The sequence below is a fragment of the Argopecten irradians genome, chromosome 13 (assembly GCF_041381155.1).
Source record: "Argopecten irradians isolate NY chromosome 13, Ai_NY, whole genome shotgun sequence".
In the NCBI taxonomy this organism is placed as follows: domain Eukaryota; kingdom Metazoa; phylum Mollusca; class Bivalvia; order Pectinida; family Pectinidae; genus Argopecten; species Argopecten irradians.
This window is the reverse complement of record NC_091146.1, coordinates 37,296,650-37,368,738: the sequence shown is the minus strand read 5'-3', so window position 1 is coordinate 37,368,738 and position 72,089 is coordinate 37,296,650. Positions and strand designations below refer to the sequence as shown.

The 72,089-nt window shown below is 36.9% G+C and overlaps 1 pseudogene; it reads right to left on the bottom strand.

The window, feature by feature from the left end:
* Positions 1-30,169: 30,169 nt before the first annotated feature.
* LOC138306085 (uncharacterized) lies at positions 30,170-59,462 on the bottom strand (annotated as a pseudogene).
* Positions 59,463-72,089: the final 12,627 nt, after the last annotated feature.

Sequence of the window (72,089 nt, the reverse complement as noted above, 5' to 3'; positions counted from 1 at the left end):
GGGCAAAATATACAGACCCCATGGAACAGTGTATAGAGAGAAGGTGGTCCCGGCGGAGGTAGGCTGAGGGCAAAATATACAGACCCCATGGAACAGTGTATAGAGAGAAGGTGGTCCCGGCGGAGGTAGGCTGAGGGCAAAATAGAGAGAAGGTGGTCCCGGCGGAGGTAGGCTGAGGGCAAAATATACAGACCCCATGGAACAGTGTATAGAGAGAAGGTGGTCCCGGCGGAGGTAGGCTGAGGGCAAAATATACAGACCCCATGGAACAGTGTATAGAGAGAAGGTGGTCCCGGCGGAGGTAGGCTGAGGGCAAAATATACAGACCCCATGGAGCAGTGTATAGAGAGAAGGTGGTCCCGGCGGAGGTAGGCTGAGGGCAAAATATACAGACCCCATGGAGCAGTGTATAGAGAGAAGGTGGTCCCGGCGGAGGTAGGCTGAGGGCAAAATATACAGACCCCATGGAACAGTGTATAGAGAGAAGGTGGTCCCGGCGGAGGTAGGCTGAGAGAGAAGGTGGTCCCGGCGGAGGTAGGCTGAGGGCAAAATATACAGACCCGATGGAGCAGTGTATAGAGAGAAGGTGGTCACAGCGGAGGTAGGCTGAGGGCAAAATATACAGACCCCATGGAACAGTGTATAGAGAGAAGGTGGTCCCGGCGGAGGTAGGCTGAGGGCAAAATATACAGATCCCATGGAGCAGTGTATAGAGAGAAGGTGGTCACGGCGGAGGTAGGCTGAGGGCAAAATATACAGACCCCATGGAACAGTGAATAGAGAGAAGGTGGTCCCGGCGGAGGTAGGCTGAGGGCAAAATATACAGACCCCATGGAACAGTGTATAGAGAGAAGGTGGTCCCGGCGGAGGTAGGCTGAGGGCAAAATATACAGACCCCATGGAGCAGTGTATAGAGAGAAGGTGGTCACGGCGGAGGTAGGCTGAGGGCAAAATATACAGACCCCATGGAACAGTGTATAGAGAGAAGGTGGTCCCGGCGGAGGTACACTATAGACTCTAGGATTAGTGGGGAAGGCACGGAAGACAGCAGTACGCAGACTAGCAGAGTGGGGAAGGCACGGAAGACAGCAGTACGCAGACTAGCAGAGACTGCGGAACGTGCATACTGCTTGCTGTGGATCAGACTTAATGAAAAGGACTAGAAGCCATCCATGGACAGATATTGAGTTGACCGCCACTGTCGACCAACAATCACGAGGACGTTCAGGGACCAATGTTGTAACGTCTACTGACTGATGAACCCGGCTGATGTATACGCAGTAATCCAACTGCATTTAGATACGAAGTTAAAACGTCTTTAAACAGGCCAACGTAAGTGTATATCCGGTCCATGTTTTATTGCAATAAAAAGATTAATAAAAATGTACATGCTTGGTGCCATGTAGACTATGAAACATGATAGATTTGATAAAAAAAGGTAAAACAAGGAGCCGCAAAGCGTGGCATAATCCCCCACGCCCCGCAGTTGGTATAAAAACCCGAATACATCAAGGTCAAAGTAACAATTATTCAAATATAACTTTAAATGTATGAGAGTATTGTAAAACTGAAAAAAAATAACAGCAGGTAACAAAAAGAAACTTTGCAAACAAAGTAATTTGGTATTTTTGAGTTTCCATGTTAAGTTGGTAACAGAAAAAAAAATCCAAAAATTGAAGGTCAGCAACAGCAAACGGCACAACTAGGGCACTTGTCTGATATATTTCATGTAGCTGCGTCGAACGGTTTTGAAGTTAAAAGTTGAAGTTTTAAAGTTTCTATGGTAACAGAAACAAATATCTAACATGGAAGGTCCGCAATAGAAAAAGGCACAACTATTCTGTTGTATACAGAAAGTTTCAAGGAGCTGCGTTGAACGGGTTTTGAGATATAGCCCGGAAAATAATCTTGGATATCGATGGACGGACGGAGCCCAATTTAATTTAGTATCACCCGTCAACGCGTTTCGCGGTGGATAAAAATTCTGTGACAATTGAAACCCGGTACCCTGAACAGGAATTTTGAAACATACCACTCGACCACATTTCTTACTACTGCTGGTATTACATTATATTATTACATGCACTTCTCTTCATTTTCCGTTCCTGTTTTAAAACTAAATACCGACTGGAGTGAACTTCACTACCCGGCGCTACCAATGTTATCCTAAACACAGCCGGGTCACTTCAGGTGGACCGTCACTGTACCGCAACTAAATCTGTGTACTAAATACAACCTGATTGTAAACCGTTAACGCAAGGCACACTAAGGCCTAACAAGTTTCATGTTTTATCATAACTAAATGCGATACAGCATATAGGCAGCGATATACATAATTATATATAATCAAAATTCACATATAATATACAAGATGGCGGAGGATAATCTAATACACACTAATATACAAACATTAAGGTGTAGGTTGGTTAAAACATTAACGTGTAGGATGTTTACAACATTAACGTGTAGGTTGGTTACAACATTAACGTGTAGGATGGTTACAACATTAACGTGTAGGTTGGTTACAACATTAACGTGTAGGATGGTTACAACATTAACGTGTAGGTTGTTACAACATTAACGTGTAGGTTGGTTACAACATTAACGTGTAGGTTGGTTACAACATTAACGTGTAGGTTGGTTACAACATTAACGTGTAGGTTGGTTACAACATTAACGTGTAGGTTGGTTACAACATTAACGTGTAGGTTGGTTACAACATTAACGTGTAGGTTAGTTACAACATTAACGTGTAGGTTGGTTACAACATTAACGTGTAGGTTGGTTACAACATTAACGTGTAGGTTGGTTACAACATTAACGTGTAGGATGGTTACAACATTAACGTGTAGGTTGGTTACAACATTAACGTGTAGGTTGGTTACAACATTAACGTGTAGGTTGGTTACAACATTAACGTGTAGGTTAGTTACAACATTAACGTGTAGGTTGTTACAACATTAACGTGTGTAGGTTGGTTACAACATTAACGTGTAGGTTGGTTACAACATTAACGTGTAGGTTGGTTACAACATTAACGTGTAGGTTGGTTACAACATTAACGTGTAGGTTGGTTACAACATTAACGTGTAGGTTGGTTACAACATTAACGTGTAGGTTGGTTACAACATTAACGTGTAGGTTGGTTACAACATTAACGTGTAGGTTGGTTACAACATTAACGTGTAGGTTGGTTACAACATTAACGTGTAGGTTAGTTACAACATTAACGTGTAGGTTGGTTACAACATTAACGTGTAGGTTGGTTACAACATTAACGTGTAGGTTGGTTACAACATTAACGTGTAGGTTGGTTACAACATTAACGTGTAGGTTGGTTACAACATTAACGTGTAGGTTAGTTACAACATTAACGCGTGTAGGTTAGTTACAACATTAACGTGTAGGTTAGTTACAACATTAACGTGTAGGTTGGTTACAACATTAACGTGTAGGTTGGTTACAACATTAACGTGTAGGTTGGTTACAACATTAACGTGTAGGTTGGTTACAACATTAACGTGTAGGTTGGTTACAACATTAACGTGTAGGTTGTTACAACATTAACGTGTAGGTTGGTTACAACATTAACGTGTAGGTTGGTTACAACATTAACGTGTAGGTTGGTTACAACATTAACGTGTAGGTTGGTTACAACATTAACGTGTAGGTTGATTACAACATTAACGTGTAGGTTGATTACAACATTAACGTGTAGGTTGGTTACAACATTAACGTGTAGGTTGGTTACAACATTAACGTGTAGGTTGTTACAACATTAACGTGTAGGTTGGTTACAACATTAACGTGTAGGTTGGTTACAACATTAACGTGTAGGTTGGTTACAACATTAACGTGTAGGTTAGTTACAACATTAACGTGTAGGTTGTTACAACATTAACGTGTAGGTTGGTTACAACATTAACGTGTAGGTTGGTTACAACATTAACGTGTAGGTTGGTTACAACATTAACGTGTAGGTTGGTTACAACATTAACGTGTAGGTTGGTTACAACATTAACGTGTAGGTTGTTACAACATTAACGTGTAGGAACTGTGTAGGTTGGTTACAACATTAACGTGTAGGTTGGTTACAACATTAACGTGTAGGTTGTTACAACATTAACGTGTAGGTTGGTTACAACATTAACGTGTAGGTTGGTTACAACATTAACGTGTAGGTTGTTACAACATTAACGTGTAGGTTGGTTACAACATTAACGTGTAGGTTGGTTACAACATTAACGTGTAGGTTGGTTACAACATTAACGTGTAGGTTGGTTACAACATTAACGTGTAGGTTGGTTACAACATTAACGTGTAGGTTGGTTACAACATTAACGTGTAGGTTGTTATAACATTAACGTGTAGGTTAGTTACAACATTAACGTGTAGGTTGGTTACAACATTAACGTGTAGGTTGGTTACAACATTAACGTGTAGGTTGGTTACAACATTAACGTGTAGGTTGGTTACAACATTAACGTGTAGGTTGGTTACAACATTAACGTGTAGGTTGGTTACAACATTAACGTGTAGGTTGGTTACAACATTAACGTGTAGGTTGTTACAACATTAACGTGTAGGTTGGTTACAACATTAACGTGTAGGTTGGTTACAACATTAACGTGTAGGTTGTTACAACAACATTAACGTGTAGGTTGGTTACAACATTAACGTGTAGGTTGGTTACAACATTAACGTGTAGGTTAGTTACAACATTAACGTGTAGGTTGGTTACAACATTAACGTGTAGGTTAGTTACAACATTAACGTGTAGGTTGGTTACAACATTAACGTGTAGGTTGGTTACAACATTAACGTGTAGGTTGTTACAACATTAACGTGTAGGTTGGTTACAACATTAACGTGTAGGTTGGTTACAACATTAACGTGTAGGTTGGTTACAACATTAACGTGTAGGTTGGTTACAACATTAACGTGTAGGTTGTTACAACATTAACGTGTAGGTTGGTTACAACATTAACGTGTAGGTTGTTTACAACATTAACGTGTAGGTTAGTTACAACATTAACGTGTAGGTTGGTTACAACATTAACGTGTAGGTTGGTTACAACATTAACGTGTAGGTTGGTTACAACATTAACGTGTAGGTTAGTTTACAACATTAACGTGTAGGTTGGTTACAACATTAACGTGTAGGTTGGTTACAACATTAACGTGTAGGTTGGTTACAACATTAACGTGTAGGTTGGTTACAACATTAACGTGTAGGTTGTTACAACATTAACGTGTAGGTTGGTTACAACATTAACGTGTAGGTTGGTTACAACATTAACGTGTAGGTTGGTTACAACATTAACGTGTAGGTTGGTTACAACATTAACGTGTAGGTTGGTTACAACATTAACGTGTAGGTTGGTTACAACATTAACGTGTAGGTTGTTACAACATTAACGTGTAGGTTGTTACAACATTAACGTGTAGGTTGGTTACAACATTAACGTGTAGGTTGGTTACAACATTAACGTGTAGGTTGTTACAACATTAACGTGTAGGTTGTTACAACATTAACGTGTAGGTTGTTACAACATTAACGTGTAGGTTGGTTACAACATTAACGTGTAGGTTGGTTACAACATTAACGTGTAGGTTGTTACAACATTAACGTGTAGGTTGGTTACAACATTAACGTGTAGGTTGGTTACAACATTAACGTGTAGGTTGGTTACAACATTAACGTGTAGGTTGGTTACAACATTAACGTGTAGGTTGGTTACAACATTAACGTGTAGGTTGGTTACAACATTAACGTGTAGGTTGTTATAACATTAACGTGTAGGTTAGTTACAACATTAACGTGTAGGTTGGTTACAACATTAACGTGTAGGTTGGTTACAACATTAACGTGTAGGTTGGTTACAACATTAACGTGTAGGTTGGTTACAACATTAACGTGTAGGTTAGTTACAACATTAACGTGTAGGTTGGTTACAACATTAACGTGTAGGTTAGTTACAACATTAACGTGTAGGTTGGTTACAACATTAACGTGTAGGTTGGTTACAACATTAACGTGTAGGTTGTTACAACATTAACGTGTAGGTTGTTACAACATTAACGTGTAGGTTGTTACAACATTAACGTGTAGGTTAGTTACAACATTAACGTGTAGGTTGGTTACAACATTAACGTGTAGGTTGTTACAACATTAACGTGTAGGTTGGTTACAACATTAACGTGTAGGTTTTTACAACATTAACGTGTAGGTTGGTTACAACATTAACGTGTAGGTTGTTAACTACGTGAGTTGTTACAACATTAACGTGTAGGTTGGTTAAAACATTAACGTGTAGGTTGGTTACAACATTAACGTGTAGGTTGGTTACAACATTAACGTGTAGGTTGTTACAACATTAACGTGTAGGTTGGTTACAACATTAACGTGTAGGTTGTTACAACATTAACGTGTAGGTTAGTTACAACATTAACGTGTAGGTTTTACAACATTAACGTGTAGGTTGGTTACAACATTAACGTGTAGGTTGGTTACAACATTAACGTGTAGGTTGGTTACAACATTAACGTGTAGGTTGTTACAACATTAACGTGTAGGTTGTTTACAACATTAACGTGTAGGTTAGTTACAACATTAACGTGTAGGTTGGTTACAACATTAACGTGTAGGTTGGTTACAACATTAACGTGTAGGTTGGTTACAACATTAACGTGTAGGTTGTTACAACATTAACGTGTAGGTTGGTTACAACATTAACGTGTAGGTTGTTACAACATTAACGTGTAGGTTGGTTACAACATTAACGTGTAGGTTGGTTACAACATTAACGTGTAGGTTGGTTACAACATTAACGTGTAGGTTAGTTACATAACATTAAACATACGTGTAGGTTGTTACAACATTAACGTGTAGGTTGGTTACAACATTAACGTGTAGGTTGGTTACAACATTAACGTGTAGGTTGGTTACAACATTAACGTGTAGGTTGGTTACAACATTAACGTGTAGGTTGGTTACAACATTAACGTGTAGGTTAGTTACAACATTAACGTGTAGGTTGGTTACAACATTAACGTGTAGGTTGGTTACAACATTAACGTGTAGGTTGTTACAACATTAACGTGTAGGTTGTTACAACATTAACGTATTAACGTGTAGGTTAGTTACAACATTAACGTGTAGGTTGGTTACAACATTAACGTGTAGGTTGGTTACAACATTAACGTGTAGGTTGGTTACAACATTAACGTGTAGGTTGGTTACAACATTAACGTGTAGGTTGGTTACAACATTAACGTGTAGGTTGTTACAACATTAACGTGTAGGTTGGTTACAACATTAACGTGTAGGTTGGTTACAACATTAACGTGTAGGTTGGTTACAACATTAACGTGTAGGTTGTTACAACATTAACGTGTAGGTTGTTACAACATTAACGTGTAGGTTGGTTACAACATTAACGTGTAGGTTGTTACAACATTAACGTGTAGGTTGTTTACAACATTAACGTGTAGGTTAGTTACAACATTAACGTGTAGGTTGGTTACAACATTAACGTGTAGGTTGGTTACAACATTAACGTGTAGGTTGGTTACAACATTAACGTGTAGGTTGGTTACAACATTAACGTGTAGGTTGTTACAACAATTAACGGTGTAGGTAGTTACAACATTAACGTGTAGGTTGGTTACAACATTAACGTGTAGGTTGTTACAACATTAACGTGTAGGTTGGTTACAACATTAACGTGTAGGTTGGTTACAACATTAACGTGTAGGTTGGTTACAACATTAACGTGTAGGTTGGTTACAACATTAACGTGTAGGTTGTTACAACATTAACGTGTAGGTTGGTTACAACATTAACGTGTAGGTTAGTTACAACATTAACGTGTAGGTTAGTTACAACATTAACGTGTAGGTTGGTTACAACATTAACGTGTAGGTTGGTTACAACATTAACGTGTAGGTTGGTTACAACATTAACGTGTAGGTTGGTTACAACATTAACGTGTAGGTTGTTACAACATTAACGTGTAGGTTAGTTACAACATTAACGTGTAGGTTGGTTACAACATTAACGTGTAGGTTGTTACAACATTAACGTGTAGGTTGGTTACAACCATTAACGTGTAGGTTGGTTACAACATTAACGTGTAGGTTGGTTACAACATTAACGTGTAGGTTGGTTACAACATTAACGTGTAGGTTGTTACAACATTAACGTGTAGGTTATTACAACATTAACGTGTAGGTTGGTTACAACATTAACGTGTAGGTTGTTACAACATTAACGTGTAGGTTGTTACAACATTAACGTGTAGGTTGGTTACAACATTAACGTGTAGGTTGGTTACAACATTAACGTGTAGGTTGGTTACAACATTAACGTGTAGGTTAGTTACAACATTAACGTGTAGGTTGGTTACAACATTAACGTGTAGGTTAGTTACAACATTAACGTGTAGGTTGGTTACAACATTAACGTGTAGGTTGGTTACAACATTAACGTGTAGGTTGTTACAACATTAACGTGTAGGTTGTTACAACATTAACGTGTAGGTTGGTTACAACATTAACGTGTAGGTTGGTTACAACATTAACGTGTAGGTTGTTACAACATTAACGTGTAGGTTGGTTACAACATTAACGTGTAGGTTGGTTACAACATTAACGTGTAGGTTGGTTACAACATTAACGTGTAGGTTGTTATAACATTAACGTGTAGGTTAGTTACAACATTAACGTGTAGGTTAGTTACAACATTAACGTGTAGGTTGGTTACAACATTAACGTGTAGGTTGTTATAACATTAACGTGTAGGTTAGTTACAACATTAACGTGTAGGTTGGTTACAACATTAACGTGTAGGTTGGTTACAACATTAACGTGTAGGTTGGTTACAACATTAACGTGTAGGTTGGTTACAACATTAACGTGTAGGTTGGTTACAACATTAACGTGTAGGATGGTTACAACATTAACGTGTAGGTTGGTTACAACATTAACGTGTAGGTTGGTTACAACATTAACGTGTAGGTTGGTTACAACATTAACGTGTAGGTTGGTTACAACATTAACGTGTAGGTTGTTTATAACATTAACGTGTAGGTTAGTTACAACATTAACGTGTAGGTTGGTTACAACATTAACGTGTAGGTTGGTTACAACATTAACGTGTAGGTTGGTTACAACATTAACGTGTAGGTTGGTTACAACATTAACGTGTAGGTTAGTTACAACATTAACGTGTAGGTTGGTTACAACATTAACGTGTAGGTTGGTTACAACATTAACGTGTAGGTTGTTATAACATTTAACGTGTAGGTTAGTTACAACATTAACGTGTAGGTTGGTTACAACATTAACGTGTAGGTTGGTTACAACATTAACGTGTAGGTTGATTACAACATTAACGTGTAGGTTGGTTACAACATTAACGTGTAGGTTGGTTACAACATTAACGTGTAGGTTGGTTACAACATTAACGTGTAGGTTAGTTACAACATTAACGTGGTAGGTTGTTACAACATTAACGTGTAGGTTGTTACAACATTAACGTGTAGGTTGTTACAACATTAACGTGTAGGTTGTTACAACCATTAACGTGTAGGTTGGTTACAACATTAACGTGTAGGTTAGTTACAACATTAACGTGTAGGTTGGTTACAACATTAACGTGTAGGTTGGTTACAACATTAACGTGTAGGTTGGTTACAACATTAACGTGTAGGATGGTTACAACATTAACGTGTAGGTTGGTTACAACATTAACGTGTAGGTTGGTTACAACATTAACGTGTAGGTTGGTTACAACATTAACGTGTAGGTTAGTTACAACATTAACGTGTAGGTTGGTTACAACATTAACGTGTAGGTTGTTACAACATTAACGTGTAGGTTGTTACAACATTAACGTGTAGGTTGTTATAACATTAACGTGTAGGTTGTTATAACATTAACGTGTAGGTTGTTACAACATTAACGTGTAGGTTGGTTACAACATTAACGTGTAGGTTGGTTACAACATTAACGTGTAGGTTGGTTACAACATTAACGTGTAGGTTGGTTACAACATTAACGTGTAGGTTGGTTACAACATTAACGTGTAGGTTAGTTACAACATTAACGTGTAGGTTGGTTACAACATTAACGTGTAGGTTGGTTACAACATTAACGTGTAGGTTGTTACAACATTAACGTGTAGGTTGATTACAACATTAACGTGTAGGTTGGTTACAACATTAACGTGTAGGTTGGTTACAACATTACGTGTAGGTTGTTACAACATTAACGTGTAGGTTAGTTACAACATTAACGTGTAGGTTGTTACAACATTAACGTGTAGGTTGGTTACAACATTAACGTGTAGGTTGGTTACAACATTAACGTGTAGGTTGTTACAACATTAACGTGTAGGTTGTTACAACATTAACGTGTAGGTTGGTTACAACATTAACGTGTAGGTTGGTTACAACATTAACGTGTAGGTTGGTTACAACATTAACGTGTAGGTTGGTTACAACATTAACGTGTAGGTTGGTTACAACATTAACGTGTAGGTTGGTTACAACATTAACGTGTAGGTTGGTTACAACATTAACGTGTAGGTTGGTTACAACATTAACGTGTAGGTTGGTTACAACATTAACGTGTAGGTTGGTTACAACATTAACGTGTAGGTTAGTTACAACATTAACGTGTAGGTTGGTTACAACATTAACGTGTAGGTTGGTTACAACATTAACGTGTAGGTTGGTTACAACATTAACGTGTAGGTTGGTTACAACATTAACGTGTAGGTTGGTTACAACATTAACGTGTAGGTTAGTTACAACATTAACGTGTAGGGGTTGTTACAACATTAACGTGTAGGTTGGTTACAACATTAACGTGTAGGTTGTACAACATTAACGTGTAGGTTGTTACAACATTAACGTGTAGGTTAGTTACAACATTAACGTGTAGGTTGTTACAACATTAACGTGTAGGTTAGTTACAACATTAACGTGTAGGTTGTTACAACATTAACGTGTGGTGTTACAACATTAACGTGTAGGTTGGTTACAACATTAACGTGTAGGTTGGTTACAACATTAACGTGTAGGTTGGTTACAACATTAACGTGTAGGTTGGTTACAACATTAACGTGTAGGTTGGTTACAACATTAACGTGTAGGTTGGTTACAACATTAACGTGTAGGTTGGTTACAACATTAACGTGTAGGTTGGTTACAACATTAACGTGTAGGTTGTTACACATTAACGTGTAGGTTGGTTACAACATTAACGTGTAGGTTGGTTACAACATTAACGTGTAGGTTGTTACAACATTAACGTGTAGGTTACAACATTAACGTGTAGGTTGGTTACAACATTAACGTGTAGGTTGGTTACAACATTAACGTGTAGGTTGTTACAACATTAACGTGTAGGTTGGTTACAACATTAACGTGTAGGTTGTTACAACATTAACGTGTAGGTTAGTTACAACATTAACGTGTAGGTTGTTACAACATTAACGTGTAGGTTGGTTATACAACATTAACGTGTAGGTTGATTACAACATTAACGTGTAGGTTGTTACAACATTAACGTGTAGGTTGGTTACAACATTAACGTGTAGGTTGGTTACAACATTAACGTGTAGGTGTAGGTTGGTTACAACATTAACGTGTAGGTTGGTTACAACATTAACGTGTAGGTTGGTTACAACATTAACGTGTAGGTTGTTACAACATTAACGTGTAGGTTGGTTACAACATTAACGTGTAGGTTGGTTACAACATTAACGTGTAGGTTGTTACAACATTAACGTGTAGGTTGGTTACAACATTAACGTGTAGGTTGGTTACAACATTAACGTGTAGGTTGGTTACAACATTAACGTGTAGGTTAGTTACAACATTAACGTGTAGGTTGGTTACAACATTAACGTGTAGGTTAGTTACAACATTAACGTGTAGGTTGGTTACAACATTAACGTGTAGGTTGGTTACAACATTAACGTGTAGGTTGGTTACAACATTAACGTGTAGGTTAGTTACAACATTAACGTGTAGGTTGGTTACAACATTAACGTGTAGGTTGGTTACAACATTAACGTGTAGGTTGGTTACAACATTAACGTGTAGGTTGGTTACAACATTAACGTGTAGGATGGTTACAACATTAACGTGTAGGTTGGTTACAACATTAACGTGTAGGTTGGTTACAACATTAACGTGTAGGTTGTTATAACATTAACGTGTAGGTTGGTTACAACATTAACGTGTAGGTTGGTTACAACATTAACGTGTAGGTTGGTTATAATTAACGTGTAGGTTGGTTACAACATTAACGTGTAGGTTAGTTACAACATTAACGTGTAGGTTGGTTACAACATTAACGTGTAGGTTAGTTACAACATTAACGTGTAGGTTAGTTACAACATTAACGTGTAGGTTGGTTACAACATTAACGTGTAGGTTGGTTACAACATTAACGTGTAGGTTGGTTACAACATTAACGTGTAGGTTAGTTACAACATTAACGTGTAGGTTGGTTACAACATTAACGTGTAGGTTGGTTACAACATTAACGTGTAGGTTGGTTACAACATTAACGTGTAGGTTGTTATAACATTAACGTGTAGGTTGTTACAACATTAACGTGTAGGTTGGTTACAACATTAACGTGTAGGTTGGTTACAACATTAACGTGTAGGTTGGTTACAACATTAACGTGTAGGTTGGTTACAACATTAACGTGTAGGTTGGTTACAACATTAACGTGTAGGTTGTTACAACATTAACGTGTAGGTTGGTTACAACATTAACGTGTAGGTTGGTTACAACATTAACGTGTAGGTTGTAACATTAACGTGTAGTTACAACATTAACGTGTAGGTTGGTTACAACATTAACGTGTAGGTTGGTTACAACATTAACGTGTAGGTGTTACAACATTAACGTGTAGGTGTTACAACATTAACGTGTAGGTTGGTTACAACATTAACGTGTAGGTTAGTTACAACATTAACGTGTAGGTTGTTACAACATTAACGTGTAGGTTGGTTACAACATTAACGTGTAGGTTGGTTACAACATTAACGTGTAGGTTGGTTACAACATTAACGTGTAGGTTGGTTACAACATTAACGTGTAGGTTAGTTACAACATTAACGTGTAGGTTAGTTACAACATTAACGTGTAGGTTGGTTACAACATTAACGTGTAGGTTAGTTACAACATTAACGTGTAGGTTGTTACAACATTAACGTGTAGGTTGGTTACAACATTAACGTGTAGGTTGGTTACAACATTAACGTGTTAGGTTGGTTACAACATTAACGTGTAGGTTAGTTACAACATTAACGTGTAGGTTGGTTACAACATTAACGTGTAGGATGGTTACAACATTAACGTGTAGGTTAGTTACAACATTAACGTGTAGGTTAGTTACAACATTAACGTGTAGGTTGGTTACAACATTAACGTGTAGGTTGGTTACAACATTAACGTGTAGGTTAGTTACAACATTAACGTGTTACAACATTAACGTGTAGGTTGGTTACAACATTAACGTGTAGGTTGGTTACAACATTAACGTGTAGGTTGGTTACAACATTAACGTGTAGGTTGGTTACAACATTAACGTGTAGGTTGGTTACAACATTAACGTGTAGGTTTGTTACAACATTAACGTGTAGGTTGTTACAACATTAACGTGTAGGTTAGTTACAACATTAACGTGTAGGTTGTTACAACATTAACGTGTAGGTTGGTTACAACATTAACGTGTAGGTTAGTTACAACATTAACGTGTAGGTTGGTTACAACATTAACGTGTAGGTTGTTATAACATTAACGTGTAGGTTGGTTACAACATTAACGTGTAGGTTGTTACAACATTAACGTGTAGGTTGGTTACAACATTAACGTGTAGGTTGGTTACAACATTAACGTGTAGGATGGTTACAACATTAACGTGTAGGTTGGTTACAACATTAACGTGTAGGTTGGTTACAACATTAACGTGTAGGTTGGTTACAACATTAACGTGTAGGATGGTTATAACATTAACGTGTAGTAGGTTGGTTACAACATTAACGTGTAGGTTAGTTACAACATTAACGTGTAGGTTGGTTACAACATTAACGTGTAGTTTACAACATTAACGTGTAGGTTAGTTACAACATTAACGTGTAGGTTGGTTACAACATTAACGTGTAGGTTGGTTACAACATTAACGTGTAGGTTGGTTACAACATTAACGTGTAGGATGGTTACAACATTAACGTGTAGGTTGGTTACAACATTAACGTGTAGGTTGGTTACAACATTAACGTGTAGGTTGGTTACAACATTAACGTGTAGGTTGTTAAACATTAACGTGTGTTGTTACAACATTAACGTGTAGGTTGGTTACAACATTAACGTGTAGGTTGTTACAACATTAACGTGTAGGTTGGTTACAACATTAACGTGTAGGTTGGTTACAACATTAACGTGTAGGATGGTTACAACATTAACGTGTAGGTTGGTTACAACATTAACGTGTAGGTTGGTTACAACATTAACGTGTAGGTTGGTTACAACATTAACGTGTAGGTTGTTATAACATTAACGTGTAGGATGGTTACAACATTAACGTGTAGGTTTAGTTTACAACATTAACGTGTAGGTTAGTTACAACATTAACGTGTAGGTTAGTTACAACATTAACGTGTAGGTTGGTTACAACATTAACGTGTAGGTTGGTTACAACATTAACGTGTAGGTTGGTTACAACATTAACGTGTAGGTTGGTTACAACATTAACGTGTAGGTTGGTTACAACATTAACGTGTAGGTTGGTTACAACATTAACGTGTAGGTTGGTTACAACATTAACGTGTAGGTTAGTTACAACATTAACGTGTAGGTTGGTTACAACATTAACGTGTAGGTTGGTTACAACATTAACGTGTAGGTTGGTTACAACATTAACGTGTAGGTTGGTTACAACATTAACGTGTAGGTTGGTTACAACATTAACGTGTAGGTTGGTTACAACATTAACGTGTAGGTTGTTATAACATTAACGTGTAGGTTAGTTACAACATTAACGTGTAGGTTGGTTACAACATTAACGTGTAGGTTGGTTACAACATTAACGTGTAGGATGGTTACAACATTAACGTGTAGGTTGTTACAACATTAACGTGTAGGTTGGTTACAACATTAACGTGTAGGTTGGTTACAACATTAACGTGTAGGTTGTTACAACATTAACGTGTAGGTTGGTTACAACATTAACGTGTAGGTTGGTTACAACATTAACGTGTAGGATGGTTACAACATTAACGTGTAGGTTAGTTACAACATTAACGTGTAGGTTGGTTACAACATTAACGTGTAGGTTAGTTACAACATTAACGTGTAGGTTGGTTACAACATTAACGTGTAGGTTGGTTACAACATTAACGTGTAGGTTGGTTACAACATTAACGTGTAGGATGGTTACAACATTAACGTGTAGGTTGGTTACAACATTAACGTGTAGGTTAGTTACAACATTAACGTGTAGGTTGGTTACAACATTAACGTGTAGGTTAGTTACAACATTAACGTGTAGGTTAGTTACAACATTAACGTGTAGGTTAGTTACAACATTAACGTGTAGGTTGGTTACAACATTAACGTGTAGGTTGGTTACAACATTAACGTGTAGGTTGATTACAACATTAACGTGTAGGTTGTTATAACATTAACGTGTAGGTTGTTACAACATTAACGTGTAGGATGGTTACAACATTAACGTGTAGGTTGTTACAACATTAACGTGTAGGATGTTACAACATTAACGTGTAGGTTGGTTACAACATTAACGTGTAGGTTGGTTACAACATTAACGTGTAGGTTGGTTACAACATTAACGTGTAGGTTAGTTACAACATTAACGTGTAGGTTGGTTACAACATTAACGTGTAGGTTAGTTACAACATTAACGTGTAGGTTAGTTACAACATTAACGTGTAGGTTGGTTACAACATTAACGTGTAGGTTGGTTACAACATTAACGTGTAGGTTGGTTACAACATTAACGTGTAGGTTAGTTACAACATTAACGTGTAGGTTGGTTTACAACATTAACGTGTAGGTTGGTTACAACATTAACGTGTAGGTTGGTTACAACATTAACGTGTAGGTTGGTTACAACATTAACGTGTAGGTTGGTTACAACATTAACGTGTAGGTTAGTTACAACATTAACGTGTAGGTTAGTTACAACATTAACGTGTAGGTTAGTTACAACATTAACGTAGGATGGTTACAACATTAACGTGTAGGTTAGTTACAACATTAACGTGTAGGTTGGTTACAACATTAACGTGTAGGATGGTTACAACATTAACGTGTAGGATGGTTACAACATTAACGTGTAGGTTAGTTACAACATTAACGTGTAGGTTGGTTACAACATTAACGTGTAGGTTGGTTACAACATTAACGTGTAGGTTGTTACAACATTAACGTGTAGGTTGTTACAACATTAACGTGTAGGTTGGTTACAACATTAACGTGTAGGTTGGTTACAACATTAACGTGTAGGTTGGTTACAACATTAACGTGTAGGTTGGTTACAACATTAACGTGTAGGATGGTTACAACATTAACGTGTAGGATGGTTACAACATTAACGTTAGGTTGTTAAACATTAACGTGTAGGTGTTACAACATTAACGTGTAGGTTGGTTACAACATTAACGTGTAGGTTGTTACAACATTAACGATGTAGGTTAGGTTGGTTACAACATTAACGTGTAGGTTGGTGTACGTTAACGTGTAGGTTGGTTACAACATTAACGTGTAGGTTGGTTACAACATTAACGTGTAGGTTGGTTACAGGTTTAACGTGTACCATTGTATTTCTGTAAAAACTGATTCCATCACGTTTCCGGGTCTCCGGCAGGGCTATGCTGCACTGGCAGTATTCATCTGCACGGTGATGTATTGTCCTCATGTACTTTCACACAACTGGAACCTCCAATACCCGTGTATCATTAACCCTGGGTAGGTGCACTGGCAGTAACTACTGACTATGTGTATGCTCCTTGTTCCTGTAAAAACCATTAATGAATCCCATTCCGGATACGGTATCCCGGCAGGTTGACTACTTAGGACAGTAAAAGCTGTACGGATGTATGCTCCTGTGAATCCTGGAAAACTGATCACATTCCTAGAACGTAATTCCACAGTCAGGTTCAACTGGCAAGTAAAATACTAAACGGTGTATGTCCTTTTTACTAGTAAACACTGAAAACCATCACCGACGTACGGGAAACCGTAATGAAGGTGATCCTGCGGCAGTTATAAACATACGGTTTATTCACCTTGTTTCCTGTAAAACACAGATCACATTCCGTGTACGGAATCCGGAAGGTGCTCTCTGGCAGAGTAATACTTACGGTGTATGTTTGTTCTGTAAAACTGATACCATTCCGTGTACGGTATCCGGAAGGTGCTCTGGCAGTAATACTTTACGGTGTATGTCCTTGATTCTGTAAAACTGATCCCGATTCCGTAGTACGGATCCGGAAGGTGCTCTGGCAGTAATACTTAGCGGTGTATGTCCTTGATTCTGTAAAAAACTGATCCCCAATCCGTTTGTACGGAATCCAAGAAGGTGTCTGGCAGTTAGTCCAACTACTTTACAGGTGTATATCCCTGTGTTCTGTAAAACTGATCCGATTCCGTGTACGGAATCCGGAAGGTGCTATGGCAGAGTAATACTTACGGGTGTATGTCCTTGTTCTGTTTAAAACTGATTCCGATCCGTTGTACGGAATCCGGAAGGTGCTCTGGCAGTAAATACTTACGGTGTAAGTCCTGGGTACCTTGTTAACATGGCATCCTGTTCCGTGTACGGATTGCCACGGGAAGGTTGCATCTCGGCTGTAATACTTACACGATGAATGTCCTGTGTGTTCAGTAAATACTGATCCATATCCCGTGTTGTAGGGATCTCGAGGCTGTGAGCTCTGTTCAGTAATACTTACCCGAGTTTAAAGGGTCCTTGTTATTCTGTAAACAACTGATTACACCATCTCAAAACACCGTTGTAACGCAGAATCCAGGGAGGTGCTACCTGGCAGATAATACATTACAGATGAGTATGTCTTTAGTATTCTTGTAAAAAAACTGATCGCGAGATCCGTGATACGGAAATCCGGACGTTTCACTGCGGCTGGAATATCTTCTACGGAGTATTTCCTTGATCCTGTAAAAAAACCGACACCGAACTACCTACTCGGTTGTACGGAATTCACGGAAGGTTCTCCATGGCCAGTAATACAAAACTACCGGTGTATGTCCTTGTTCTGACGTAAAACCGACAACCGATCCCGTGTTCGGAAATCCGGTAAGGTGTTCTGGTATAATACTTACGGTGTATGTCCTTGTTTACATGTAAACTGATCTCGATCCGTTGTACGGAACTCCTGAAGGTGCTCTGGCAGTACTAATAACATTACGGTGTATATTCCTTGTTCATAGTAAAACTGATCCGACATCTGCTGTATGGTACGTGAAATCTGATGGTGTTCTGGCAGACAATACTTAAAGTGTATGTGCCTTGTTCTGTAAAAACTGATTCGATTCCGTGTACGGAATCCGGAAGGTTCTCGTGGCAGTAATACTTAAAAAGTGTATGTCCTTGTTCTGTAAAAACTGATCCGATCCGTGTACGGAATCGGGGATAGGTGTCTCATGGCAGTAATACTATACGGCGTATGAAATCCTTGTTCTGTAAAACTGACCCGATCCGTGTACGGAATCCTGGAAGGTTATACGCCCCCCCCCCCCCCCCCCCCCGGGCAGGCAGTAATACTTACGGTTCGTATGTCCTTGTTCTGTAAAACTGATCCGATCCGTGTACGGAATCCAGAAGGTGCTCCTGACAGTAATACTCGTACGGTTGTATGTCCTTGTTCTGTAAAACTGATCCGATCCGTGTACGGAATACCAGAAGGTGCTCTGGTAGTAATACTTTACGGTGTATGTCCTTGTTCTGTAAAACTGATCCGATCCGTGTTACGGAATCCGGAAGGTGCTCTACTCAGCAGTAATTACTTACGGTGTATATCCTTGTTCTGTAAAACTGACTCCGATCCGTGTACGGAATCCAGAAGGCTGCTCTTGGCTTAGTAATACTTAAAGTGTAATGTCCTTGTTCTGTAAAAAACCGACCCGATCCGTGTACGGAATCCTGAAGGTGCTCTGGCAGTAATACTTACGGTGCTATATCCTTGTTCTGTAAAACCGATCCGATCCGTGTACGGAATCCTGAATGGTGCTCTGGCCAGTAGTAATACTAACGGTGTATGTCCTTGTTCTGTAAAACTGATCCGATCCTTTGTACGGAATCCTGAAGGTGCTCTGGCAGTAATACTTACGCAAGGTGTATGTCACTTGTTCTGTAAATACTGATCCTGATCCTTGTATCGGAATCCCTGATAGGTGCTCTGGCAGTAATACTTACGGAGTATGTCCTTGTTCTGTAAAACTGAATCCGATCCTTGTACGGAATCCTGAAGGTGCTCTGGCAGTAATACTTACGGTGTATGTCCTTGTTCTGTAAAAACCGAATCCGATCCGTGTACGGAAAAATCCGGAAGAGTGCTCTAGCACTTGTAAATACTAAACGGTGTATGTCCTTGTTCTGTAAAACTGATGCGATCCTGTACGGAATCCGGAAGGAGCTCTGGCAGTTAATACTTACTGGTGTATGTCCTTGTTCTGTAAAAACGATCCGATCCGTGTACGGAATCCGGAAGGTGCTCTAGCAGTAATACTTACGGTGTATGTCCTTGTTCTGTAAAACTGATCCGATCCGTGTACGGAATCCGGAGGTTGCTCTGGCAGTAATACTAACGGTGTATGTCCTTGTTCTGTAAAACCGATCCGATCCGTGTACGGAATCCGGAAGGTGCTCTGGCAGTAATACTTACGGTGTATGTCCTTGTTCTGTAAAACCGATCCGATCCGTGTACGGAATCCGGAAGGTGCTCTGGCAGTAATACTTACGGTGTATGTCCTTGTTCTGTAAAACTGATCCGATCCGTGTACGGAATCCTGAAGGTGCTCTGGCAGTAATACTTACGGTGTATGTCCTTGTTCTGTAAAACTGATCCGATCCGTGTACGGAATCCGGAAGGTGCTCTGGCAGTAATACTTACGGTGTATGTCCTTGTTCTGTAAAAACTGATCCGATCCGTGTACGGAATCCGGAAGGTGCTCTGGCAGTAATACTTACGGTGTATGTCCTTGTTCTGTAAAACAGATCTGATCCTTGTACGGAATCCGGAAGGTGCTCTGGCAGTAATACTTACGGTGTATGTCCTTGTTCTGTAAAACTGATCCCGATCCGTGTACGGAATCCGGAAGGTGCTCTGGCAGTAATACTTACGGTGTATATCCTTGTTCTGTAAAACTGATCCGATCCGTGTACGGAATCCGGAAGGTGCTCTGGCAGTAATACTTACGGTGTCGTGTCCTTGGTCTGTAAAACCGATCCTATCCGTGTACGGAATCCTGAAGGTTGCTCTGGCAGTAATACTTACGGTGTATGTCCTTGTTCTGTAAAACTGATCCGATCCGTGTACGGAATCCGGAAGGTGCTCTGACAGTAATACTTACGGTGTATGTCCTTGTTCTGTAAAACTGATCCGATCCGTGTACGGAATCCGGAAGGTGTTCTGGGCAGTAAATACTTACGGTGTATGTCCTTGTTTCTGTAAAACCGATCCGATCCGTGTACGGAATCCGGAAGGTGCTCTGGCAGTAATACTTACGGAGTATGTCCTTGTTCTGTAAAACTAGAATCCGATCCGTGTACGTAAATCCGGAAGGTGTTCTGGACCCAGTAATACTTACGGTGTATGTCCTTGTTCTGTAAAACCGATCCGATCCGTGTACGGAATCCGGAAGGTGCTCTGGCAGTAATACTTACGGAGTATGTCCTTGTTCTGTAAAATAGATCCGATCCGTGTACGGAATCCGGAAGGTGGTTTCTGGCAGTAATACTTACGGTGTATGTCCTTGTTCTGTAAAACTGATCCGATCCGTGTACGGAATCCTGAAGGTGCTCTGGCAGTAATACTATACGGTGTATATCCTTGTTCTGTAAAACTGATCCGATCCGTGTACGGAATCCGGAAGGTGTGCTCTGGCAGTAATACTTACGGTGTATATCCTTGTTCTGTAAAACTGATCCGATCCGTGTACGGAATCCGGAAGGTGCTCTGGCAGTAATACTTACGGTGTATATCCTTGTTCTGTAAAAAACTGATCCGATCCGTGTATACGGAATCCGGAAGGTGTTCTGGCAGTAATACTTACGGTGTATGTCCTTGTTCTGTAAAACTGATCCGATCCGTGTATGGAATCCGGAAGGTGCTCTGGGCAGTAATACTTACGGTGTATTATTCTTGTTCTGTAAAAACTGATCCGATCCTTTGTACGGAATCCGGAAGGTGTTCTGGCAGTAATACTTACGGTGTATGTCATTGTTTCTGTAAAACTGATCCGATCCGTGTACGGAATCCGGAAGGTGTTCTGGCAGTAATACTTACGGTGTATGTCATTGTTCTGTAAAACTGAATCCGATCCGTGTACGGAATCCTGAAGGTGCTCTGGCAGTAATACTTAAAGTGTATGTCCTTGTTCTGTAAAACTGATCCGATCCGTGTACGGAATCCGGAAGGTGTTCTGGCAGTAATACTTACGGTGTATGTCATTGTTCTGTAAAACTGATCCGATCCGTGTACGGAATCCGGGAAGGTGTTCTGGCAGTAATACTTACGGTGTATGTCCATTGTTCTGTAAAACTGATCCGATCCGTGTACGGAATCCGGAAGGTGTTCTGGCAGTAATACTTACGGTGTATATCCTTGTTCTGTAAAACCGATCCGATCCGTGTACGGAATCCGGAAGGTGTTCTGGCAGTAATACTTACGGTGTATGTCATTGTTCTGTAAAAATGATCCGATCCGTGTACGGAATCCTGAAGGTGCTCTGGCAGTAATACTTAAAGTGTATGTCCTTGTTCTGTAAAACAGATCCGATCCTGTGTACGGAATCCGGAAGGTGCTCTGGAAGCAATACTTACGCGTATGTCCTTGTTCTGTTAAACAATCGATCCGTGTACGGATCCGATCCGTTACGGAATCACGGAAGGTGTTCTGGCAGTAATACTTACGGTGTATTTATCCTTGTTCTGTAAAACTGATCGATCCGTGTACGGAATCCGGAAGGTGTTCTGGCAGTAATACTTACGGTGTATATCCTTGTTCTGTAAAACTGATCCGATCCGTGTACGGAATCCGAAGGTGTTCTGGCAGTAATACTTACGGTGTATATCCTTGTTCTGTAAAAAACTGATCCATTCCGTGTACGGAATCCGGAAGGTGCTCTGGCAGTAATACTTACGGTGTATATCCTTGTTCTGTAAACTGATCCGATCCGTGTACGGAATCCGGAAGGTGTTCTGGCAGTAATACTTACGGTGTATATCCTTGTTCTGTAAAACTGATCCATTCCGTGTACGGAATCCGGAAGGTGCTCTGGCAGTAATACTTACGGTGTATATCCTTGTTCTGTAAAAAACTGATCCATTCCGTGTACGGAATCCGGAAGGTGCTCTGGCAGTAATACTTACGGTGTATATCCTTGTTCTGTAAAACTGATCCGATCCGTGTACGGAATCCGGAAGGTGTTCTGGCAGTAATACTTACGGTGTATATCCTTGTTCTGTAAAACTGATCCATTCCGTGTACGGAATCCGGAAGGTGCTCTGGCAGTAATACTTACGGTGTATATCCTTGTTCTGTAAAACTGATCCGATCCGTGTACGGAATCCTGAAGGTGCTCTGGCAGTAATACTTACGGTGTATATCCTTGTTCTGTAAAACTGATCCATTCCGTGTCACGGAATCCTGAAGGTGCTCTGGCAGTAATACTTACGGTGTATGTCCTTGTTCTGTAAAACTGATCCGATCCGTGTACGGAATCCGGAAGGTGCTATGGTAGTAATACTTACGGCGTATGTCCTTGTTCTGTAAAACTGATCCGATCCGTGTATGGAATCCGGAAGGTGCTTATGGTAGTAATACTTACGGCGTATGTCCTTGTTCTGTAAAACCGATCCGATCCTGTGTACGGAATCCGGAAGGTGCTCTGGCAGTAATACTTACGGTGTATGTCCTTGTTCTGTAAAACAGATCCGATCCGTGTACGGAATCCGGAAGGTGCTCTGGCAGTAATACTACGGTATACTCCGTACACTTCGCGAGCTATACTCTGTTCACTACAATTACAATTTTAGCTATACTCCGTACACGACAAATTACAATTTTAGCTTTACTCCATTCATTACAATTGCAATTTTAGCTATACTCCCGTACACTACAATTACAATTTTAGCTATACTCCGTACACTACAATTACAATTTTAGCTGTATACTCCGTACACTACAATTACAATTTTAGCTATACTCCGTACACGACAATTTACAATTTTAGCTTTACTCCATACATTACAAATACAATTTTAGCTATACTCCGTACATTACAAATACAATTTTAGCTATACTCCGTACACTACAATTACAATTTTAGCTATACTCCGAACACTACAATTACAATTGTAGCTATACTCCCGTACATTACAAATACAATTTTAGCTATACTCCGTACACTACAATTACAATTTTATCTATACTCCGTACACTACATATTACAATTTTAGCTATACTCCGTACACTACAATTACAATTTTAGCTATACTCCGTACATTACAATTACAATTTTAGCTATACTCCGTACACTACAATTACAATTTTAGCTATACTTCGTACACTACAATTAACATTTTAGCTATACTCCGTACACACATATGTCATACTATAATAAAAAAAAAAATGTATAAATCATCAAAGCAACTCAGATTATCGGTGTTTTGTACAAAAGGATTTATATATATAAATATTAATATTCGACTTGTAATATCTTTATATTTATATTTATTTTAAAGTATAGAAAAAAAAGTTGAAGGATTTATATATATAAATTTATTTTGAAATATAGATAAAAAGTTTACGTCAGTCTAACTTTTGTGCAGGTACACATCACCTATTGTTTCTAATTATTTCTAAAACGCTGCATTCAAAATTCACAATCTTTATCTGTAACGTAACTAAAATCTGTTCTGCAACGATAAGACCAAGGATTACAGGGGCTTATGATACAGGTAAAACAGTGAATTATCTTACCTTCTGTCAAACTGATATTTTACTCTTTTGCTTCACGTGTAGCTATTTCCGGTGTACCGTGATAGGACGACAACACTGAATGTGTTGAATGTCTATGCATACACAAAATATATTTAAGATTTAAAGGTATGTTCAATATCTTGACATCATAATTGTATAATCGATGTACTGGTTAGGTAATTTTCAAGCGGTGAAATGTTGCATTTGGATATTTCGAAGTTTTTAAGCGGACCGACTGAAGGCAGCTCAGGGGGAAAATCTGAACACAGCTCAGGGGGAAAATCTGAACCAAATCACAGGCCTGCAAAAGATTACTATTAGTCACGAAATGTTAAAAAACACAGCTGAAAACCGTGTGTTTCCTTTGCAATTACTTTATTAATCTATCCTCCTGAGACAGTGTAAATTGCCTAGTCAATGGTAAACTGCTGTGTTAATGCCTATATTCAAAAAGGGTGAACGTTTCTAACCTCTAATTACAGGCCGATTTCACTTCTAATACTGTAAGTAAAGTTTTAGAGCGGGCTATTTATAAACATCTGCATAATTTTGTCATCGATAACAATCTTCTATATAAGTATCAGTCTGGTTTTCTTCCGGGACACTCTTACCGTATCCCAACTTTTCAGAAATTTATCATAATATATGTGTATCATTAGAAAATAAACAACAAACTTGTATGGTATTTTTCGATATTTCAAAAGCATTTGATAGGGTATGGCATCGTGGATTACTTAAAAAACTCTTTTCAAATGGTATCAGGGGAAATATCTATAAAATTGGATAAAAGATTATATAAGTGATAGAAATCAAATTGTCGTTATTGGTGATTGTTACTCAAATCCTGGTTATTTAAAAGCTGGCGTTCCTCAAGGGTCGGTTCTTGGACCATTGTTATTTTTGATATTCATAAACGATATATCTGAACATTTGTTTTCCCTTATCAAGAATGTTTGCTGACGACACCTCTCTCGCGTATTCTTCAAATAACATCCAAGATATTGAACAACACATAAAATCATGATTTATCAATTATAGAGCGCTGGTCAATGGAAATGGAAAGTAAATTTTTAATCCTAATAAAACCGAAGTAGTTTTATTTAACGGTTCTCTTGAAAAATTAGATATTAATTTGCAATTTGATAACACGATCTTGACTAACGGTGGTTTACACAAACACTTGGGTATAACTCTGAATGAAAATATGAAATGGGAAAAAAACGCATATTACTAATATTGCTAACTCCGCCCTCACGGCATTTGTCAGTTTTGCGCAAGTTGAACAAATTTACATTAAAAGGGGAAACGCTGTCTAAATTATATACTGTGTTTATTAGACCTTTATTGGAATACGCGAGTGAGGTGTGGGATGGATGCACCAATTTAGATTCAGAAAAATTAGAAAAAATACCATTAGAAGCTGCCAGGAATAGTTACAGGTTTAACCTCTTTCGCAAGTAGAAATTCATTATATATATGGAAACTGGTTGGGACACATTATCGGAAAGACGGAAGCAGAAAAAATTATCATTATTTTATAAAATTCATCATAATATAGCTCCGTCTTATTTACATGATATTTTACCTGATAGGGTTAATGAACGTACCGTTTATAACTTAAGAAATAATCATGATTATGTATCCCCTAGGTGTCGCCTAGTGCTATTTGAAAAATCGTTTCTTCCCAGTACAGTGAAGCTTTGGAATTCATTAGATTTGACAGTAAGATCTTCAGAAATACTGTTACAAAATTTAAAACTCTAATCAAACGGAAAAAGACTGTAGCAAGACGGTCAGTTGGAAACAGAAAATCTTGATATTATGCATACAAGACTTCGTCATGGTTGCAGTGCGTTAAATGCTGATTTATTCAAAGTTAATTTAGTTTTATCACCATCTTGTCGTTGTTTATTTCCTATAGAAAATGCACTTCATTATTTTTTACCAATGTGACCAATTCAATCACCACCGTGTCATACTTATGAGAAAATTGTCTTTGTATAATACGAATATTAATTTGAAATTGATACTTAATGGTTCTGATACACTTAGTCCGAAAGATAATGAAAAGCATACGCCTGACAATTCAAGAAATATATAAGAAATACCAATCGCTTTGTTTGATCGAACAACATTCACTGATTGCTAAATGATGATTGATGGCATTTCATTGTCAAAAACTTGTTTCATGATATTTTTTCTAAAACAACATTAGAAAATGTATTTGTAAGATATTAATTGTGTAAAATCCAGATTGTTTACAAAAATTAATGTTCAAATTGTATGGATTAGTCACGTCATGAATGTCAAAATGTTGAAACAATTTTACAAAAGGTTTCCTTAGAAGACTACAAAGAGAGCGCTACCGCCGACTTCAAAGCCACACAGTCAACCACAGTGTACCGTTATATGTCTCTTTTGGTGTACATCAAAGGACCAAATTACGTGTTCCGTTCTGTTGCCTTCAGTTTTACTATGAGATACTCCAGGGGTGTAGAGATCGTAAGTGATCGGAACCCCTGGAGTATGGAGGATGCGCCGGTATTAGACGCCATGTTTTCATTTGCCGATCAGTACATGTAAGTTTACACTTCCGGATCCGATGATGCATTGTTGACTATCTTCTAATTGTAAAGTTATAAGGTAAAATTTGTTTAGAACTTTAGTCGTATTAAACAAAGTTAAATATAGAAAATATGCGACAAAATAACTTTGTGTTATATCTGACCTGCCATTCTCTCACTTCGACAAGTACCTATATATCCTGATTCGTTCCTTTACACAAAACAAGCACTGGTGACGACAAAAGATGACATCACAGTCTAGTGTACACAGGGATCTGAGAGAATTAGTTACAGTTTATATATATTTGGACCTCTCCTAGTGTACACAGGGATCTGAGAATTAGTTACAGTTTATATACATTTGGACCTATCCTAGTGTACACAGGGATCTGAGAGAATTAGTTACAGTTTATATATATTTGGACCTCTCCTAGTGTACACAGGGATCTGATAATTAGTTGCAGTTCATATATATTTGGATGGATCTATCTTAGTGTACACAGGGATCTGAAAATTAGTTACAGTTTATATTTTATCTTATGAAAACAGGGATCTGAGACTTAGTTACAGTTTATACATATTTGGACCTATCCTAGTGTACACAGGGATCTGCGAGAATTATTTACAGTTTATATACATTTGAACCTTTCCCAGTGCACACATGGATTTGAGAATTAGGTAAAGTTTATATATATTTGGACCCATCCTAGCGTACACAGGGATCTGAAAATTAGTTCACCAGGACAAAAACTCTACCCATAATTTAATTTATTGGTAAAACAATAGTATTTCCTGCAAATCTTCACAAAATGTTTACTGACGTTATAACTTATAAAGGCCGATATAATTTTCATCAATCAATCCTACACAACTATTCAATGAAGTGTTTTCATTAAGACAATATCCTATTTTTTGAAACTGACAGTGGCGTATATGTATTATTCCGCCCGATACCCATTGATTTCTCACATGTAATATATTTGTACGTGTCATTAGGGGAATCTATCTGATTTGACGACATCCCATAAGGGGTCATGTTCGGATGACCTTTATTCCACCCGTACATCAGATTATTTTCTTCACCTTGCTACATCATTTGAAAACGCTATTTCGTCCCAGTGTACATATATTATTAGCTTTGTTGTGCTCTTTGGGGAGAGGATTACGTACATGAAACTAATTCTGACAGCTTTTTCAAACTGTTCGTTCCCAGACAAGATTCTGGTTACAGCAATGTGATCGGCCATTTCCAAAGGTCACCAGAACGTAACCCCTAATGGGATGTTGTCAGATCCTCTTATCAAACGTAGTCTAAAAATATCTGTATTGTAATCAGATTGTAGGAAAATATAACCTGGAGCGATAAAATAGATGAAATGAAATTTCATTTAAGACCGTACATATCATAAACAAGAGGCCCAAGGACCTTAATGATCAACTGAATACCTTTGCCACAGTCACATAGGAAATAAATTAGATATGGTATCTTGGATTTCGGATCGACCCAAAAATTAATAACACCTTGTCAGGACCATGTTTAATCATTTTAGATAAATTTCAGTCAAATCGCACTGGCAGCAATTGAGAAGAAGTTCAAAATTTGTTTTCAGGATGGCGGTTGTGTCGGCCATCTTAGATTTCGGATTGACCCGAAAAATAACAACACTTTGTAGCGGTCATGTCAGGATCATTTGAAGCAAGTTTCAGCCATGACGACGGACGTCACTATAGGCCATCCATCTGGTCAGATGACCTAAAATGTCACAACAACAGAAGATGGTATTATGAATGTTTATTTTTATTATATACACACAATATTAACGTTGTTAAATACAAAGTACAAAGCACGTGCTAATGACATGATTGTCGTGTTCTTGCTTTAAATATAAACTGTTTGTGTAGAATTGGCTTAGACAAATACTGAAGACAAATGAAACTGAAATATTGAATGGTAAATTGTCAATGAATATGACACCACCTAACATATACTACCAAAATCATATTCAGAATACATATATTTTATAGATCAAATCTAACATATACTCTCAGTATCAAAGTCAAATACAGAATACATACATTTTATAGATCAAATCTAACATATACTCTCAGTATCAAAGTTATATCAAGAATACATACATTTTATAGATCAAATCTAACATATACTCCCAGTATAAAAGTCATGTACAGAATACATACATTTTATAGATCTCTCTTTCATACGAGTAATTTTGAATACATACCATTTAATTATACACTCAACATATTCAGCATTTACAAGTAAAGCGTCCACTATTCATACAGTAATGCAGAGAAAATCTGTCTCCGTATATTTTAGAGAACATCCAAAATATGACATCATTACGTTATAGCCATATATATGTAGAAACTCTGTTGAATACACACTATACAATATACCTCTCGGATAGAGACTTTCTTAAGCTCAATCAGTTGATTGCGAGCGTGAGATTATCAAGTCAGAGGACCAGAGTTCGATTCCTAGGGGAGGCAATGATTATATTTCTATAAAATCTAGCATTGTGTTACATATACAAGGCCATTTTAGAATATCGGTTTGAGCTCGAAATACAATAAAATAAAATACAATACAATGCCAGAAATGTGACAAAGATAACGCATAAATGTATAACCTACTGTACGACAAATAAATTGGAGAAAACTGTTTACAATGTCAATCAAAATATTAAAATAATATAAATGTACAACTCAGGCCCATACCTACTCAAATGGAACGTGTCTGTACAACTCAGACCCATACCTACTCAAATGGAACGTGTCTGTACAACTCAGACGCATACCTACTCAAATGGAACGTGTCTGTACAACTCAGACCCAAACCTACTCAAATGGAACGTGTCGGTCATTTTCGTGTGACTTCTCTCGTCATGCAATGGTGTTAGTACTTATACGAGTTATTTCCCTTGTACCGCAAACAAAATCGCGATTCGACACTTTCATTACAAAAGTTAAAACGCTAACGACTATCTTTTAATTTGTATTAAAAAGGAAGAGAAATTGTTGTTCGGAGCAAAATAAATGATTTTAAAGTCTTGATTTTTTTCTCTTTTTTTTTTGTTGTTACAACCAAGGCAAAATAAATAAATTAATTCAATCAAACAAAAAAAAAATAATTAAAAAAAAAATAAAAATAAAAATAAATAAAAAGATTCTGAATAGCTTACACCTCGTCTTTCATATTGTAGTCTTACTATAAAAAATGTTTTTATTGAACCAAAGTGAAATATATGTCATAATGAGGTGAAATATATGTGTTTAGCTCTTCAAAAAACGAAAATATAAAAACCTAAAACAACTCTGCTGAATTATCAAAACATTGTATTTTATTTTGTTTTAATGACTGGTTTATACGTAAAATATCAAATATTGTACAAACAAGATAAAAAATATCATTCAATGTTACTCATTATTTTTAATATATATACATTGATCGACTGATCTTGCTTAACGTCCTAGTTCCTGACCCGTGTACTCGGACGTCGTCGAGGACACCCCTAGAGGCGCAGCTCGAAGTCGTTCGGTAAAATCGGGACCAAAAACTCGACAATGGATCGATTGTCCCCTGGAAAATACTTAATTTTATCCTGGAATTTATACATGATTGTTTAATATGATTTGTGATGATTATTTGTGTATACTTACTAGTGTGAATGATATCATATTTATTCAGAAAACACTCCCATAAGATGGTCATACAAAGGGTTGTTTACTGTTCCCCTACATTTCGCCCAGTCTAAAACAGATCTCCCCTCCCCGTCCAGTATAGTTTTAATGTCGTACTTCTGTTTTAATGTTTCCGTGTGTTTCCTTACATGTCTCTCACACTCAATAAACATGTCTACATCTGTTGTATGTCTAGCTATATAATGTAGACAATGACGGCCGAGCCTATCTCTACACGCCGTCATGGCGGGGTAAGACCTACAAATATACAAACACAAATCCTTTTGTCCCCACACACAACTCCAATGTAACACAGTCCTCCCCAGACAATGTCCACTAACTGACACATGTACTGACTACACTCACAATCTATATGTACCAAAGAACCGTCTACTCTCAGACATTGGTGTCTACACAAACATTTAAGTACAGTTTTTTCTACTGTCTGGAACATAGAACAGTTTCCTGTCTCCGCCGCCCAATGGAGCGGTGTTAGTCCCCACCTATCAGTACCATGTACGAGGTGAGGGTAATCTTTACACAAGTCTGCTACTATAGATTCTCTCTGTAACATACACGCCACATGTAGGACATTCCTACCTAACTCATCCCTCCCTGTAGGAGTGACACCATACTGTCGTACTGTATTGTACAGGTCCATACACTCCCTCCCTTCACCACACGTAACATTGTGTCCTCGTCAGGTTTTACACCTTTTTTCAACAGATACAAAGCTAATTGAACTGATCCAGACAAACATGCTTTATTCAATATGTCAACTTTATTAGCCTTTTTCTCATTCAAATACTTGTCAAACATCTCAACAAATACAGGATCTTTCCACACATCTAGAGAACCAATCACAGTATCATAATCATACATCTCCATATCATACATCTCCACACTCTCAAACTCTCGGAGCAAACGTTCACACAAATCATTGTAATGACCAGGTGATATGACAACCATGTCTGTAGATGTTTTTACAGTTGTTAGATAACTGAGTGCTTTTCTTGGACAATGTTTTATGTAGCCAACAGCTGTTTTCTTTCCATACAACAGAGCTACAGTGACATATATAGAATCATGATCAAATCTGTACACTTCCTCACCACACCAATGTTTCTCCTTCCTTACCAAAAATCCTAATAGTTTGTCTAAACTCTTTCTTACAAAACCTACTTGTTTTTTCTCATTCTCCAGGTTTATTTGATCTTCACTATCAACTAATTCAATGCTAAATGCTTGTTCTAACAATGTTTTGTCTACTTTATCCCCGTTTGGGTCTAAATCATTTACTTTTATTTCTCCACCATTGAGGAAGAGAAACAGAATGGCAGGACATTCTGGTAAATTTGACAGAGCTTCTATGAAAAATTGAACTGGTTTCTCAAAAAAATCTGCTCGTTTTTTCTGCAATTCAGCAGAATTATAGAAAAGTTGACAACATTGAGGGAATCCAATATGAGGTGCATAACCTAGAATTTTTTCCTCTTCTTCCTCTGTCCATGTCAGATTTGTTGGCGTGTACATTGCTAATAGTTTTTGTTTTTCACCCTTGATTTTATACTCATTTGAGCTTAGATCAATAAGGTTGTCTTTTGTAAAAACTGTCCCTCGAGAATTTTTTGCCAAATCATTAAATATTTCATTTCGAATTGTGATAAGTAAATAATTTGTCTGGTTTTGTTTATTAACAAAAAGTGTTTCTACATTTTTAAGCCTTTTGTTCCACTCTTGCACATCCGATCTACCAATGTTTCTCTCACCAAATATGTCATCAATAATACAAGCATGGCCAGAATTTGGAGCTATTAATTTCAAATCCTTGATTTCATCAATCTTAACAGGTGTTCTGCACTGCTCCTCCTCCTCCATCAACCAGTGAACCAGCTGGAATGTGGTAGACGTTTTCCCATCCCCCGTGTTCCCCTTGATCACTAAAACTCTGTTCTTTCGGAGCTTCTCTTGAGCATCATGGTAAGCTTTGGTCGGCATGAACTTTTTTTCTTTTTCTTTTTCTGTCTTGATCAAGCTAATAGTTGTTTCTAAAAATATAACAAAAAGTACAAAACAGCGAATAAAAAAAGCTGATATTATCACAATACAAAATTGTGTTGTTGAGTCAAGGTACTTTTATTACTTTCTTAATACAGTTAATATCTTTACATCCTCACAATGTACTAACACATAGTAAATACATCAATGAATAAACTGTACTAACATATAGTAAATACATCAATGTATAAACTGTACTAACATATAGTAAATACATTAATGTATAAACTGTACGAATATATAGTAAATACATCAATGTATAAATTGTACTAACATATAGTAAATACATCAATGTATAAACTGTACTAACATATAGTAAATACATCAATGTATAAACTGTACTAACATATAGTAAATACATCAATGTATAAACTGTACTAACATATAGTATATACATCAATGTATAAACTGTACTAACATATAGTAAATACATCAATGTATAAACTGTACTAACACATAGTAAAAACATCAATGTATAAACTGTACTAACATATAGTAAATACATCAATGTATAAACTGTACTAACATATAGTAAATACATCAATGTATAAACTGTACTAACATATAGTAAATACATCAATGTATAAACTGTACTAACATATAGTAAATACATCAATGTATAAACTGTACTAACATATAGTAAATACATCAATGTATAAGCTGTACTAACATATAGTAAATACATCAATGTATAAACTGTACTAACATATAGTAAATACATCAATGTATAAACTGCAGTACTAACATATAGTAAATACATCAATGTATAAACTGCACTAACATATAGTGAATACATCAATGTATAAGCTGTACTAACATATAGTAAATACATCAATGTATAAACTGTACTAACATATAGTAAATACATCAATGTATAAACTGTACTAACATATAGTAAATACATCAATGTATAAACTGTACTAACATATAGTAAATACATCAATGTATAAACTGTACTAACATATAGTAAATACATCAATGTATAAACTGTACTAACATATAGTAAATACATCAATGTATAAACTGTACTAACATATAGTAAATACATCAATGTATAAACTGTACTAACATATAGTAAATACATCAATGTATAAGCTGTACTAACATATAGTGAATACATCAATGTATAAACTGTACTAACATATAGTAAATACATCAATGTATAAACTGTACTAACATATAGTAAATACATCAATGTATAAACTGTACTAACATATAGTGAATACATCAATGTATAAACTGTACTAACATATAGTAAATACATCAATGTATAAACTGTACTAACATATAGTAAATACATCAATGTATAAACTGCAGTACTAACATATAGTAAATACATCAATGTATAAGCTGTACTAACATATAGTGAATACATCAATGTATAAACTGTACTAACATATAGTAAATACATCAATGTATAAACTGTACTAACATATAGTAAATACATCAATGTATAAACTGTACTAACATATAGTGAATACATCAATGTATAAACTGTACTAACATATAGTAAATACATCAATGTATAAACTGTACTAACATATAGTAAATACATCAATGTATAAACTGTACTAACATATAGTGAATACATCAATGTATAAACTGTACTAACATATAGTAAATACATCAATGTATAAACTGTACTAACATATAGTAAATACATCAATGTATAAACTGTACTAACATATAGTAAATACATCAATGTATAAGCTGTACTAACATATAGTGAATACATCAATGTATAAACTGTACTAACATATAGTAAATACATCAATGTATAAACTGTACTAACATATAGTAAATACATCAATGTATAAACTGTACTAACATATAGTAAATACATCAATGTATAAACTGTACTAACATATAGTAAATACATCAATGTATAAACTGTACTAACATATAGTGAATACATCAATGTATAAACTGTACTAACATATAGTAAAATACATCAATGTATAAACTGTACTAACATATAGTGAATACATCAATGTATAAACTGTACTAACATATAGTAAATACATCAATGTATAAACTGCAGTACTAACATATAGTAAATACATCAATGTATAAGCTGTACTAACATATAGTGAATACATCAATGTATAAACTGTACTAACATATAGTAAATACATCAATGTATAAACTGTACTAACATATAGTAAATACATCAATGTATAAACTGTACTAACATATAGTGAAATACATCAATGTATAAACTGTACTAACATATAGTAAATACATCAATGTATAAACTGTACTAACATATAGTGAATACATCAATGTATAAACTGTACTATCATATAGTAAATACATCAATGTATAAGCTGTACTAACATATAGTAAATACATCAATGTATAAACTGTACTAACATATAGTAAATACATCAATATATAAGCTGTACTAACATATAGTGAATACATCAATGTATAAACTGTACTAACACATAGTAAAAACATCAATGTATAAACTGTACTAACATATAGTGAATACATCAATGTATAAACTGTACTAACATATAGTGAATACATCAATGTATAAAACCTGTACTAACATATAGTAAATACATCAATGTATAAACTGTACTAACATATAGTAAATACATCAATGTATAAACTGCAGTACTAACATATAGTAAATACATCAATGTATAAACTGCACTAACATATAGTGAATACATCAATGTATAAGCTGTACTAACATATAGTAAATACATCAATGTATAAACTGTACTAACATATAGTAAATACATCAATGTATAAACTGTACTAACATATAGTGAATACATCAATGTATAAACTGTACTAACATATAGTAAATACATCAATGTATAAACTGTACTAACATATAGTAAATACATCAATGTATAAACTGTACTACATATAGTAAATACATCAATGTATAAACTGTACTAACATATAGTAAATACATCAATGTATAAACTGTACTAACATATAGTAAATACATCAATGTATAAACTGTACTAACATATAGTAAATACATCAATGTATAAACTGCTGTACTAACATATAGTAAATACATCAATGTATAAACTGTATTAACATATAGTAAATACATCAATGTATAAACTGTACTAACATATAGTAAATACATCAATGTATAAACTGTACTAACATATAGTAAATACATCAATGTATAAACTGTACTAACATATAGTAAATACATCAATGTATAAACTGTACTAACATATAGTAAATACATCAATGTATAAACTGTACTAACATATAGTAAATACATCAATGTATAAACTGCACTAACATATAGTGAATACATCAATGTATAAGCTGTACTAACATATAGTAAATACATCAATGTATAAGCTGTACTAACATATAGTGAATACATCAATGTATAAACTGTACTAACATATAGTAAATACATCAATGTATAAACTGTACTAACATATAGTAAATACATCAATGTATAAACTGTACTAACATATAGTAAATACATCAATGTATAAACTGTACTAACATATAGTAAATACATCAATGTATAAACTGTACTAACATATAGTAAATACATCAATGTATAAACTGTACTAACATATAGTAAATACATCAATGTATAAACTGTACTAATATATAGTGAATACATCAATGTATAAACTGTACTAACATATAAGCTGAGAAGACTCACCTATTATAGGTAAAAGGTCAGGATGGATCTCTGTAAAATAAAGAAAAAAACATTTCACATAAGAATAATTCATTTATACTATTTTTTCACACAATTTGCCTTGTCTTCGATATTGTTAGTACTCTGTTTCAAAACAAAATATTCAACCGTATTCGACCAAATAAGCGTCCAGGGTAGTTAAAAATGAACGAGAGGCTCAGAGCGCCTGTATCGCACACCTGGAACTAAGCAATGCCATAAGAACAGAGTTTTGGTTTTATTAGTGTAACGTCTTATTAACAGCCAGGGTCAGGAAGTGCCAGCTTTGAAAAACCACGGACTAGCAGTCAGTACCTGACAAATGCTCCACATGGGATTAAAACTCGCGACCAAGAGTTGGAAGGGTTGTGGTAATTATGAAGAGACATTTTAACCACTCCGCCACCATGTAAGAGTATAAACTATTAGATTTTATCACATAACTGACCCGTCCAGCCATGTCATACGGCCATGTCATAAATATCGTAAGACACGTGTGTAAAAACACTATTGTGACGTCACAGGTAGTTTTGACGTCATAATCTTTATAGGACATCGCATGATTGTCTCAGTAGACGGAAAACTTACAATACATGCTTAACTCTATGACTATTATCAAAATTAGAGAATTTACCTAATTTATCTCATTTTCATTCCATTTTTCCTGCCCCAGGGTTGTCAGAGCCAAGATTTATATAAACACTGTTCCCCTTCCCACAAGCATGTTCCTGGCCAAACTAGCATACGATCTATATAGAACTATATGACTAGTAGCGATTTAAAGAATTTACCTCTATTATCCCTATTGGGTCCCACCAAAAACAAATGTAGATTTCTATGCCTAGTAGCGATTTAAAGAATTTACCTCTATTATCCCTATTGGGTCCCACCAAAAACAAATGTAGATTTCTATGCCTAGTAGCGATTTAAAGAATTTACCTCTATTATCCCAATTTGGTCCCACCAAAAACAAATGTAGATCTCTATGCCTAGAAGCGATTTAAAGGAGATGTTGACAGACGGACGGGTGGACGATGGATGCTGCATCATGGTATAAGCCCACCAGCCCTTCGGGCCTGGCGAGCTAAAAATCCTTTGCTTTTATGATTAATGCATATGTTTCTGTATAACAATATCATGTCATATGACATTACATTATTTCTGTATTACAATATCTTGCCATATGACATAGTTTATATATGCAGTACATTATACATATTTCTGTATTACAATATCTTGCCATATGACTAGTAAAACATAATAATGACATTATATTACAATACTTGCTATGACATTACATTACATTATTTCTGTATTACAATATCTTGCCATATGACTAGTAACATTAATTACGTTACATTAACTATTAGTTAATAATGCATGCTCAATATCACTTTATCATATCCAAATTTTCACCTGTGAAACTTACTTTGGGAGTGACTTGAACTACCTGCCGAAAAATCGGAAACAGGAGGACCACCTAGAAAACAAGAAACATATTATGATTCTCAGATTCATAAAATTATAGTACATGAACATGTTTTGTATGTAGACCAACCAATTATATTATTTCATAAATTACAGTATGGACCTATATAATGGCCAAGTGCAAAGCCTTATATCCTTATATCCTTATTTTAGATTCTTTAAGGGCGACATACCACCACAGCGACCGAATTACATATCTTTAAACTTATATTTGATATGTAGATTCTTTGACAAGTGTCAAAAAGATTATCTTATGTGCATGTTAATTACAGAAGAATAACCGATGGCCATAGTACATAGTACACCACCATGCAGAGTGAAATGTTTAGACAATGGACAAATACAATATCAGCCTGGTTGTGATGTCACAAAAGAAATATTGACTTGGCGTTTCTTACAAAAACAACATCAGGTCGATATTCTATATCAAACTCAACATGACAATGTACTAGCTAATGACAATAGTTGAGCATATCTAGCTAGTATATATCAATAAGCCCGTAAAGCTTTATTCAGTACAAACAAATTATATGACCCCTACTGGTCCCCACCTGTTATTACATTGACCTTAATCTATTTTTAGTAAGTGACATTTGTAGTTGAACTTTTGAACCCAACATCAACCCAGAGATGTGTTACCTCATAAACTACCATTACATGATGTTTCAACAAAATTTATTACTAAATTCAGAAGTTATCATCTGGAAATCATCATCCGGACAGACAGATGGGCGGACGGACAGACAGACAGACAGACATGGACAGACAGACTGACACTAACACTATAATAGTCCTCTCCAGTTTTACGGACATAGAAATAATGATAATTTAGTTTGGTTTGGTTTTATTAGTTTAACGTCCTATTAATAGCCAAGGTCATGTAAGGACGTGCCAGGTTTGTTGGTGGAGGAAAGCCGAAGTACCTGGAGAAAAACCACCGACCAGCGGTCAGTATCTGGCAACTGCCCCTAATGGGATTTGAACCCGCATCCTGAGGTGGAGAGCTTGTGGTAATATGTCGGAACATCTTAACCACTCAGCCACCGCGGCCCCAAATGATAAATTTTACATGTTATATTGCAGCATCAATTGTTGTATAAATTGTGTTTATTCCAATAGCATTAAATGCTACGTAATTTAAATACATACCTGGTGGTAAAACTGTTTGTTCCCCGATGGATAGATTCTCAGCATGTTTTACTTTCATAGTCTCAATGTTAAACTCATCTTTATATTTCCTGAGATCATTATAAATGACGGTGACTGAAAAGAGTAAGAAATAAGAATTAGATTGACATACATTGGGGGATAAGATGTTGTTGCTACTCGACCCTCTATGTAAATGTAAATAAAATAATTTACGACTGTTTTCACATAAAATGGCTTGAAAATCGTTACAAATATACAAATCCTCAGAATCTATTCCGGTCCATAATTTTGCGAGAAACGTTTGCATACACTAAATTGTTGACGTCATAATTAATTGTTGATATCATAAACATCAGCAGACCAAAATAGTCTTTTGAAGAAATTCTTTCTCCCCAGAAGCTGTGATAAGTTTAAGATTGCGGTTCAAGTAAAATAAAACTGTTGTTTCATGCCATGTCCGTCAACAGTCAAAATATTTCTTCTCTGTGTTGGGACAAACCCAAAAACAGTTAATCGGATTGGTCCCAACACCTCGGGAAAAGAGTTTTGACTGTTGACTGATGAATGAAATGTATGTACTGTGACTAATGGATGACAAACTAAGATGCCTTAGGGAACCAGTGTCCATGAATCGTGTCTGAAGCATGGACATCATGATACAGAAAATTGGCCTAGGTAGTGAATTCAAGATTTTCAATGTTTGACCTACGTAACTTTGAGATTGGTTTAATAACATGTAACAACATGTCTTAGTGCATGCAAGATGTATGGCAAATTGTTCATATTTTCATTAATTTCATAAAATTTTCGTATTAGGATACAAATAAGACTTTATTTCATTTATGATTCATCAAAATATTTTGTAATTTCTATATAATTATACCGAAATATGAGTAAGCAAATTTACATTAAATCAAGCAGATTTTGAGTTCATGCACATATAATCTACGCTGAAAATAATGTCATACGTTGATTGCAATTGCCAGTTGTTGGGTTGGCCACTGCTCCACAAAAGATTTCCGGGTTGGCTATTGTTCCTGCATTTTCGCTTGATGCATTACTTTCGGTCTGACCAGGGACGGCACCAGAGATGAAAGAATTCATCAGCTGACTGACTCTCTCAGCTCCAACTGGGTTGATGTTACTATCTGCAATGTTATGGAAACAAGATCGAATGATCAAAATCAAATCTTTGTCTCAAAAGAATAATCTTCATTGAGTCGGTTTATATATTAATATGAAAAGTATGTGTATGCTATAAAAGTACATTTTTATTTTATTTTGTTGTGGGAGTTACCTGCCCTAAAACTGCAGAAACTGCTTCTTTTTTCTGACAAGTACATACAACCTACGTTTTCACAGCATAAACACGGACAATTATCGTTCAAACTTTTACAAAATGATCACACTGATTACATACATCTCAAGTCTCTGCTGATCAAGTCTCTGCTGATCAAGTCTCAACTGGTCAAGTCTCTACTGATCAAGTCTCTGTGATCAAGTCTCTCTGCTGATCAAGTCTCAACTGGTCAAGTATCTGCTGATCAAGTCTCTGTGATCAAGTCTCAACTGATCAAGTCTCTGCAGGTCAAGTCTCCGCTGATAAAGTTTCTACTGATAAAGTCTTTATTGATCAGGTATCTACTGGTCAAGTCTATGCTGATCAAGTTTGCTGGTCAAGTACCTAATTATCAAGTCTCTGTTGATTAAGTCTCTGCTGAGTGATAAAGTCTCTGAAGGTCAAGTCTCTCTGGTCGAGTATGCTGATGAAGTTTGTTAGTAAGGCATTTGCTGATCAAGTCTGCTTGTCAAGTCCCTACTGATCAAATCTCTGCTGGTCAATTCCCTACTGATCAAGTCACTGCTGATCAAGTCTATGTGATCAAGTCTCCACTATTAAAGTCTCTACTGATCAAGTATCTGCAGGTCAAGTCTCTGCTTATAAAGTTTCTACTGGTCAAGTATGCTGGTCAAGTTGGTTAGTCAAGCCTTTGCTGATCAAGTCTGCTGGTCAAGTCCCTACTGATCAAGTCTCTGCTGGTCAAGTCCCTACTGATCAAGTCTCTTATGATCAAGTCTCTGTTAGTCAAGTCTTTCTGGTCAAGTCTCACCTGATTAAGTTTCTACTAGTTAAGTCTTCACTGATCAATTCTCTGTTGTTCAAGTCTCTGCTGAGAGATCAAGTCTCGATCTGCTGGTCAAGTCTCTCTGGTCAAGTCTCTACTGAGTAACTGAGCCTCTAACGATCAAGTATCTACTGGTCAAGTCCCTACTGATCAAGTATCTGCTGGCCAAGTGTCTACTGGTCAAGTATGCTAATCAAGTTTCTGTCGGTCAAGTCTCTGCTGATCAATTCTCAGCTGATCAAAATTCTACTTGTCAAGTCTTTACTGATCAAGTCTCTGCTGATCAAGTCTCTGCTGAGTGATAAAGTCTCAGCTGATCAAGTCTCCACTATTAAAGTGTCTACTTATCAAGTCTCTGCAGGTCAAGTCTCTGCTGATAAAATTTCTACCGATAAAGTCTATATTGACCAGGTATCTACTGGTCAAGTCTCTGCTGATCAAGTCTCAGCTGATCAAGTTTCTACTGGTCAAGTCTCTGCTGATCAAGTCTCTGCTGATCAAGTCTCTGCTGAGTGATAAAGCCTCAGCTGATCAAGTTTCTACTGGTCAAGTCTCTGCTGATCAAGTCTCTGCTATGTAATTATGTCTGTACTGATCCAGTCTCTGCTGGTCAAGTCTCTACAGATCGAGTCTCTGCTAAGTGATTTAGTCTGCTGATAAAGTCTCTACTGGTCAAGTCTCTGCTGAGCAATCAAGTATCTGCTGATCAAGTCTCTGCTGATTAAGTCTCTGCTGAGTGATAAAGACTCTGCTGGTCAAGTATGCTGATCAAGTTTCTGTTGGTCAAGTCCCTACTGATCAAGTCTCTGCTGATCAAGTCTCTACCGGTCAAGTCTCTGCTGGTCAAGTCTTTCTGGTCAAATATGCTGATCAAGTTTCTGTTGGTCAAGCCTCTCTGGTCAAGTCTCAGCTGATCAAGTCCCTACTGGTCAAGTATGCTGACGAAGTTTTTGTTGGTCAAGTCCCTACTGATAAAGTCTCTGCTGATCAAGTATCTTCTGGTCAAGTCTCTACTGGTCAAGTATCTGCTGGTCAAGTCTCTCTGATAAAGTATGTTGATCAAATTTCTACTGGTCAAGTAATTAATGATCAAGTCTCTGCTGATCAAGTCTCTACTAGTCAAGTCCATCTGGTCAAATAAGCTGACCAAGTTTCTGTTGGTCAAGTCTCTCTGGTCAAGTATGCTGACCAAGTTTCTGCTGATCAAGTTTCTACTTGTCAAGTCTTTACTGATCAAGTCTCTGCTGAGTGAAAAGTCTTTGCTGAGCAAGTCTCTGCAAGTCAAGTCTACTGATTAAGTCTTTACTGGTCAAGTCTATGTTGATCAAGTCTCTGCTGGGTGATAAAGTCTATTGATCAAGTCTCTGTAATAAAGTCTCTACTGATCGACTCTCTGCTAAACAAGTCTCTGATGAGTGATAAAGTCTCTGCTGGTCAAGTCTCTGCGAAGTGATAAAACCTGAGCTGATCAATTTTTACTGTCAAGTCGCTACTGAATGAGTCTCTGCTGAACAAGTATCTGCAGAGTAATTTAATCTGCTGATAATGTCTCTGCTGAGTGATCAAGTATCTGCTGGTCAAGTGTCTACTGATTAAGTCTGCTGATAAAGTCTCTGTTGGGCAAGTCTCTGCTGAGTGATCAAGTATCTGCTGGTCAAGTCTCTACTGAGTGATAAAGTCTTGCTGGTCAAGTATGCTGATCACGTTTCTGTTTCTGCTGTGATTAAGTCTGTACTAGTCAAGTCTTAACTGGTCAAGTTTCTGTTGACCAAGTCTCTAATGATCGAGTCTCTGCTGAACAAGCTCTGCTGAGTGACTAAGTCTGCTGATAAAGTCTTTGCTGGTGAAATCTCTGCTGAGTGATCATGTATCTGCTGGTCAACCTCTACTGATCAAGTCTCTACAGATCAAGTACAAAGTATCTGCTGATAAAGTCTCTGCTGAGTGATAAAGTCTCTGCTGGTCAAGTATGATGATCAAGTTTCTGTTTCTGCTATGCCATTAAGTCTGTACTGAAGAAGTCTCTTCTGGCCAAGTCTATACTGATCGAGTCTTTGCTGAACAAGTCTCTGCTGAGTGATTAAATCTGCTGATACAGTCTCTGCTGAGTGATCAAGTCTCTGCTGAGTGATCAAGTCTCTGCTGAGTGATCAAGTATCTGCAGGTCAAGTTCCTACTGATGAAGTCTCTACAGTCAAGTCTCTGCTGATTAGTCTCTGCTGAGTGATAAAGTCTCTATCAAGTATGCTCTGGTCAAGTTTCTGTGATTAAGTCTCTTCTGATTAAGTTGCTGCTGATGAAGTCTCTCTGCACATAAAGTCTCTACTGGTCAAGTATGCTGATTAAGTTTCTGCTTGATTTATGCCTCAGTCTGATCAAGTCTCTGCTGGTAAGTCCCTACTGGTCAAGTATGCTGATCAAGTTTCTGCTGGTCAAGTCTCTCTGGTCAAGTATTTGATCAAGTTCTGCTGCTGTCAGTCCCTAATGATAAGTTTATACTGGTCAAGTCTATATTGATCAAGTCTCTGCTGTGAGAAAAAGTCTCTGCTAATCAAGTCTCGGCTCAAGTCTACTGATTAAATCTTTACTGGTCAAGTCTCTGTTGAACAAGTCTCTGCTGTGTGATCTAGTATCTGCTGGTGATAAAAGTCTACTGATCAAGTCTTTGTAATAAAGTGTCTGCTGATAAAGTGTCTGCTGATAAAGTCTCAGCTGATCAAGTTTCTACTGGTCAAGTCTTCACTGATCAAGTCTCAGCTGATCAAGTTTTTACTGGTCAATTCTCTGTTGATCAAGTCTCTGCTGAGTGATTAAATCTGCTGATAATGTCTCTGCTGAGTGATCAAGTATCTGCTGGTCAAGTCTCTCTCTGATAAGCAAGTCTCTGTTAATTAAGCTGTTCAAGACTCTGCTGATGCTGGTCAAGTCTCTACTAATCAGGTCTCTACTGGTCAAGTCTCTGCTTTTGCTGTTCAAGTCTCTCTGCTTCTATTCGTCAAGTTCTCTACTCATCAAGTCTCTGCTTCTGCTGGTCATGTCACTTGTTCTGCTGTTCAAATCTACTGGTCAAGTCTCTGCTGTTCAAGTCTCTACTGATCAAGTATGCTAGTCAAGTCTCTGCTAGTCAAATCTCTACTGATCAAGTCTATTCTGATCAAATCTCTTCTGATATAGTCTCTGCTGGTCAAGTCTTTACTAATCAAGTCTGCTGATCAAGTCTCTGCTTCTTACTGGTTAAGTCTCTACTTAGCTTCTACTAATCAATGCTCTACTGATCATGTCTCTGCTGATCAAGTCTCTGCTGGTCAAGTCTCTACTGTAAGTACTAATCAATGCTCTACTGGTCAAGTCTCTGCTGATCAAGTCTCTGCTGGTCAAGTCTCTACTTATACTAATCAATGCTCTACTGGTCAAGTCTCTGCTGATCAAGTCTCTGCTGGTCAAGTCTCTACTTATACTAATCAATGTCAAGTCTCTGCTGGTCAAGTCTCTGCTTCTACTGATCATGTCTTTACTGATCAAGTCTCTACATGGTGACTAAGTATCTGCTGATCAAGTCTCTACTTGGTGATTAACTCTCTTCTAATCAAGTCTCTGCTGATGAAGTCTGCTGATCAAGAGATTAAAAGCAGTGGTTGATCCATTCAATGTATTGGTTGTCTCAGGCCACATGACCAATGCTAGTATTAAGTATTTTTCAGCTAATGACATACAGTTTCAATATAACTAATAACGTACTTGAAATGAATTTCCAAACTTGGAAGCTTATTAGTATTTCTCAATCTTGACCTTCAAATGTGCACTGACCGAGAGAAACAAAGGGAAGCAACTATGTCAAATTTTCTTCGCGTCTTGAGAATATATTATTATTACGTATACTATAGGTACATGTACAAATGTATTTTATATCATCTTTGACATGGAATGTGTCCAATAATTAAGACATGCTAATATTTTCAATTTTATTGGTTTTCTGTGATTGAACTATTCAAGTTGTAGTAATTTGAATTCACACAGAAAATTATATTGATTAATGGCAGCAATATTTCATAGAAAGATTTGTCACCAGATGGTGTTAGTAAATTGTTGGAACAATTGAACCAATCAGATTTCTAGGATTGTTGTCAATTTCCATAGCATAAGGCTTTGCTGTACTGTAAGTATGCTAAAGCCTAATAACACACCTGAATTTAACTGCTGGATACATTCCTGTTCCATTCGCAATCGTTTCGCTGGTGATAGACCTACAAGAAAGGCAGAGTTAAAACTATTATAGCCAATTATTTGCCCATGTGTGTATACATTAATATTAATATAATATATGTATATATATATGCCGAGATATGGAAACAATCAATTGAAAATTAATGAAATATGAGAAAACCTGTCTATGAACCTTGTATAAGGGTTAGAAATTATTCATAGAAGTCCCTGATATGTTATATATTACAAGAGGCCCAGAGGGCCTGTATCGCTCACCTGGTTTTTTTTTAGTAATTATCACAAAGACTGACAATCATTAGAAAAATTAGCAAAATTGACTCCCAAAGTTTAATTTTGAATCACAACCTTAAAATGATGCTATTGATACCATACAAATATGCTATCCAATACATAGGTTCAGAGACAAAGTAATATATATGAAAATAGTAGCCTAATTGACCTTTTGACCCCGCATCTACTGCCGTCTAAGGCCCCGGGGATCAGCCCTATCATTTGTACAATTTCATATTCCAACCCTGTAAGGATGCTACCATTGCATTATGAGTTCTCTTCCATGCTTAGGTGCAGAGAAGAAGTCGTTTATATGGAAATAGCTAAATTGACCCCTTTTGACCCCACCCTTCAGGCCCCCGGGGGGTCAGCCCCTTCATTTGCAAAATTTTGAATCCAAACCCTTTAAGGATGTAACCATTGCATTATGAGCGTAATCCCATGTTAAGTTGCAGAGAAGAAGTCATTAATATGGAAATTGACCACTTTTGACCACGCCCCTCAGGCCCCCCCGGGGGGTCAGTCCTATCATTTGCACAATTTGGAATACCCACCCTATAAGGATGCTACCATTGCATTATGGGTGCTATCCCATGCTTAGTTGCAGACAAGAAGTCATTTATATGGAAAAAGCCAAATCGACCCCTTTGACCCCACCCTTCAGGCCCCCGGGGGGTCAGCCCCATCATTTGTACAATTTTGAATCCCCACCCTATAACGATTCTACCATTGCATTATGAATGCTGTCTCATGCTTGGTTTCAGAGAAGAAGTCGTTTATATGGAAATAGCCAAATTGACCCCTTTTGACCCCGCCCCTCAGGCCCCCCGGGGGTCAGCCCTATCATTTGTACAATTTTTAATCCCCACCCTATAACGATACTACCATTGCATTATGAGTGCTATCTCATGCTTGGTTTCAGAGAAGAAGTCGTTTATATGGAAATAGCCAAATTGACCCCTTTTGACCCCGCCCCTCAGGCCCCCGGGGGGTCAGCCCCATCATTTGTACAATTTTGAATCCCCACCCTATAAGGATGCTACCATTGCATTATGGGTGCTATCCCATGTTTGGTTTCAGAGAAGAAGTTGTTTATATGGAAATAGCCAAATTGACCCCTTTTGACCCCGCCCCTCAGGCCCCCGGGGGTCAGCCCCTTTTTTTTTTTACAATTTTGAATCCCCACCCTATAAGGATGCTACCATTGCATTATGGGTGCTATCCCATGCTTGGTTTCAGAGAAGAAGTCGTTTATATGGAAATAGCCAAATTGACCCCTTTTGACCCCGCCCCTCAGGCCCCCGGGGGGTCAGCCCCATCATTTGTACAATTTTGAATCCCCACCCTATAAGGATGCTACCATTGCATTATGGGTGCTATCCCATGCTTGGTTCCAGAGAAGAAGTTGTTTATATGGAAATAGCCAAATTGACCCCTTTTGGCCCCGCCCCTCAGGCCCCTGGGGGGTCTGCCCCATCATTTGTACAATTTTGAATCCCCACCCTATAAGGATGCTACCATTGCATTATGGGTGCTATCCCATGCTTGGTTTCAGAGAAGAAGTTGTTTATATGGAAATAGTCAAATTGACCCCTTTTGGCCCCGCCCCTCAGCCCCCTGGGGGGTCAGCCCCATCATTTGTACAATTTTGAATCCCCACCCAATAAAGATGCTACCATTGCATTATGGGTGCTATCCCATGCTTGGTTTCAGAGAAGAAGTTGTTTATATGGAAATAGTCAAATTGACCCCTTTTGGCCCCGCCCCTCAGCCCCCTGGGGGGTCAGCCTCATCATTTGTACAATTTTTAGTTAGTAGCCCATAAGGATGCTACCAGTCAAATTTTGTTGAAATCCGACCAGCGGTTATGGAGAAGAAGTCGATTGTTGACGGACGACGGACGACGGACGCCGGACGACGGACGACGGACGACGGACGCCGGACGCTGCGGTATCCCATAAGCTCACCTCGGTCCTTCGGACCAGGTGAGCTAATAATGTGCAGAGACAGTGATTTGTACAGTTACATGTGGAATATTAGACATTAGAATATAGGATGGTTATAGAATATCTGACACCTTAACCAAATAGCTGTAACTGCCAATCTGTTATATATTATAATGTGTAGGGACAGTGATTTGGACAGTTATATGTGTAGGGACAGTGATTTGTACAGTTACATGTGTAGGAACAGTGATTTGTGTACAGTTACATTGTAGGGACAGTGATTTGTACAGTTATATGTGTAGGGACAGTGATTTGTACAGTTATATGTGTAGGGACAGTGATTTGTACAGTTACATGTGTAGGGACAGTGATTTGTACAGTTATATGTGTAGGGACAGTGATTTGTACAGTTACATGTGTAGGGACAGTGATTTGTACAGTTACATGTGTAGGGACAGTGATTTGTACAGTTACATGTGTAGGGACAGTGATTTGGACAGTTATATGTGTAGGGACAGTGATTTGTAGAGTTACATGTGTAGGGACAGTGATTTGTACAGTTATATGTGTAGGGACAGTGATTTGTACAGTTACATGTGCAGGGACAGTGATTTGTACAGTTACATGTGTAGGGACAGTGATTTGTACAGTTATATGTGTAGGGACAGTTATTTGGACAGTTATATGTATAGGGACAGTGATTTGTACAGTTATATGTGTAGGGACAGTGATTTGTACAGTTATATGTGTAGGGACAGTGATTTGTACAGTTACATGTGTAGGGACAGTGATTTGGACAGTTATATGTATAGGGACAGTGATTTGGACAGTTATATGTATAGGGACAGTGATTTGTACACTTATATGTGTAGGGACAGTGATTTGTACAGTTACATGTGTAGAGACAGTGATTTGTACAGTTACATGTGTAGGGACAGTGATTTGTACAGTTTATATGTGTAGGGACAGTGATTTGTACAGTTATATGTGTAGGGACAGTGATTTGTACAGTTATATGTGTAGGGACAGTGGTTTGGACAGTTATATGTATAGGGACAGTGATTTGGACAGTTATATGTATAGGGACAGTGATTTGTACAGTTATATGTGTAGGGACAGTGATTTGTACAGTTATATGTGTAGGGACAGTGATTTGTACAGTTATATGTGTAGGGACAGTGATTTGTACAGTTATATGTGTAGGGACAGTGATTTGTACAGTTACATGTGTAGGGATAGTGATTTGTACAGTTACATGTGTAGGGACAGTGATTTGTACAGTTATATGTGTAGGGACAGTGATTTGTACAGTTATATGTGTAGGGACAGTGATTTGTACAGTTACATGTGTAGGGACAGTGATTTGTACAGTTACATGTGTAGGGACAGTGATTTGTACAGTTACATGTGTAGGGACAGTGATTTGTACAGTTACATGTGTAGGGACAGTGATTTGTACAGTTATATGTGTAGGGACAGTGATTTGTACAGTTATATGTGTAGGGACAGTGATTTGGACAGTTATATGTGTAGGGACAGTGATTTGTACAGTTATATGTGTAGGGACAGTGATTTGGACAGTTACATGTGTAGGGACAGTGATTTGGACAGTTACATGTGTAGGGACAGTGATTTGGACAGTTACATGTGTAGGGACAGTGATTTGGACAGTTACATGTGTAGGGACATTGATTTGTACAGTTATATGTGTAGGGACAGTGATTTGTACAGTTACATGTGTAGGGACAGTGATGTGGACAGTTATATGTGTAGGGACAGTGATTTGTACAGTTATATGTGTAGGGACAGTGATTTGGACAGTTACATGTGTAGGGACAGTGATTTGTACAGTTACATGTGTAGGGACAGTGATTTGTACAGTTACATGTGTAGGGACAGTGATTTGGACAGTTACATGTGTAGGGACAGTGATTTGTACAGTAACATGTGTAGGGACAGTGATTTGGACAGTTACATGTGTAGGGACAGTGATTTGGACAGTTACATGTGTAGGGACAGTGATTTGGACAGTTACATGTGTAGGGACAGTGATTTAGACAGTTATATGTGTAGGGACAGTGATTTGTACAGTTACATGTGTAGGGACAGCGATTTGGACAGTTACATGTGTAGGGACAGTGATTTGTACAGTTACATGTGGTATATTAGACATTTAGAATGTAGGATGATTATAGAATATCTGACACCTTAAAGGCCCACTACCTTTCTGGAGCAAAATTTAAAGGTTTCTTAAAAACATTAATAACAAAAGAAAATATATGTCGATGGCTTAAGATGAGGTTACAACACCAAACATATCCAAGATTTCCTGTCTAATGCACGATAACAGTGGAGATTCATTTCGCTGTTTTGCCGTCTGGCGCAGTGATAGTCAACTACCGCGCGGCATTTAGGACGACGGCGGGAAACATAAAATGACCCGCGTTATGAAAATTAACATTTTATTTATTCTAATTAAACAGTTCTGAAGGTGATGATAAGTGTGCTAGTAAACGTATAGTTAATAACTTCTGCGACTCTACAAAATTATCGATCTCGTTTTACATTCCTATTTTAAAAAATTAAAAGCCGTTTTGGAAAGGTAGTGGCCCTTTAACCAATAGCTGTAACTGCCAATTTGTTATATAATACAGTTCATAACTTTCAACCAGGAATAGGAAATCAAAGCTACCATTTTGAATTTTTCACTTCATGGCGGACAGTTGACGGAGCACAATGACAGACAAGATAGACAGACAGTTGGACAGACGGACAACATCATTACTTTAGGACACAAGAAATTATAGCGGTATACAATTGATTAATGTTAGCCAATTAGATGAAGAAATCATAATTATAAAATTTTGCGTGATGCAAAGCTTACCTGCGTTCAGGATATCTCTAATCCCTTGTTCTTCTCTTCTTACATAAGAAGCCAAACTTTTATCAACTTTTTCTAATCGTTTGGTAAAATATTCATAGCGTCCAATGCTAATGTTTTCGTTTTTCTTGAGCTTTACAAATAGCTCTTGAATAGTTGTAATGTTGATTAAGTCTTTTGGTGCGAGTGGACAATCCTTAAATAGTTTTATTAATGACTGAAAGTCGTCTTCCACCATGTGTACACTCAGATAGTCGACAAGAAGATTATGTTTGGAAATGACTTCCTCATTGATATCCTCTGTCCTGATCTCTCGCTTGGCAGCCATTTTGAAGTGTTAATTTAAATCTGAAACAGAAAAATATCAATAACCGAATAAGTTATACAGTAAGTCAGTTAGGTACACCAGAAATCTTGGCACATTAATTTATGCAAAAATAACTTCTTATACTTGATTAAAATCTGAAAGATAAGATTTTGTCTAACCAGTCGGGTCGTGTAGTGGTTAAGCCATTTTTTCTTTCACCTAATATAAACAGGCCAGAATTTGATCCCCCGGCAGGGAAATAAAAAGGTCAGAGGTGAGATGTAGCTGAGGTCACCTAAAATCAAAACCGAAGTGATCCACTAAGACTGTATTGTGTGACAGGTATACCTGATATTGAAATGCAGTCTGATTATTTGATTATTTTCACGCATGTAATGCAGTTATTTGTATGATTAGAACATTATCTTCAAAAGTCTTGCAATTCTGTTTTATGATGGAAAAAACCTTGTTTGCACAACTTTTGTAATTTCTTGGTTTTTTTCCAACATCTTCTATTGCTATTTAGCAAATAAGATTTATATGTAGGATGTTAGATCATTTGTAATATAATTGTCTGCCAATGTATGTTAATATAATCAAGATGAATAACTTGATTGACTTGATAAAACGATCCAATTTTCTGAAGTTTCATTGAGTATAACAACACTGATGCATTATGATCTATGGAGAACTATATATGTAACAAAACCTTGCGAGTTGAGAAGAGATTTTTGAAATTTTAGCCATGCAATTTTACCCATTTTGGCCCTTTCCACAGCCTTCTGGGAGGTGGGGGCCCTATAATTCACAATTGTGTTTGGGCTGATGCCTTAGAAGGGTTTTTGCAAAATTTCATTGAATTAGTGGCACAATTAAAAGGCTGGAAAGCAGCTAAAATTTCATCACATTTTTTCTACTAAGTAAGGGAGAAAAAATAAACAAACATGGATCTGTCAACCCTGAGATATACCTGTCCACTTGACAGACCCATGTAAAAATTCTATTAATCCCTTTTTAAGTGAAAGATTTTGGCTGGCCAGCACTAGACTTGCAGAGTGTTCAACGCCAATTTCATTTTACGAGGGTTGAGATATCCTTAACCATCTAATAGGTCCATGTTTGTTTTTATCTATTTTAGCATTTTATCCACCCGAAACACACTTTATCCAACCGAAACACACTTTATCCATCGGCTTTCACTTTACAAGTATGATCAGCGTGTTTAGGGGTGTTACACTACTTCACACTATCGATATATTGTGATTGTATGCCTCTCAAATCGATCAATCGATGGCAAATTCAATAAGCCAAAAACAATCGCTGATAGAACGCCAAACTGTCAATAGTTTCAATAGTAATTTAATCAGATATTTTTTTCTATATCTTGGACTAAAATGATTTAAACACAACTAAAGGTTATAGATACAGTAACAGAATACTACTCCGGTACATTTTGTATATAGTTGTTAAAACTCACGGGTGCAAATTTTCCTGAATTACTGTTTGGACTATATTCGCGAAAGATTCATTTTTATAAATTATCTTTGTAGCCTTTTAAAGTGTCATTCATACAACAGAATATAAACATTATACAAATTTCGCGACTTTAGATGAAACCGTGAAGAGGGCGAAATCAAAACCCCGCGAATATTAACAACTATATATACAGTAACAATCACAATATAATGTCACTTTTCCCATGCTATATATACAATCAATGAAGCAAACACCGACATTGTTCTCGATCATAATTGTCAGTGTGTTGGAGTTGCTACGGATGCTAGCAGGTAAAGGGAAGTAACTCTAAACCAGCATTGCACAAGATGTACGACATGGCGGCCAATTCATCCTCTGGAATTTAATATAATTTAGAATGTAATATTATCACGATACTTTCACAGAGTCAATATTTCTTTGTGGACTTCCTTACACACACGCTGCATTCTTCAGGGTGCAGTTCTTTGACTAATATTTTTATTATAATTAACATACACATTGACATTTGTTGAAGAAACAACATATCTAATATAACAAGAATTCCACAGAAGTGGATGTGTCGCCTGCACAGCATCACAAACAAGAGGCCCAAGGGCCTTAACGGTCATCTGACTACCTTGGCAATAATCATATAGGAAATTAATTAGATGTAGTGTCATGGTAGCCATCTTCGATTTGGGATCAACCAGAGATGTAACAACACATTGTCGGGACCATGTCAGGATCATCTCATGCAAGTTTCAGCGAAATCGCACCGGTAGAACTTGAGAAGAAGTTCAAAATATATTTTCAAGACGGTGGCTGTGGCGGCCATCTTGGATTTCGGATCAACCCGAAAAATAACAACACTTTGTCGGGACCTTGTCAGCATCATTTCATGCAAGTTTCAGCCAAATCGCACCGGTAGAACTAGAGAAGTTCAAAAATGTGTTTTCAAGATGGCGGCTGTGGCGATCATCTTGGATTTCGGATCGACCCGAAAAATCAGAACACTTTGTCGGGACCATGTCAGGATCATTTCAGGCAAGTTTCAGCCAAATCACACTGGTAGAACTTGAGAAGAAGTTCAAAATGTGAAAAGTTAACGCACGGCGGACGACAACGGACGAAACATGACGAGTCGACTATAGGGTCAGGATGACCTAAAAATAGTTATTTATGGGACCCACCTAGCGATGTTCAATATTTATTTTTGATTTTTATCAAGTTTCCGAATCATTATCGCTCATATTGACTTCGATTTAGTCCTGTCTCTAAATGATTTATAACAGGACTTTTTTTCTTCTTAATCATGAAATGATATTGCGACTTAGAAACATCAAAATTCATATGTACGCTAATATACATATAAACTTTAGGCTTGTATCTTTCAGAGCTGGCATTCTTAGCTCGCTTGTCCGATGAATAAGGATATAACAACAGGGGAAATAACCCCTGGAGTATCAAGGATGGATATAATGACAGTGATAGTAACCCCTGGAGGATCAAAGATGGTGGACATATAGACAGTGATAGTAACCCCTGGAGTATCGAGGATGGTGGATATATAACAACAGTAAAATTAACCCCTGGACTGAAAATTTGATTATTTTGTCAGTACTCTGGCCGGATAGAAGATTTCTTAATTATAGATGGTCGTCATACTGGTGTAGCGGGAATGGATTTTTTAGTGTTAGGAATCATAGTTTACAACGTTGGGTTGGGTTATTTATGGGTCAGCTGTTATTGTTGGCATACCTTAGTTGAAATCTCATTGCCTATATTGGTCGTGGGATTGATAATTCGGCATATTTTGCAATATTATTCTTCGGTAGCTTGTCATGTTGATATTTTCTTGTGTTTTACCGGATGTAGACGCGTTTCTCCTTCCGTTTGTACTTAATAGCCATTAATGGCCAATATTTTGGATTACGTAATTTCATTGGTTGATATTTTCTATAGCATTAGGCCAGGATCAAGTATTTCATAGCTTTTTGCACGAGACTTTTGCCATATTCTACACGGGGTATAAATTGGTGTGTAACGTGATAATTCGTCAGCCTATAGAAGCCTTTGGCTGGTAGGCTCACTTCCTACTTTCTTTCTAGACCCAACTAATGTTAGGAGTCGAGCGGTGACTGTGGGTAGGTTTGTTAGGAGCTAAATGTTACAGTATTGTTAAGAATTAGATGGTAGCTGTAGGTTTATACAGTAGGTGTAGGAATTAGTATCTGTATATTCTACGGTCCCTTGGGTTATACATAATGTATATTCGTACCATACTTAAGTTATGGGGAAACGTGTGGAAGTTGAGAGAATTAGTATATGTATATTGTGATATGTTTTACCTTCGCAATCCATGTGTTGTTAATAAATATATCGTTAAGTTTATCTCTGCCTTGACTTTTACTTCATGGTACACGAAGCTGGTTTCTTAGGTGACCTTTGACCTACACAACGAACGTACATTCCATAGAACCTGGGTTACTCAAGGTTAGCTGCAATATTGTAGCTCAAAAGACTATTTGACAGAAAATGGTGTCGTCTTTAGAGCTACAATTGGTGCCTATTACTGCTAATGAAGCAAAGTAATGATTATGCAAACCATTATAAAACGTTTGTTTGCATTTTTATCGTACTTGTTTGATATCGCTTACCTACTAGGCAATAAAACTGAACCACATAAAATATCAAATTCTCATCGAGGCATTATTTTTTTACATAATACATATGAAGGTCTTTCTGAAGGGAATTTATACGGCAAGTCCTCAAATTGTGAACTTGACGTCTTTTGAGCGGTACGGTAGATATAAAGAATGGTAGTTGTGTTTGTTTTGGACAAAAATATTATGTAAATGCATGTATACGTATAAAATAATTGGAAACCTACAAAAAAGTATAGAAAACTATGCCCGAGTGATTTTCGGAGGCAGTGCTCCACTACGACACATAGGGACCAATTCGTACCCGGCCGAAAGATATAGTAGGCCGGGTACGTATATTCGTTCTAGGTCATTTGTCTGATAGAGTTTCGACATATTAAAGGACACGACAAATCAAATCGTTACACTGGGAAGGGGTGCAGGCAGCTATGATCATTTGGACCTGCCTATGCTAGGACCCCGGAAGTATAATTGAGTTAGTTGAGAAAATACTAGTCTAGGCCTACATTGTATTTCATTTTTATGTGCAATGTACAGGTTTAACGATTGCTGTCCTTAGCTGACTGATCCGACAAATAGTTAGGCCTACCTGTTGATTCCGGGATATTTAGTCGATAATTTTGTTAGTGCGATCCACTACGTATACCAGGACAGCAGGCGGTACAACGTGTAGGTTTGACAACGCCTACACACAGCGGAAGTTACGTAGTAGCTAGAGCACATAGCTAGCGTTCCATTATAATTAGTTGATCGTACCAGTTGTATCGGTACATACACTTGTACAGCCGAAACGGTCCAAAAGGTTCGTTTTAAAATGTATCTTCTAGGACTATATAGCTATTCATGCACATACAGTAGTATAGTAGTACAATAATTAAGCACTTTACCAGAAACATACATATTCAAAATTTGAACATTGAATAACGAGAGTATTAAATTTGTCATTTTGATAAGCGATTACTTTTTTCTAAGTCCTATTTGGTAAAATACCTTACGATGTGTGATTATGACCAAATTAAAATTTGCTTTCGTAGATTACCCCAAGCGCACGGCAGCCATTACGTACAGTACTGCCGATATCCCGGATTTCGTCCTTTTTCAGAGTCACAAAATCGCGTATTCTGGAGAACTTTTTCGTCATAAATTTTAGAATTTAGTTTATGACATACAAATGAGTCAGTTTATAGTTACTTTTTTCATATTTTTAAACAAAACTTTGAGTATTTTAGGATTCTTGAAGCCACGCGCAATGTGTCCTGGTCGGCATTTACAGTACTACGATCTGTAATGTAGGCCTAGTATACATGTATACATGTATTCAAATTATTTAAAAGTAATATCACTTCAATTTGAGACTTCACATAGCAGACCATGGAATAAAAACGACTGAAAATTAAAAAAAATAAACTCTACAACATAAAAACTGAACGATTTCACTATTTACATGTCTTCATTAGATAGATCTGTGAAATACACATACAGTATAAGGACAATTTTCCTTAACAGTTTCGTAATGGTTGGCAATGACACACTACAGCTAGATGTAGTACAGCGTCATTATAAAGCTCACCGCAATATTCGCAAGAGTGAACACTCGTACCTAGAATTAGCACGGGAATGTTCAATGTTTGTCTTATTATTATTTTTTGTTTGCATATTATCACGTAGTAGTAATTTTAGCAATTTCAATGGTTTCTCATACATATTGTGTATACATTTAAATCTTACAATGTCCTTGTCGTTATTTAAAAGGTTTTTCAAATCATTGTTCTCTTAAGACCAGACGTTTCTTTTGACTAGCGTTTTCCACTTTGTCTTCGAAGGAAAATATCAAAATTTTATATAGTTATGAATATAATCCATTAAGTTGTATTTACTAACAATAGAAATAATATCAGGCACGAAGTCGCTGTCAACACATTGATGTTCTACATCACATGTATAACATTTCAAGCGTCTTAAGAAGATGTGTTTCGCCTGCGAATGAGAAGGAAGTGCTACGGGAAGTTGCACGAAAGTAAGTTAAGAAAAGACTTAATTACCTCCCTTTATATATCACAAACTAAAGTATCTAGTTTTGGCTATTTTATTACAAACATATATAAATAAATAAATGCCCTTTCACCCCTGGTCTGAATTTCAAGCAAGTCCATATTTCCAGATTTTCACTGATAATAAGGGGCGAAAGGGCTACATATATAAGTAATTTCAGGCAAGCACAGCTTTACTAATCTAAGCACAGGGACTTAGCACAAAAATTTTTAACCAGCAGTATATATATATATATATTATAGTATAATATACTATAATATATATATGTATACTGTTGGTTAAACATTTTCGTGCCAGGTCCCTGTGAATCTAAGGCAAACACAGCTTCACAAGCAAGCAAAATCAACAATCAACACATCATTACAAGCATACAGCTAGCAGAATTGTCTGACATGCATACGAAATTCATCAAGCACACATGTAAGTTATCCAATTTAACTGAGCATCCTGTCTTAGCAGTATACGTGTAGGATCAAACTTAGCATTATTACTTATGAGGTCTGATTTACGTGCCATCAGGTAAAAGGCAAACAAAAAACTACTCCAAAGTGTAGCTTGAACTGGATCTGAAAAATTGATAAATTGAGAAAATCTGATGATATCTGAGGAATAATTATAATGGGAGCAGCTCTGACAGGACAATGGGGATGTAGCCGAGCAATGCCCCTTAAAGCTAGGTTAACCTCAAACTGTTTGACTTTAGAATAATCCGTATCTGTAAGAATGTGTAGCTTTTTAACCCCACTTACATAATTACGTATCGAATCAGCACTATTCATACTTCTACTAAGGAATTGAATGTAGAAACAGATAACCTGTGTGGAAGTTGGTAAAGACAATCATATGGCGTCATGACTTCATGCGGTGTAAACGTGGTGTACATTGATGACGTCATCGATATTGACGTGCATTCGACGGAACCATGTTCATGTTGCGGTGAAAATGCTTGTTGTTTGGCTATTATCTCATCTTTTTCTTTTGTATACTTTTGTATATGTACCTTACACGGAAACTGCCTAAAGCAGACAAAACTGTTGTGATTTTTTTCTATGTTAATCTTCCGTTGTGCAGAAGATTGTAGATCTAGCTGAAATAGAGAATGTTTCGTCACGCCAGGTCCCTATGGGCAGCAGTGTCCGACAGAAATAGATTATCCAAAGATTCAATGATTAAATATGACCACCTATGTCAAAGTTAAAGTCTGCTAATATATGCAAGTTATTAGACAGTTTTGTAGCAATATTATGTAGGTAAGTTCTCAGCAGTCCAATTTTAACCTCAGTCACTGAAAACTGCTAATATTTCACCATACAAGCTTGTTGAACTGTATCCATTTTACAATGTAAGTGTCCAGTCAGTGACTGCTTATCACAGATTAACTGCTTGTCACAAGTTGTCAGTGACAGCTTAGACATTATAAATTTACCAGAGCAGTTCACATATTAAATGGATATTAAATACTTAATTCAACTTCATTTACCTTCATTTTCTCAGTTTGACAAAACGAAGATTGTTTTTAAATTTGATTTCTGTTCATCCGATGTGATCAAATTAAGTCGTCTGCTTTTGCGTGCTAGATGTGATCCGAAACTCAGTATACGAGCACTCGGAACTCCTCGGATATAACAAAGGGCGTGCTCGTTTCGTCCTCCCGTTTATACCGATTCTGTACAATAATTTAAGGATTTACATAAATAGATCTTTTATGTTATGGAGATTTAACACAAATATAAGTGTACTTTAAAGACATCGCGAAACGGCTTATGGTTAGAGTACACTCAGATTTTTTTGTATATCTTAATGACATAAAAAAATCTATTAAAATTAATCCATATAATTCAACCGAATTTAACTAAAGATTTCTGTTCAAAATTCCAAATTCATTTTGGGACTATTTTGTCTATGAAATTGTTACTCCACTGTCACTGGTTTTTTTTCGTTATGACCTGATGAAGTATTTGTTGAAACCAATGAACATACTAGTTACAAGTAAAATTGACCGATCATGTAGAAGTTTTCCTCTATTCATTTCGACGTGGCCCAGAGATTCGGGGGTCTTACAAGTGCCCTCTATTTCCTCTCAAAGGACAATTAAGGTGTTGCAATCTACAGTGTATTGTCAGAAACGGTATACATGGATATGTAGAGTCTATATATGTTTCTGTTATGATTGCATAATTGCCACTTACCTATTTTGTTGATCTTACAGTTGTCTTTAAAATGTCCGGTCAGTTAGACCTTAACGTCGATGTTTCATTCAAGCAATATCTATATATGGTTGCAGAAGTCATTAGTTCGATTAATATACACAGCCCAGTTGGCACAACACATCCGGAAAACGTTTTGGCGACGTAATAGGTTGATCTTACAGCCTAAGATCTAACGCTGATCCAATTAAGTGCTAACTATATAGGATACCAAAAGTCATTATTCACAGGTTGTAGAGATCTCAGGTTCGATTTACATATATATATATATATATATATATATATGATACACAGGTAGATGTAGGTAACTTTACACAGGTAACTGTTATAAGACCACAAGGCCTTTCTTCGACACAGGTAAAGTACGTCTAACTGACTTGCATGTACATGTAGCTTAAGATACGGGGATTGTGGAAAATTCCACTGACGTACTGCTTTAAAAATAGGAACAGCTTATAAATGTTCACGTGACACGTATTCTCAAATCATCCAATTAAGTTGTACATGCTTGTATACATATGGTTTGTTGTATTGTAATCATACGTAACACGATAGTAAAATCGTGATGAAATATTTTAAAGTACAAATATCGCACGATAACGCTTACCTACACAGATGATACTGATAAAGTAGAGTTTATGAAAATTAAACCACAATGTATGTCAATGTCAATACACAAGTAGGCGTGGTCAACTTTACACAGATCACTGAATACATGGGTTTTTCCTATTCCCGTATGACTTAAGCTATGGACCGGAGACCGTGGGGTTTTCCAGTGACGTACTTCCTTAAAATGAATGATATACACGCACGTTTACTCTTTGCTGTACATGTACATTACTCGACACTTAAACCACAAACATTTTAAAGGACAGTTTACAGACGATAACACACATAAGTATATAACAAGAATAATAATATTTATTTCCTGTTCAGTATATCTAATCTCCCAAAGGATCATTTGGTAGTAATGCCAGAATTATCACTGTTACAGCTATTAATACAAGACATAATTGTTGATCTAAAAACGTTCAGTACAAATAAAATAAAATTATCACACAAACAAGTGTTACAATAAATGGATTGTTTATCATTTTTGGTTTTCAGCAGAAGACTCATAGTCTAATTTACATAAATGCTAATTTAGAAAAACAATTTTTGTTTGTTTAGTGTCTATACGCTAACATAGCGAAAATAAAACAATACCGAACAAACAATTTCCTAGGAGGTACAATACTAATAGTAATAGAAATAAAAAAAATTTATGAAAACGGTCTAAACAGCCTTCCTGAAGATATCAATGATATTGTGTTTGGTATTTGTGAAGGAAGGAGACGGTTTTACTTCTACAAGTAAGTTATTCCGAATTTTTCTTCCTTGAACAGAGAGTGTTTAGAATACAATACGATGTTTCAGTACTTTGTCAGTGTGTTCGTTGTTTAATGCTGGTCTGGTAAATGTGTTGGTAAACGTATTAAATTGATTACAGAGATTTACTGGAACTACATAGATAATGTAAGCATTATAAGACCTCTTTTGAGTTTTAAATACTCATTGGTAGCCATTTTATTAAACATTTCTAAGATGGTGCATCAAATGGAGTATCCAACAGTAATCTTACAGCTTGTTTACGTACTTTTGACGGCTTCTGGATGACAAGATTTAAAGATCATCCGCGCCAGATGGTGCTACTGTACAGACAGTTGGGGGATAGAGTAAATAATGACCGATACGACGAAGTAAGCCTAAACAATTGTTGGTCTATGTAGATGGAGCATCAAATGACACGATTTAAAGATCATCCGCGCCAGATTGTGCTACTGTACAAACAGTTGGGGAATACACTAGCATGATATAATTAAAGTCTATCTTGACAGAGTAAATAATGACCGATACGACGAAGTCAACCTAAAACCAATGTTGATCTTTCAAACGACAGATGTTGTATTATTTGACAAACATATAAACTACAAATATAACTTTTCACACCAAGAACTTTTTCATTTTTTTGGAATATAATTTTGGACTCTCTCTAATTTCGTCAACTCTTTTCTAGACAATTGCAATAATTCACACCCATTTTGAGCAGATGGAATCACTGTACATGTGTATATGACTTTACATTTAATTACCTTAGCAACAGTATGAGGACTAAACTTGGTCTTAGGATGACTTGTATAAGTGTCATTGAGCCAGTCTACAGTAGTTTACCATCCTCGATCCTTTCAGTAGTTTTAGAAATATCGGTACCAAGCATTGTTGACGGGTGGTGAATTGTAGTGTACATGTTACCACTTTGGCAAATTAATTCATCACTTAGATTACCAAACGTTATCCAAGGGAGGTAACTCGAACAGAAATTATCACATCATCAAAATCTAAGATAGCCGCCTGTCGTTTGGATTTGTGATCAGTTTTGCGCTACTTAGTATGACCTACCACCATGTCTCCTATTTCCACCTTCTTACGATCCCGGGGGTACCGAAAGCCTCCACATCCCCGGGTCCCTCTTATTTCTCCTATCCCCACCTTCTTACGATCCCAGGGGTACCGAAAGCCTCCACATCCCCGGGTCCCTCTTATTTCTCCTATCCCCACCTTCTTACGATCCCAGGGGTATCGAAAGCCTCCACATCCCCGGGTCCCTCTTATTTCTCATATCCCCACCTTCTTACGGCCCCAGGGGCACCGAAAGCCTCCACATCCCCGGGTCCCTCTTATTTCTCATATCCCCACATTCTTACGGCCCTAGAGGTACCGAAAGCCTCCACATCCCCGGGTCCCTCTTATTTCTCCTATCCCCACCTTCTTACGATCCCAGGGGTACCGAAAGCCTCCACATCCCCGGGTCCCTCTTATTTCTCCTATCCCCACCTTCTTACGATCCCAGGGGTATCGAAAGCCTCCACATCCCCGGGTCCCTCTTATTTCTCATATCCCCACCTTCTTACGGCCCCAGGGGCACCGAAAGCCTCCACATCCCCGGGTCCCTCTTATTTCTCATATCCCCACATTCTTACGGCCCTAGAGGTACCGAAAGCCTCCACATCCCCGGGTCCCTCTTATTTCTCATATCCCCACATTCTTACGACCCAGGGGTGCCGAGAGCCTCCACATCCCCCAGGTTCCTCTTATTTTCACAATGCGAAACAACCCTAATTAAAAGACAGAGACGCAAGATATGAATGGATTTCAAAATAATATTAATGTCACTTACCTTTTATGTTAATCGTTGAAATCAAACACTAGCTATATAGGACACCAAGAGTCAGTATCTCCCGGTTGTGGATATCTGAGTTTCGAGGTTTATACACAGGCTGTTCTGGTCAATTTTAAATAGCTTCCAGTTTGTTAGACACGGGTTTTCCTTTACACATGTGACGTGTGCTATATTTATAGAAACAGTTGGGTTTTCCAATGACGTAATGACTGTAAATACGAACAGCCAGCCAGCAAATTTTGAGTAAATTACACATCCCCCGTATCCTCGATACTCCACGAGTTAATACCACTGTCATTATATTCACCCCTGGAATATGGTACAACTATATATAAACTGTTACTAATTCTCATATTCCTCTGTACTATATGACATAATCAAATCTATACAACACATCATTTTTCAAACTGAACATTGTACTGAATACCTCCTCATTACGCATACAACTGTACTGATAAGATATTCAGCAAACTTGGCAGCAAGAACAGGACCAAAATTATTGTATCTTTGTGCATACGTGAAAAGGTCAATATATATATATTTACTGTAATGTATTCTCATATCCCTGTGTACAATCTGACATAACTACATTTATGTGTACAATATAGCTAATTATTGTGTAAACATGGATAGGTTCAACTAAGTATAAACTGTAACTAATTTTTATACCTCTCTGTTCGTGTAACATCTGTGGGTTATGGTATTTTGTATATCTGTATCGTTTTACTGAACCCTTTAAAAGCTTCCATTTAGTGCGATGGTGACATGAGTTCAATGTATTGCAATCTTACACCTTACGCTGATCTTTCTTTCTCTATTCCATCTTTGTATATCACAGAGTTAATTCACGTAGCTTTCTCTGAAAACTTATGACGCTACGCTTGCAAATACATGACGTCATAATCAATATACCTACCTGCAAGGCCAGATAACTCTGTAACATGCAAATACAGAAAATGATTTTTACGCGTCCAACATGCTTTACGAAGTCTTTTCTGACGCTTGACTTTGTGAAAGTTTGATGATGACAGTCTTTGTGAAGATTTCAGACTTGTGTTTATACATGTATCTATCTTTGACTGGTGCTATTGGCGACTTTGTGTGTCAAGTTTTCCGCATTGGACTGGCAACTCCCGAAAATTCGAGCAAAAGATCAAAGTTTCCAATTTGAAAAAAAATGACTGTAGTGCAGGTCCAAAAATGTCTGAAAATCTCCAGTTTTCTCCCGTTTATGTGGGAATTACAAGTATATACAGATTTACACTGTAAACCGGTGTGTACATATCAATTATCGACCTTTGTTGAGGTCGATATGGTATTATATCATCCGCGTATAATATGTCATTATTTTAAATTCTACAAGGGCGATATAACACCATATGAACCGAAACAAAGGTCCTATTTTATATAAGTCGTTTCTTTAAACAATGTCAAAAACAATCTCTAACGTGCATATTAATTATCAGAAAGCTGTTGGTCAAAGAACGGCACCCTGAAAAATGTGTATGGGCAATGAAGTTCACAAAGGACTATTGAATCGGCGTTTCTAAAAATGAATGCCACGTAACCATGTATTAGGAAATGAAAATAGTGAAAAATCAGAGCATATCTAATATACTTCGATAAGTCATGGTAAAATTTCTAGACGTTCGTCGATATTTATACCTATAAACCTAAAATAGATATATAAATATAGCATATCTTATGTCTTAGTGGGATGACACCTAAAGGATTTTACAAATGAAATGAATTGAAGAAGAAATGATTTCTTTTATGGGCTCAAATTTGCAAATTACTCCCATTTTTTTTTTATTTTAGTTATTCTGGATTTGTATATTACAGAGTTATCTGCCCTTGCTGGTAGGTAATCATTGTGACGTCATGTCCTTGCAGGCGTAACGTCATACATGTACTTCTCCTCTGCCATGGAAACTACGAAATACCACCGTTGTTCAAGGCCGTCTTGTGACCTTCTTTAAATTATTTTGAAAAACCCAAAATACCTTTTTGTTCAGAATTACTTGGACTTTTTGTACATGTAAAGCATCGGTGTGTCAACTTTAGGGTAAAATAAACAGAAATCGGCGATGAAAATGACGATTTTGACATCATCTGTTTACAAAATATACCACGTATATTCAGAGATGTAGAATTCAAATTAGAGGTTTACAAGTGTTGCAAGTTTCAGATTTTCAGATGAGCCCGTTTTTAATCGCTTTGAAGGAAAGCGGCCTGGACACGGAATATCACACCAGGCCTGGTTGTTCAAAGCATAGTTAGCTTAATCACGTGATTAGTGAAATTTTCGTTTTTCATTTACAGCAAAATTTGTGGTCTTCACGAAACTCAGCAAGTAAGTAGAGAACGGAGTTCTTAAGATTCTTATAAAATTTTGTAAAATTTGTGTTACCTGGTCCCAGTTTCACGAACATTACTGAAGTTTAAAAAATCTCTTAACTTACAATTCTTCATTCTCTTAAAGGTAAGGAATGTTATGAAACTGGGCCCAGAATTTATTTTATCTTGATTTGAAAATTGTCGCTAAACTGTGAATAGCGTAATTACCTTTTGAACAACTGGGCCCAGATTTAATATTTCTCTCGGGGAAGCTCCCGAGAAATTGGCCTACACCATCACCTTCTTATCACAATGCATCCTATAGAATAAATATAAAGTATACAAAGAGACGATACACCCAAAAAGGGATAATTATGTTTAAAGATGCATAAACAATATTTATCATTTGGTTTTTAATCTTGTATATATATGTGTGTGTGTGTGTCTAATCTGGAGTATGTCATAGCAAACTGAAGACTCTGTATTTGACAACAAAAACGAGCAGGTAGTTTGGTCGTTTGATGAAAGAATCGTAAAACGCTACACTGTGGCTGACTGTGTGTCTTTGAAGTTGGACGTCGCTCTCACTGAAATCTTCAAAAGAAATACCTGTAGGCCTGTGATTGATCAGTTTCTCTTCCTCCTGTGCTCCCTTTAGTTTTACTATGAGATAGACCATGGGTGGATATAACAACAGTGCAAGTAACCCCTGGACTATCGAGGGTGCATTCCAGTAAACGTTGAATATATCAGAGTGCAGTCCAAGATCTGATTTAAATTGAAGTAAATGAACGACAAATATGGCATTAGGCCATCTTTAGGAATGTATGGCCTCATATATGAAGTTCCAATATCCCTAACAAATGCAAAATTCTTTATGGAAATATGTGTTATTAACAAGCATTGATTTATGGCTCATTTTGCTTCCTTTTCTTTATCTTTTATTGTTTGTCGCGTGGCGTGTACGTAGTGAAGGTTATCTATCCATTGTGCGATAATCGGGATGGTGTCTATATATGGGAATAAGTCTTTATATGGTAATAAATCTATATATGGGAATATGTCTAAATATGGGGTGATGTCTATATATGGGAATAAGTCTATATATGGAATGTCTTTATATGGTAATAAGTCTATATATGGGAATATGTCTTTATATGGGAATATGTCTATATATGGGAGTATGTCTATAAATGGGATGATGTCTATATAATATATGGGAATGTGTCTATATATAGGCCTACGTTGTACATCTTCAAAATTGATAACCTCTCTCTTTATAGGTACGTGCTACAAGTCAAATTTCAGGTCTTAGGCCTTTCAGAAGTTCACAAGAAGTCATCTGAAGATTTTAGGATTTTTAGCCAATGTGACCTTGAATGAAGGTCAAGGTCCTTCATGTTAACAAACTTTTCATGGTAGCCATCATGTAGGCCTAATATTAAGTTTCTAGGCCTTCCAGAACTACATGTACAGAAAAGGTCATTTGAAGATTTTAGGTTCTTTGGCCCTTGTAACCTTGAATATAGATCAAGGTCAATTATATAACCAAACTAGGTAGGCATTTATGTCAGCATGCTACATGCCTATTTTTAGGCCTCTAGCCCTTCTAGAATTAGAGAAGACGTTTTAATGATTTTGTCGAAAAAATGCACTTTTTAACTTTGACCCTTATTTGCAACCAGAAGTTGACGTTTTACAGAAAAGTGGTTGTAAAGTGAATGGTTCCATGTTTGATTCTACATAACATATCCAAAAATGAAAGAAATCGGCTTTCTGGTAAACGAGTTGCGGCTGTCTCAATGAGCTGAATTTTTACTGAATCAGTTCCATAGCTGTACAATCACAAGAACTCTATGACCTTGGATGAAAGTCAAGGTCATTCATGTTTTCATACCTGATAGTCAACCACATCAGCATACTTCATGCACAATATCAAGCCTCTATACCATGTAGAACTTGACAAGAAGAATTTTTCGTGATTTTCACAGAAAACGGCGAATCTGCACTATATGAGTCAATGATCAACCGGAAGTTCACATTTTAGAGAAAAATGTACAATCACAAAGGTTCTCCATATACTATTCTACATAACATATAACAAAATGAAAGAAATTTGCTCAGTTGTTAACGAGTTATGGCTGTCTAGATTAAACCGGAAGTGACATCATTGCGGCCATATTTGAATTTTAATCGACGCCATATTAACATGATTTTATAGTGGTTACATAAGTAACATTTTTTGTGAGTTTGGTTTTGATCGGACTATTGGAATCGGAGAAAGTCTTTAAAATATAACCGACGAAATTGTAAAAAAAAAACCTGCTGTGTAACATATTAATAACGTCAAAAAATTATTAGTGAACCGATCTTAAATCTGAAGATATCAAAAACATCAAGAGGACATAGATCATCGAATTAATCAAAAAAAAAAAAAAAAACCTGGGGGTGGGTGGGGAAGTAATTTAAAAAATTTAAAAATAGTTACAACTGGTAAACTTTTACCTCTATCGAGCTTTTTAATATTTTGTATGAGCATATAAGGAAAGAAAGTCAGAAATGGAAATTCCTTACAACAATATATTTTCAGATTGTAATTAAGTTTTACTTTTTGAGTTATATACTGTACTGTAGCTGTTTTGGTCGTCCTTGTTCTAGACCTAAGCTTATGATTACTGACATTACACATACTGTATGGGAGTTACTTCCCTTCCCTATTTTCTATTTAAATCAGCGTCATTGTTTTCTTGTTTCAAATTCTAATGTTGTTACTAAGCCATCGTAAAATTCAGTAAATTTTGAGAATTTCGTTTTCCTTCGATAAGGTGTGGACGTGTAATTTATTTTGTCAAAAACGTGGTTCCGAACCAAGGACTTCGCCGGTAAGATATCAGTAACATTATTTGCTATATATTAGATCCATCATAATTTCTGTCCAGACCCTTCTTTTTTTTAAAGAATGTCCAGACCCTTCCGTGCCCAAACTCCTTTCCGATTGGCATATATTCAAGTCTGCGCTTTTATTGAAGATAACTGATATTTTATATTAACTCGTTCCGGATCCCTCATTCCGGATCCGTCCTTGTCCGGCTCCGTGAATTAATTCTTACAAAACGAAGGAATCAAGATGGCGTCGATGGGAAGGTTATGCGTGAATGTGTGCCGAACAGTGGTCCCTCGCCGAACGTTCACAACAGGAAAGTCACTCCGAGCCACGCCACCGGGAAAACCCAACGACGTAAGCTATTTAGAAAAAAATTGATGTACCTAATGACCTCCTGTTTCAATTTGACCGTACTTCTTTACCTAGCTCGTGACCTTCGGGGTCGAGAATCCGGCATGGCCGAACTCATGAGTACACATTCTAATATTGACCCGTTCATTGCTATCTAATAGAAAATGAGTGTGGCTTTGCTGCAGTGATGCAATGTAATTTTGATTTTATATAGGAGTTGTTTATTGGTGGCTGCTAGCATGCGCAGTGAAAAGGGCATTGCTAAGATTAATACAGATGTAGCGGGATTGGACTGGGTCGATCATCGGTGACCAGGTAGCTCAGTCGGTAGAGCACTCGTCTAGTGTTCTGAGGGTCCCGGGTTCGAATCCCGGTCTGCGTGTTACATTTTCTCCTCTCCTGTTACAGAATTGGCGCCCAACTAAATAACCCACGAGGGAGGTGTTTGGAAGGGTCTCGTTTGTAGTGATGGAACTAGGGTAATCCCTATTGGGATTCCTCCTCTATACTCTTTTATATTCGGACGTTTGATAGATGTCTCTCGTCGGAATCCCTACTCGAGCCTTCTAAACTTTATTCTGGAAAATCAAGTCAGGTTGACCTACCTCTTGTAAGGGTCTATTACAGAAATAATCCAACTGCAGTGGTTCCCATACTGGCACACATTGATAGTGGAGATATTTTTCTCTCAAAACGCACATATTGTAACGTTTCTCCGTCCTGCTCTGCTGGGTTCTTTCGCCAATATGGCGAAACTGTAGTCACAGACTACTTAAGTCAGTTGTTACATAAATACTTCGTTATACCAGGCGTCCATGTCAGTGATTGTAACCAGAAATGAATAACAAAGGCGTTCTTTCAAAGTATAAATGTTATATTGAAAACAGAATGCAATGTAACAAATAAATAACATAACAATTCAGAAGTTCACAATATCACTTTCCCATCATACGCACCACAAATCATAAACTATCACACATGGAATTCGAACCCAATAATGGAACATCTAATAATAACTTGAAGTACAGAGTACTTAACAACAAGGAATATCTACATGTATATGTACAACAACCTATAGCGATTCAAGATACAACTCAGATCCTTTACTAATAACTATTAATTAGGAAATGACCGTGATAATCTACATGTTTATGAACCGGATATTATAATAGAATTTATACTAAATTCCAATACCACTACTGTCAACTCTAATAAATCATAAACTGGTACACTGTAGTAATAATACTACATTACAACAAGATAATAACTTTATATTGTCGGTGATAACACCCTGACAATATCTTAACTAACTTATCAATTATCCTTAATGTATATAGAAACCTACTTAAAATTACCTAAACTTTCAATAATATTGGCTAGAGTCAAAAGACAAGATATCTGGACCAAAGATCTGGTGGACCCGATGCCAGTCAGGAGGCTACTGACGCATAGTGCGCAGTGCTCCTATTTATACTTTCTTGGAGTGCCAAACGATGCCAAAAGTGCCAATTTGGCAGCCGGAAGCTGCCAATTTCGACGTTTCACTAACGTGACGTCATGAATGACGCCGCGAATTGGCAACGTACTGCCAACCAAGAAATAGTTCCTATGTTATAGTAAATACTATAAATAACAACTTGAATCTTATTACTAACGTTACATATATATACACAAAAAGATATCCGGAACCCGTTTACAATAATTACAATCCGGGTTTGGCTCTAAATAATAGACTATCCGTACTGTACGCAGTCAACCGGCAAACGGCCTTCACCGATAGTTGACAGTGGGACTCGTTTGACTACTGTGATAAACATCAACTTATACAGCTAAATAAAATTGTAAGTACAAAACTACGATTATAGTTGACTTATTTACATTCTAATACATTTAAACATCCGTTACTTCTTTATCTAACACCAGAAGTTAACATATAAACTTACGTTTTATCTACTCGGCATCACTCACTCCAAACGTGTAAAAGCCTACTGAAATGACGTCACCATAAACAACCAGCGTACCGCCAAGTTGAGGACTATTTATACAACATTAGATGTACAATAACAAGCATCCGTTATTTACAGAGATAAATAACAATAATTTAACTAACGTGGATGCTGTATAACCTGAAAATATAACTAGAACACGAGGCCTATAGTGTTACAACACACTCAATGTAACTAGACCTATCAGCTGTAATAGTAATAACAGCTTTACAACAAATGATAAGCCTCTGTAATGTAACAGTCTTCACTTACAGTAGTGAAAATTAACCCAACTTTGTTACATTACATATATTTTGAAGTGACATGTATTGAAAACAAAGAACCATCTACTATCTACGCATGTGACAGCGAGGGACTTTCAAAATGGCTGCTTAAAGTAGTGATCGAACAAGACATCGTTTGCAAAATGAGATGGTTCATCTATCAAACGTCCGAATATAAAAGAGTCTAGATGAGGAATCCCAATAGGGATTAGAACTAGGGCTGAAACGATTAGTAATTTTTGTATTTGATTATTCGGTCACATGTAATAATCGATTACTAATCACTTGAATTGAAGGCAACTATATTGTCTCACTACTGACTACTGAAAATGTCTGCCATGGTTTGGTATCAACTAATAATATTAAATAACACCTATTGTACAATATGACAGAGCACATATATGCCTTACATAATAAAAGCCTACCAATAAATAAGAATAGATTTATTGACAAAACAAACATATTTTATCCCAAAAAAGCTCTGAATTCCATTCCTGTACCATCTTCTGTAACATCGTTTAAATCCAGTCTGCTAACCCGCTATTTTGACGTGAGCTTCACACGTACGACTAATCAACCAAATTCGGAGTGACAAGACCAAATTTTCGTCAATGAACTTATTTTATTTCGGTGATCAAAACAATGAAATAAATATATCTTCAATTAGAATATGAACTTAAACATTCTCAAAACATTCTTTTTATATAATAAACACATGCAATAGTAAAATTTAAATGTTCAAGTCTACTGCTCCTTCCGCTCTTGAGCGTCCCGGCGGCGATTAGGTCCTTCCTGACGTAACAACTTGAGTCGATCGCTAGTGAAAATTTCTCATGACATCCACTTTCTCATTGATTACTTTAATTTCCACAGAGTCATAATTTAACAAATACTTCTCACATTATATATATGCTTTGTTGAGTTCAAAACGTGTACGTGTATACATAAAGAGATTAAGCGACAGTCGGAATGGCTTCCTCAGAAATCCATGATCTGTCAATGTGTTTAGTCAGCTTACAATGCACTTGCTATGCATGTGACGATTATTTAATGATTAATAAAATCTTTAATTGATTATCAGCGATTAGTTTCATTAATCTAATCGCCTCCAATTATTAGACTAATCGTTTCAGCCAATTCACAAATATTTAATGCCTAAAACTATTTGTATTGAAAGAGTTCTTTGGGGTTTTTTTTCGTATAAGTCTTAGAATTTCGGTCATTGTATCGATTTCACAAAAAAGGAATCAATATCATATAGGAAGATGGGAATTGTCATCAATATCATAATGATGAGCCAGTGATAAATCTACGTGCGCATCGCGAGTCCTGGACTCACAGAATTTTAAAAGGACTCATGAAATTTCTGGGAATGGGTATCTATAACACCGTGGGACCCATTGTTTTCACAAAAACCATTGAAAAGGACCCACGAAAAATGATCGTAAATTGAACACTGGATGACAGCTCTAGGGATATTGAATACTTAAACTGTAGTACACATTGATGTTACCTTGGTTAGAGTTATAAATATTAAGTATAAATGTACAGAGGACTCCACATAATCGAATTATGGTTATTTGAATATTTCGGTTATTTGCATACAATTCTGCGGTCCCGATTTTTTCCTTCTTTATCTTTGTTTTTCAACTCCGTGTATTTGAATAGACTTTTACGTGACCTCCGGTTATTTGAATAAAATATTTGTGAAATTCAAAAAACAAAATTGAATATTTTTCACTTTTGCAATATACAGTAAAACCCCTCTAACTCGAACCCGGATTCCTCGAATACCCCCTATTCGTCGAACTGGTAGTACGGTCCCGACCGTGTTCCTATATAATCTATGTAACAAAACCCCGGATAGCTTGAACAGCTATTCGTCGAATACCCCTTATTCCTCGAACAGAAATATATCCCCGTTAGAGCAAATACATAGTATGTAACCATGCATTCGTCGAACAGGTG